We start from the raw sequence: 72,089 nt of genomic DNA, 5'->3' as shown, positions 1-72,089 counted from the left end.
CAGAGGACAACTATGTTAAAGCTGCACTCAAGCAAGGTGGAAAGACCACCAGTTATGGAGAATACTTGATGGGACCACATTTGATGCCAATGGTCTTTTAGCCCTAGTATCTCATCCTTAAAAAGCTCATGTAATTTTAGGAAGCCAAGCTTTGTAGCAAACCCTTGTACTACCATGTTTTGTCATTACAACTTAACGCTCTCTTCTAACCCATGTATATGCCTACTTCCCATGAGGGATGATTTTTTGGATAACATTTTGAATGCCTCTATACTGAGTGATTAACATGTAACTTATTGGCAACACGAAAGTTGAATTTATAGTTATTCCATTATGTCAGTTTAACATGCCTTTGGATGTTAGGAAATAAAACGTAGCTAAATAGATAATTGAGTAGATTACTTAATGGAGAGAGATAGATTTATATACACGAGATTATAGAGTAGAGAGAGAGAGAGAGAGTACACACGATATACGTGGTTCACCCAATGTGGGCTACGTCCACGAGAAAGCAGCCACTCAATGGCTTTAGTACTTCAAAACAACAAGTAGTTTACAAAGGGATTATACCCTTAATGGAGCTCCCGCCTTGCTTCACTCTCACCACCTCACACTCACCTTGTTGCATCAACTTCACACTATGAAATGTGTGTAGAAATGGCCTCCTTTTATAGGCCAAAAGGGCTGCCCTCTCTTATGAGAGACAGCCATGTGTAGCTGCCCTTTTGCGAATAAGTCCAAATCGGACCCTCCAATCCGCCCATGTGTGGCCGCCCTTGAGAAGACAAGTCTGCTTTTGAATTCGGCCACCGGCCATTGAATTCAGTCACCGGCCACCGGCCATTGACTTCCGACCACCAGCCACCGGCCATTGACTTCCGACCACCGGCCATCGGCCATTGACTACCGGCCACCGGCCAACCGACCGGTTGTTTTCCGACCACTTTCTGGCTACCGGCCGGCCATAATATTCTGGCGAAAAAGAATATTCCGAAAGAAAAAAAAGTCTCGGGGACCTCCGCCCCCGAGGCCTTTAAAGTTGCCCCTGGTTCTTGTCCGTGAAAAATTTGGTTTCCGGTGAGTGATTTTCCTTCACGCACGATGGCTTCTCCTCATAATGGGGGCCTTACAAATGTGCGCTTTTACCACAGAAAATTACAAGGGTAAATCAGGCTCCATACTTAACAATCTCCCACTTGGAGACTGATCTCCAAACCAAACCTGTGATTGCTTTCCATTCTGGCTTCTTATCCTTGAATGCCGATTGAAGATGAGCAAAAGCTCAACTTCTCCTTGTTGACCACCTTTGTAAACATGTCTGCAGGATTTTCACTTGTATGCACCTTTCCTAGCTTTAGCTGTCCCTCTTCCAAAAGAGTGCGTATGAAGTGATATCTCACCTCAATGTGCTTTGTCCTTGAATGAAATGCTAAGTTCTTCGCAAGATGGATAGCGCTTTGGCTATCACTGTACAAGACACAATTGTCTTGTTTGAATCCAAGCTCTTCTAAGAATCTGTGAAGCCACAGAATTTCTTTGCTTGCCTCCGTCATTGCTACATACTCTGCTTCCGTGGTAGAAAGTGAAACCACTTTCTACAGCTTTGAAGCCCAGCTTACTGCTGTGCCTCCAACCGTGAACACATAGCCAGTAGTGCTCCTTCGAGTATCTTTGTCACCTGCCATATCTGCATCAGCATACCCTTCTAGAAAAATATCAGTTCCTCCAAAATACAAATCATTTGTTGTTGTCCCTTTTAGATACCTAAGTATCCACTTCACAACTTGCCAATGCTCTTTACCTGGGTTGTCCATGAACCTACTCACAACTCCCACTGCATGTGAAATGTCTGGCCTTGTCCAGACCATAGCATACATTAGAGAACCTACCGCTGCAGCATATGGAGCTTTAGACATATAGGCTATCTCCTCTTGTGTCTTTGGACACATATCCTTCATTAGTTTAAAATGACCAGCCAAAGGTGTAGAAACTGGTTTTGCATTTTGCATTGCAAACCTTTCTAGTACCTTCTTGATGTAATCTTCTTGAGATAGCCTTATTGTCTTCTTCGTCCTGTCCCTTGATATTTTCATACCAAGTATCCTCTTTGCAGCACCTAAATCTTTCATTGAAAAAGATTTGGATAGCTCCCCTTTTAGGTCTTTGATGTCCTGCATGTTAGCACTTGCAATCAACATGTCATCAACATACAACATTAGGATGATGAATTTCCCATCTCCCAAATTCTTCGTGTAGATGCAGTGTCCGAGTTGCATCTTATGAATCCATGATCCAACATCCATCGATCAAACTTCAAGTACCATTGTCTTGATGCTTGCTTTAAACCATACAAGCTCTTCTTTAATCTGCAAACCATTTTCTCCTTACCTTTTACTTCATACCCCTTTGGTTGAAGCATGTAGATTTCCTCCTCTAAGTCACCATGAGGGAATGCCGTATTTACATCCATTTGCTCGAGATTTAGATCATGAGCAGCCACAAGGCTTAAGACAAGCCTAATTGAGTTCATTTTTACAACAGGAGAAAATATTTCATTGAAGTCAATACCTTTCTTTTGAGAAAAACCTTTTACCACAAGCCTAGACTTGTACCTTTTCTTCCCACCTTCTTCTTCCTTTAGCTTATACACCCATTTGTTTTGAAGTGCCCGCTTACCTTTAGGCAACTCAACCAACTCCCATGTTTGGTTGCGATGTAGTGAGTCCATCTCCACTTGCATGCTCTTCATCCATTCTTCTTTGGATTCATGTTGCATAGCTTCTTCATATGATTCGGGCTCTCCAGAATCTGAGATCAAGAGATGGTTGAAGGAAGGAACAAACCTTTCTGGAGGTCTACTTGCTCTTGTAGATCTTCGGGGAATAGGTTGAGGCTCCTCATTTGGTTGACGTTGTTGCACATTGTCACCGTTTGCAGTCCTTGAGTCTTCACCGTCCTCAAGCTCCATGTACTCATCACCTATTTCTTTTGTTTGTTTTCTTTCCAAGTAATCTTTGTACATATTTTGTTCGTTAAAAATTACATCCCTACTCCTTAAGATTTTACCATCTTCAGGATTCCATAGGCGATACCCAAAGTCTCCTTCTCCATAGCCAATGAAGAAACACTTTTTGGACTTTGCATCTAACTTTGATCTTAGGCTTCTATCTATGTGCATGAAAGCCTCACACCCAAACACTTTGAGAAATGCATAATTCACCGGTTTACCTGTCCATGCCTCTTCTGGAACTCCCCCATCCAATGTCGTTGAGGGTGACCGATTGATTAAGTACACAGACGTACTTACAGCTTCTGCCCAAAGCTCAAGCGGTAGGCCTGCATGTAGCCGCATGCTTCGTGCTCGTTCCATGATTGTCCTGTTCATCCTTTCCGAAATCCCATTTTGTTGAGGTGTCCTTGGGGTTGTCCTTTACCTCCAAATGCCATTGCTAGCACAAAAGCTTTCAAAATCTTGGCTGCAATATTCGCCTCCATTGTCGGATGTGAGGCATTTAACCTTGGTACCTGTTTCATTCTCCACAAAGGCTTTCCACCTTTGAAATATGGAAAATACATCGGATTATTCTTCATGACATAAACCCATGTTTTTCTAGTCGCATCGTCTATGAATGTTACATAGTACAATGAGCCACCAAGTGATGGTGTACTTGCAGGACCCCAAACATCAGAATGAACCAACTCAAGTTTTTTATTTTTTCTTTCATTTCCTGATTTTTGAAATTTTACCCTCTTTTGTTTTCCATAAACACAATCTTCACAGAACTCTAAGTCCACTTCTTTCAAACCTGGTAGAAGCTTCTTTGTTTGAAGGATTTGCATTCCTTTGGCACTCATATGCCCAAGTCGGTAGTGCCACACCGCACTGTCAACTTCTGTAGTTGCTGCACAAGCTGAAGATTGCGTGCTAACAGTACACAAGTAAAGTGTACCGACTTTTTCACCCTTGGCAACCACCAAAGATCCCTTTGAGATCTTCCACCGTTTGTTTCCGAATGCAATGTTGTGACCTTCATCGTCCAATTGTCCTGTAGAGATCAAATTTTTGCGAAGAGAAGTAACATGCCTAACATCTTTAAGCTTCCATTCATTTCCGTTAGCAGTTTTGACAGAAACTGTACCTTTGCCGACAATCTCACAAGCTTCATCATCTCCCAAGTATACATACCCAAAATTACCTTTGGTGTAGTCTTGGAAATGTTTCTTGTGTGGTGTCGCATGGAATGAAGCCCCGGAATCTACTATCCAGGAATTAGACACATTGTCTAATGAGAGAATTAGAGCATCTTGCTCTACTTTACCTGCCACATTGGCCTCTGATGTTGGCTTGTTGTCTTGAGACTCTGTCTCCTTCTTCTTCATGGACCAGCAATCCTTCTTGACGTGGCCTTTCTTGCCGCAGTTCCAACATTCAAGAACTGACTTTGTGCGTGACTTGCTCCGCCTTGAGTGATCACGACCCTTTTGGTTTTTGAACCTCTCCTTAGGCCTTCCTCTTGTTTCCACTGATAGTGCAACACTTGATGATTCTCCTGTGCTTCTCCTTCGCATTTCCTCGCTTAGGAGAACACCCACAACATCATCAAACTTAAGAGTATTAATGCCAACAGCCAACAGAGGCCTACAACAACATCAAAGACTCCTATCAATAGGCCTAATTGGAGAATCCAACAAATAATGGAGTCTTCACAGTCAAACAAGGACAACCCAACCAACAAAGCTTTTGAGTTGAAAAAGATAAAACAGGTATGGCAAAAGAAACCTTCAATGCCAACTTGGTCCTTCATTAATCCTCTTATTCAAGCTTACTTTTACCTGAAGCAATGTTTGTAGTAAGCACAAGAATGTAAAGATTCAAGTCGCCAAGGTGCAAAAAACACTCTTTGGCATAGTTAGAGTCGGGCTACTAAGCCATAAAATGAGCACAGCATTAGTCCCAAAGCTTCAAGTCGTATTAAACTATGTGCTAAGAGTTGCAGTTATTAGGCTTATGCCCAAGTTGGAAGAGTTGAGCATTTGAATTTTGACTAGGAGTATTAGAAGATTTAGGAGTCCAAATCTCTTGATGACCTTTGTATCTCCTTTGTTGACTTTGTTGAGCTCTAGGTCTTGTTGAGCTCTTGAGATCTCCATGCATGTTTCATGTAGTTGTAGTTGGCTTGTGGTTGACTAGTAGCCATAACTATGTAGAATCCTTGTCCAAGAGGAAGATTCTTTGAGATCCGTCTCTGTTCTGTATCCTCTTGAGAGTTGTGGTTGACTTTAGCATCTTTTGATGTTGTTCTATTGTATACCTGCTTTTTAGGTATCCTAGGATATTGTCGAGGTTGATACCTTGTGGGCCTTCTTTCTTGGGAGGGACTTGAAGTTACTTCATATGCTCTTACTTGTGGTTCTGGTACCCATATCTGTATGTTACCTCTATAGTACTCATGTTCCTTTAAGCTCCATTGTGATGCTATCCATCCCATGGCATATCTTAGTCACGTCGCTCATGCTGGATGAGATGAGCATAAGAGTCAAAGTCTATTAACTTACAATTGGTGGAGTGTCGTAGAGTTCAACTCTCACGCTTAGTGCACAGTAAGATGAGAGCGCATATCCTCGTCAACGAAAACCATTCTTAAAGGCGTGCCAGCTTGCAAGGCCATGTCATATGCTTTTATAGCTATACCATCTTTCTGAAGAACCCCTCAAAATCCTTCTTGCACAGCATATTGTTTCCCATGCATTTATGTGAATGCATAAATAGGATGTCCCACCATTGGACAACATGCATTAGACACTCTTTTTTGCTTCCACTTATGCACCTTGAGTGGACTACAATAGGCAAACCAATGTTCCATCATGCTACCCTTTCATATTCGCTGCCTTTTTAATTCCATATCTATCAGCAAATAATCCCTTGAATATTTTATTAATATTTCCCATGCTAATAAGTACTCCAACAATGCACGTATCCCAAAGGCACTTTTTTCCACTTGGTTTTTTCCCTTTGGTCATCCAGGTATTAGACCCTAATTTAGGATCTCATCATTCTACTTCCCTTGTACATACTTTTTATAAATAAACAGTAGCCTCATCATTATGCAATTACAACGAACAAATGTGACATCATCTCTCACATCAGACATATTCAGACCAATGAAGATGCTGCAGCAAATTGAACCTCGTCAACAAATTCAACGACAATTGAAGACAATCAAGCCATCAACAACCAATCAAAACCTTCCACAGCCTCCACGGACACTTTTCCACAGTGCCGGACGGGCACTAAAATCGAAAGGGAGCAATGTTAACTGAGTCAACATCAGTTAACAAAAGCTGCTAAATACTGAAGATGTACAGATGCACATCAAGGATGAATGCAAAGAAGCAGTAAAGATTGGAGTTACACATTTTTCACATTTTTCCAAAATGGTCATGTATTATAAATTCCTGACTTATTTCAAGCCATTGTAATATTTTAATGTGTTACGGGCTCAATGGGAGTTCCAAGCTGTAAAGGACATGTCAGTAGTGTGTCTAGGTTGCAAATTCAATAAGTAGTGGAGTCCTAAAGGCCTTGGGCGCCCGAACATTGCATATTTTTACCTTAGGTATATAAGGTAGTGTGTAAAAGAAATTAGGGTTCTCAAGCTCATTTGTTGAGAGAATTCTTGAGGTGTGTGGCTATGGAGTCCTTGAGCTTCTCTTTGCTCATTTGACTTGGTTAACACTCATCAATGCTTAATTCGCTTTCACTATGCCTCTCTCATGCTTCTTATGATTGCCTATGATGCTTTGATTAGCTAGATCATAACTAATTAGTGGTTAATCCATCTCTAATTTATTTGTGATTTCCCTCCTTTGCTTGTGTGTGCATGTAGGTTTGATTGGAGTGTGGTGCTCGATAGATTTGTGTGTGTGTGCTTGCAATTAGTGTGTTGCATGATAGGATTAGTGTTGTGTGCATCTTGCAATCGTTAGTGTGTGTGATTGAGTTAATTGGAGGTGAAGAGAAATGGATGTGGAGATTGCCGTTCATTGTGGCTTAGCTCCCCCATAGGCCGAGAAGCTCACCTCATAGAGTCACCATTCATGTTGCCATGATTAGCTCACTAATCGTGTGAGTGTTTCCATGCCCTAGCCGGGTAGCTCATCCCTCCGGATTGATAATGATTTTATGACATTACCTCTCTCTTGAAATCATAGTCATCCTCGACGATGAGGTAGAAGAGATAAAGCTTTAGTCATTAGTCAATCTTACTTAGCAGGTAGAGGATCCCTTTTTACCCTACGACATCTTTCCAAGATGGATAACTAATCCATTTGGTGCTTGGGAGACATAGCTACCACAAGCATGTCTTCTTTTAGTCCATTTCATTCTCCCAAAGTAGAGTGACAAATTCTACCTTGGTGTTTGAGAGACTTCATAATCACAAACATGATTCTAAGCATGCATACTATTTACTTATAAGACAAAAACATGGGTCATTTAAAAGAAATTTGTACATTTGCTTACTCTAATGTAGCATTGTAAGCATTGACAAGATCCATACTATCCTTAAGTTGTATTCCTTGCATCTATCTAGCATATTCAAAAGGATAACTTTTGAACTTAATAAGATATCGTCGGATAATCTTACTATGTCGTAGCACCTTGTCTTCGTGCCGAAGAATAGCTTTGGATTATAGCCCCTCTTCTTGGTCCTCAACTTTGGGAGGGTCTTCAATAATTGGTTCACTTGGTGGCTCTCTTGTAGGGCTTGAGTAGGCTCACATGAAAAGCATTATGTATGAGCCAATGGTTAGGCAACTTGAGTTGATAAGCCGTCTCATTGATAGGCTTCAAGATTTGGAAAGGACCATAGTATCTTTTTGCTAGCTTAGCATAATACTCTTGATGGCCTGTAAGATTTTTGCCCGTCGTTTGCCTTGATCGAGCCTTAGGAAACTTAAGGAAGACCCAATCATTTTCTTTGAACGTTAAGGCCCTTCTGTGCTTATTAGCAGCAACTTTTTGCCTTCGTTGAGAGATGAATATAGCCTCCTTAATCTTTTGAAAAGATTCTTCTAGGTCACGGCTATACTCATCGACAGTGAAGATCTTCCAATGTACTTTAAGTAGCAAGGGACTTTTAGGTCTTCCCTCAATGATCTCAAAAGGTGCTTTTCCCATAGAAGTATGTACAGTATTATTGTAGGCATACTCTACAAGAGGTAAGTACTTTTCCCATCGTGAGCGTTGATCTACTTCGGTAAAATAAGTCTTGAGTAGATCGAGTATCGTAAGATTGGCTATTTCACTTTGGCCATCCGTTTGTGGGTGATAGTCCGAAGAGAAATTCAATCCTGTTCCTAGATTTTCAAAGAGACCTTTCCAAAAATTATTGGTCATTCTAAGATCTCTATTTGACACGATGGAGGTTCATAATCCATGGTGTTTGAAAATATGAGATATGAAGAGAGTTGCCATTTGGTGTGCCTTAATTGTCTTTTTGATAGGAATAAAGTGTGCTTGCTTGCTAAACCTGTCGACTATTGTCCATATTCCTGTATTCCCATGGATATACTTGGGTAATCCAAAGATGAAATCCATAGATATACTCTCCCATGGTGAATTTGGGATAGGCAAAGGGCTAGAGTAATCCAAGTTGCTTTTCTCTATCATACTTAGTCTGTTGGCATACTACACATTTTGAAACATACTATTGTATGTCCAATTTCATGGTAGGCCAGTAGAAATATGTTTCTAATCCTCAAAGAGTAGGTTGAACACCTCTATGCCCCGCATAAGAAGGAGCATGGGATTCATCCATAACTTTCTCACGAAGGAAATGGGTAACACATAGCCTATTGCCATGGAGAAGATAACCATCCTGCAAGGTGAATGGTTCCTCTTTCTTCCTGAAAGCAAGGGCTGGCATTATGTCTCTAAAGTCAGGGTTAGTAGCATACTCATCTATCATAGAGAATAGATCATTGTGAGTAGCTATAGACACCGCATTAACTTTTGGTTGTCGTGAAAGTGCATCAGCCACTTGATTGTGCTTACCAACAAAGTGAGCAATATGAAAATTAAATTGCGAAAGAAAATTTTCCCACCTCATTTGTTTGTCGCAGAGCTTGGTTTGCGTCATGAAATACTTGAGACTTTGGTGGTTGGTTCGTAGAATAAATGAGTCCCCAACAAGTATTGCTTCCATGTATCTAGGGCATGTAGAACAGCTAAAAGCTCTTTCTCATAAATGCCCAAGACTCGTTCATTGGTATTGAGCCTTCGGCTCTCATATGCTATGGCATGCCCTTCTTGAAGCAAAACTGCTCCAAGGAAATCATCACAAGCATCACATTGGACCTCAAATGGTTTTGAGATACCCGAAATCATGAGGACTGGTTGGGAGGTAAGCTTTTCTTTGAGCTTATCAAAAGCATTTTGCTCCTTAGCAGTCCATATATACTTAACGTTCTTCTTAGTTAAGTCATGTAGTGGTCCTGCTATTTGAGAGAATTTTGCTATGAAGCATCTATAGTATGCACACATACCAATACTGCTTCTTAGCTCATGTAAATTCCTTGGATTAGGCCATGCTTTTATTACCTCTAACTTCGATATCCATCCGGATACCATCTTGAGAGATAATATGACCTAGGTATTGAATCTCTTGAAGGAAAAATTCGCTTTTCTTTTGGTTGAGAAAAAGCTTATTCTTCTTCAATGCTTGAAAAATCACTTGGAGATGTTGCTTATGTTCCTCCAAAGACTTGGAGTAGATGATGATATCATCAAAGAACACTCCAGTGAATTTGCGGTAAGGTCTAAAAAATTTCTCCATTAGACAATTGAACGTAGCTGGCACATTAGTCAAGCCAAAAGGCATGACTAGATATTCATAAAGACCAAACATTGTGAGAAACGTGGTCTTTAGGATATCTTCATCCACTATCCTTATTTGATGATAGCCACTTTTAAGGTCAATCCTATTGAAGTAGGTAGAGCCTTGTAGCTTATCAAACAGACCTTCTACCCGAGGCACGGGAAATCTGTTTTTGATAGTGATATGGTTTAGTGCTTGATAGTCCACACACATACGGTATGTACCATCTTTCTTTTGACCAATAAGAGGTGCTACAACCCGAAGCTATTCTTCAGCATAAACACAAGGTACTACAACATGGTAAGATTATCCGACGTATCTTATTAAGCTTAAAAATTATCCTTTTGAGATGCTAGATGGATGCGAGGAATACAACTTAAGGATAGTATGAACCTTGTCAATGCTTACAATGCTACAATAGAGTAAGCAAATGTACAAATTTCTTTTAAATGACCCATGTTTTTGTCTTATAAGATTAGTTCTTTTTTTAATTGTGCACAAATTTAAATAGTATGCTTGCTTAGAATCATGTTTGTGATGACGACATCTCTCAAACACCAAGTAGAATATGTCACTCTACTTTGGGAGAATGAAATGGACTAAAGAGCAGACATGCTTGCGACAGCTACGTCTCCCAAGCACCAAATGGATTAGTCATCCATCTTGGAAAGGGTTGTAGGGTACAAAGGGATCCTCTACCCGCTAAGTAAGATTGATTAATAACCAAGGCTTTATCTCTTCTGCCTCATAGTCGAGGATGACTATGATTTCAAGAGAGAGGTAATGTCATAAAATCTAATATCTAACCAACCCAAATGATTTTCTCATATTAAAGTGATCATTTAATGTGGGAGAATAAACGGGAACAAGGGTGAGGATATAGACATGTGCTTATAGATCTATCTCAACACGAGGCCAATGGTAAAGAGGCCCAAATGAGAGACGGTCTATCAAAGAGCAAGGCTAACCAATGGAGGGTTAGCTTCATTGAAGACCTCCAATAATTAGTGTAAAAGCCCTTTGACCTTAGGTAAGCTAGGGCTGAGCTTTAGGTGGGAACCCGGCCCAAGCTTAAGGTGCTTGAGGTGCTTGTCGTACTTGATGACTAAGGTGCTTGAGGTGCCTGATGACTGAGATGCTTAAGGTGATTGTCATGCTTGAGATGCTAGGGCTATACTTGAGGTGAGAACCCAACCCAAGCTGAGGGGTTTAAGGGCCAAGCTTGTGGTGAGAACTAGGCCCAAGGTTGAGTGGCTTGAGGTGTGCAAAAGTCAAGATTCAATCCCTACAAGGAGGGGGTGAGTCCTACAAGAGGGGGGATGAGAGAGAACACACACACACAAAGCATGCTTGGTACAAAGAAAGCAAAAGGGACACTTGTCAATTTCCTCCTCATGTTGCCCTCATGGTGTGATTGAAGCCTATTGGTTGGCCACCCAAGGGGTCCAATGATAATTTAGGAGATTTAGTTAATTGATTTTGCATTTATCAAGTCCTCTCTCTCAAAGGGGAAAGGGGGACACTTGTCCCAAGGCTACCCTTGTTGCTTGGTATGACTCCTGCTTATGATTGGCTAGGCATGGAGGGGTCCGATGAACACACACTCACACAAAGCATGCTTGGTACAAAGAAAGCAAAAGGGACACTTGTCAATTTCCTCCTCATGTTGCCCTCATGGTGTGATTGAAGCCTATTGGTTGGCCACCCAAGGGGTCCAATGATAATTTAGGAGATTTAGTTAATTAATTTTGCATTTATCAAGTCCTCTCTCTCAAAGGGGAAAGGGGGACACTTGTCCCAAGGCTACCCTTGTTGCTTGGTATGACTCCTGCTTATGATTGGCTAGGCATGGAGGGGTCCGATGAGCTTCAAGCTTGAGCCACAAGGGGGGGTCGACCAAAGGTAGTAGGGGGCTTGCTTAGGGGGTATACTCTACCACACACACTCACACACATTCTCATTGTGCATTGTGCAAAGTGCAAGAGCTCCCTCTCCTTCTCCAAGCAAGTAGAGGAGGTTGAGAGCCTACATGAACACTCTTGGCTATGGAGTGCAGATCCAACCAAGAGCCATGCTTCAATGCTTGAACTTGCCATCTTCATTACTATGCTATTATATATGCTATCAAGAAGAGTGATGATAAGTGAGGAAGTAATTCTTTCTCCTATGAAATGTTTCTTCTTCCTCTTCCCTACCCTCATTCCTTGCTAGCTCTCGCCACCTTCGAAGGTGTTTGAGGTCTTGGGACTGAGGCTTGGGATAGTTAATGCTTTCCTCAAGGTTTATGTTATGCTCGTGATGCATGAAGCTTTCCATCTTCATTGCATCATCTAGGTCACAAGGAACACAAAGACTGTATTGTAACAAGTCTCTCTTGATAGGAGAAATCATAATACAAATGCCTATTGGAGGGGGGACCCGCTCCACATAAATCTGGTCCTCAACTGTTGTCATGTTCTCTAAATTCTCTCTCTTGCAAAAGTATTGTTCATGCCAAGTTAATCAAATGCTATGTTTATGTTGCTACCATCAATTATGTTCACCCGCTATGCTCACAAAGTAATTTCTCAAAAGTACTCTCATTAATTTTCGCTACTCTCAAGTTAATAGGCCAATTCCATTACATTGGTATCAGAGCATTTGGTTTCTCTTTTCTTGCTTAAGAAGAGAGGTCCTTAAGAAGCCTATAAAAGGTTGATTTTGTTAATTATATTAGGGCATGTGGTGGAACTGGGATCTATTATTAGTTTTGTTGAGCCCACTACGTGGGATATGGTGCACACCTTGGAAGCTTTGGACTTGCCTACGGCTTTACCATTATTGAGCCATAAACAGTCCAAAAGGAGCTAGCCCTCGGCAACTCTGCTATGTTAGACTTACTCCACTACTCTCTATAATTAACCACTTCGAGCCGTGGGTGTAGATACTTAAGAGCCAATTTTCAAAGGCTAAGAGGAGTGGCAACTAAGGTTTTGAATTGCCAAACATACACTAAGTACATACATAAATTTTGTTAACATGGCTGACAATAACCTCAACATACCTCAACTGTTGTCATGTACTCTAAACTCTCTCTCTTGCAAAAGTATTGTTCATGCCAAGTTAACTAAATAATATTCTATGTTGCTACCAGTAATTAAGTTCACCCTCTATTCTCACAAAGTAATTCCACAAAAGTGATTCTTCTAATTTCCGCTACTCTCAAAGTTCATAGGACATTTACATTACATGTAAAACAGCTAAAAGCTCTTTCTCATAAATGCCTAAGGTGCGTTCATCCGTATTGACCCTTCAGCTCTCATATGCTATTGCATGCCTTTCTTGAAGCAAGACTCCTCCAAGGCAATAACCACAAGCATCACATTGGATCTCAAATGGCTTTGAGAGATCCGGAAGCATGAGGAGTGGTTGGGAGGTAAGCTTCTCTTTGAGCTTGTCAAAAGCATTTTGCTCCCTAGCAGTCCATACATACTTAACGTTCTTCTTTGTTAAGTCATGTAATGGTCCTGCTATTTTAGAAAATTTTTCTATGAAGCGTCTATAGTATGCACACATACCAATAAATCTTCTTAGCTCACGTAGATTCCTTGGATTAGGCCATGCTTTTATTACCTCTAACTTCGATGGATCCATCCGGATACCATCTTGAGAGATAATATGACCTAAGTATTGAATCTCTTGAAGGAAAAAATCACTTTTCTTTTGGTTGAGAGTAAGCTTGTTCTCCCTTAATGCATGAAAAATGACTTGGGAGATATTGCTTGTATTCCTCCAAGGACTTGGAGTAGATGATGATATCATCAAAGAACACTCCAGTGAATTTGCAGTAGGGTCTAAAGATTTTCTCCATTAGACAATTGAACGTGGCCGGTGCATTAGTCAAGCCAAAAGGCATGACTAGGTATTCATAAAGACCAAACATTCTGCAAAACGCGGTCTTTAAGATATCTTTATCCACTATCCTTATTTGATGATAGCCACTTTTAAGGTCAAACCTACTGAAGTAGGTAGAGCCTTGTAGCTTGTCAAATAGATCTTCTACCCAAGGCACGAAAAGTATGTTTTTGATAGTAATATGGTTTAGTGCTCGATAGTCCACACACATACGGTATGTACCATCTTTCTTTTGCATTAAAAGGATTGAAGAACAAAAGGGAGAGGATCTAGGCCTCACCATCCCGTTGTCAACCAATTCTTGCACTTGCCTCATGATCTCCTCTTGTTGAGCTTGAGAAACTCGATAATGAGGCTTGTTAGGCGGTGAGCTTCCTAGTAGGAGGTCAATTTGATGGTCATCATCCCCTCATTTTGCAGGTAAGTCCATAGGGATATCATCGATGAACACATCTTAGAATCCTTTTAGAAAATTAGACAAGCCTAACTCTTCTTGATTCCTACCATTTTACATTTTATGAAACATTAGGCCCTTTTAGGGACTCTTTAACAAAAAATCATGTACGCAAAAACTGAGCTCTCATTGATTTATCAAAAGCAAGTGAATTTACAAGTGGTATAGTACGACCAAACTCACTAGCATCTATATACATATTCTTTCCCCTGTAGGTGAAGTAGATTCTCCTTTCAGGGAACTTCATGTTGGCAGCCATGCGGTTGAATCATGGTGCCCCTAGGATAGCATCCTCATGTTGGAGAGGAGAGATGAAGAAGTATTCTTTGTCAACATAGCTTTGGACATTAAGCCTCAACTTCCCAATCAAGGGAGTAACGGAGGCTCGTTGTCCCTTAAAAGCAGTGTCGGTCGTTACAGCATCTCTCATCTCGAAAGCTTGAATGTCCAACTGGTGGCCAACTTTGTTGATATAAAGTTGTGAGTAGAGCCAGTGTCAAACAAGATGAAGACATCATGCTCCCTTAAGTTTCCCCAAGCATAGGAGAGAGGTGAACCTTGCAATGAGCATCCTCTTTTGGAGCTTCAATGGTGGAAGCTCTATGAGTCTCATTGCGAGCATTTCTCTTGGGGCAAGAACAATAGCCATGTCCTTGCTCCCCACACTTAAAACATTTTATTGGTCTTTGCAAAAAGCTTCATGCTCTTCAGGAGAGAGTTTGTTTTTACCTTTGCAAACTCCCTTCTCCTTGGACCAATTGTTGTTGTTATTGTTGGAATTGCCTTGGAAAGATTTTTGGGCATGGTTTTCCCCTTTGCATCATTTTTGTCTTTATTTTCCATGGGCTTGACATTCTGTCTAGCCCCTTGTTGGAAATTGATGCCTGAAGCAACCATGGTGTGGTGGATTACTTCGGTAATAGAACCAGGCTATTGGGAGTTGACATACTCGGTCATCTCTTTGGGTAAACCCGCACAAAAATGTTGCTTTTGCTCAGCAAAGTCTATCTTTTGGAAGACAATAGCCTTGAGATGTAAATCCCAAAACTTGTCCACATATTTGTGAATATACTCATGGGAGAGAAGCTTCAAACTGTGCCATTCGGTGAGCACTTTGTCCTTTGCATCGCTTGCAAGGAATTGCTTCATGATGGAAACTTATAGAGTTTTCCATGTCTTTGGGGCTTTGCCATTGCCACAAAGGCTAACCCACCATTGACAATACGATTTTTGGAAGTGCATAGCTATATGGCGTAGCTTGTTGGACTCCCTAAAGCCCTCGTCTCCAAAGGCCGCATCAAATTGTTGGATGAAGCCAATACTTTGTCGGTGGCACCAAAGGTGCCATCATAGGTGAGAAAAGAGATACTCTTTCCTCCTCCTTTGAACTTCTTGAGCTTTTGTGACCTTCGCCATGCAGGGTATGCTTTGCGATGTCATCCCTTCTTGTATTCTGGAGGAATTCTAGCCATAGCTTTTGTCGGAAGAAGAGGAAGGTGAAGAAGAAAAAGAAGAGGGTGACCTCTTTCTTGCCCTTTTCTCCCTTTCTTTCTTCTCTTCCTTTTTTGAGTGACAAGGAGAAGGATTGTGGGTTGATCGTTTCCTCTTAGGAAGAGTTGGCGATCGTCTAGACCGCCGTCTTCATGGAGGCACATCTTTAAAGGAACTTAAAGTTTTATTACTTTCTTGTTCTTTGGATTCCTCCTCTCGTATGGGATAGAGTCTTCTTTTGGGGGTCTCTTCAAGAGGCCTCCTAAGCTCTCTCTCCTCTTGGAGAGGAAGGGTAATCCCATAAGCACGAAGTTGTTGAGTAACTTCGGCTTGCAAAGCAAGGTTTCCCATGGCTTGCTGTAACCTAGTAACAAGATAATTGACAAACATGGGAGCATCATCATTAGCACCTCTGTTTGAATTAGGGTTGGAGAGAAATGCCACAGCTTGGAGAAGATGAAGGAATCTCAAGGCACACAACAGAGAGTATATTACTTAGTGTGCAATGGAAAGATAGATAGCCCTAGAATGAATGGGCGTATATACAATGCAAACCTCCTAGAGAGGGAAAAAATGCATCGGGGCGGTCCTAAGTGTGTTCACACACGTCACTACCACATGTACATGGTAACAAATCCTCCCTGGAATGATGCAGTGAACGAGAGCTGGCACATGAGTAAAGGGAAGTGCCATGCCCTGAACATGATCAGTCCACAAAGGGGAGTAAGCCCAAAGCTTTGCGGAAAGCTGCAAACTTCTCACAAGACAATGCCTTTGTGAAAAGATCTGCAAGGTTGTCCTGTGTTGGCACATAAGCCAAGCTGATCTCTCCTGCTAAGAGCCTCTCCCTAACATAGTGGTAATGCACCTCAATGTGCTTTGTGTGAGCATGGAAAACTGGGTTCCTCGCAATTGCCAATGGGCTTTGACTGTCAGTGTAGATAGTGTTGGCAGTGTCCGGTCCAACACCCAAATCAGCCATAAGGGGTCTGAGCCATATTGCTCAACCATGATATACATGAACTGCCAAGCATGAAACAAAAACCACTTGTGGACACCCGCGTGTCAAAACAACCAGCCCAATCTGAGTCTGAAAAAGCATGTAAGTCTGGCGGCAATGATCCCCTCTTGGGATAAAACAAGCCAAGATGTAAAGTGCCACTCAAGTAGCGGAAAATCCTCTTGACAGCCTGCCAATGCTTAGACCCTGGGCTATGCATAAATCTATTGACCTATGAGACTGCAAACTGAATATCCGGCCTCGTGTTGCATACATAAATGACGCAACCAACAGCAGCTTGGTAAAGAGTGACATCAACAAGATCACCAGCATCATGTAGACTCGCCTTCAAACCTATTTCCATGGGAGTGGCAATAGGTTTGCAATCCTCAAGTCCAAACTTGCATAACAATGTTTCTATGTAACTTTTCTGGCACAAGGAAATACCACCATCACACTGCTTACACTGTATGCCCAAGTAATGATGCAACAACCCCAAATCTTTCGTCTTAAAAGTAGCATTCAAATCAATCTTAAATTCAAAAATTTGTGCCTCATTGGGACCAGTGATCAACAAATCATCCACATAAAGAACAACAATGAGAAGTACATCGCCCTCACGCTTGACATATAATGTGCTTTCTATTGGACTGTTACAAAAGCCTCGTTTGACCAAATGAGTGTCAGCTTTCTCATACCAAGCACGAGGAGATTGCTTCAACCCATACAAAGCCTTCTTACATCTACAGACTTTGTCCTCCTGTCCTTTCTTGACAAAACCGCGAGGTTGCGTTACATAGACTTCCTCAAAAATTCCACCATTCAAGAAAGCAATAACATTGTCTGATTCATGTACATCTCGACCAAAATGAGCTGCCAATGCACATAGGAAACGAACAATAGTCATACAACAAGTGGGAGCAAAAGTTTCTTCATAATCTATGCCTTTTTGTTGCGCATAGCCTTTTGCAATAGCCGTTTGCAACAAGTCGAGCCTTATGGCGATCAACCTCACCATCCAGCTTGCGTTTCAACTTGTAAAACGACTTTGTACCAATGGCCTTTTTGCCAGGAGTCAAATCACATAAAGTCCATGTGTCATTTTCTATAAGTGCATCATATTCTGATTACATGACAGCCATCCAATTTTTTGAATTCTGTGCTTCATCAAAAGACAAAGGTTCGTCAACATCATGTAAGCTAGACACAGCCAAAGCTTAACAATCTGATGCATAAGAGGCATGGCAAGAACCTGAACGAGTACGCCTAGACAAAGGTGCATCCAATTTACTAACACGCAAAGTGTGCACCAGCCATTTTGGCAAACCTCTAGCCTGCTCATTTCCAGCCCTTTCCTCATCAAGTACATCATGTACATCTGCATTAGTAATAGGCTGATCTGTAACATTTTCAAAAACCCCATAGGTTGTATAGTTGCCTCATTGGAATTTACATTGGTACTTCCACCATTGAAAAGAGGCAACAAAGTGTCATAAATGTCCTATGAGCTCACATTATTGTCTCTAGTACATGGCATCAAAGGCTGAATAGAATCTTCCACAAACACAACATCATGTGAGACCAAAATATGCTTTGCTTGGGAATGGAATAACGTGTAACCTTTCCTTTCAATACTATAACCAACAAAAATACATTTGACGGCCTTATCATCCAATTTTCCACGTTGCACTACACTATGGTACTAAACCATAAGCCAAACAGCCAAAAACACGCACGTGTTCAATAGATGGCTTTCTATCTATGCTTCATATGGAGTCATAGACTGCAATGCTTTCGTAGGACACCTGTTGAGTACATAAGTCGCACACATGACAACCTCGAGCCAAAATGAATGTGGTAAAGCTTGACTCTTGACCATACGTCTTGCCATTTTCGTAAGAGACCTGTTTTTCCTCTCAATAACACCATTTTGTTGAGGCGTATATGGCACTGTACATTGGTGTTTTATCCCACAAATGGCCAGAAATGCATTAAATTCATGAGACATATACTTCCCCCCTCGATCAGAACGGAGGGCGCCCATAGTGCATTTCAAGACATTTTCAGCCATAGCAATAAATTGCTTGAAGCACATGAACACTTAGTACTTAGCTTTCAACGGATATACCCATGCATGCCTGGAGTGGTCATCAATGAAAGTCACGAAGTACAAGTAATTCCCCTAGGATGGAGTTTGCATAGACCCACAAACATGAGGAATCCCAAATCCCGAGCGAGTTTTTTCGAGCAATTACTAAATCGAGCAGAAATTATCGATATACGATTTTGAAAATCCCAAACTAATCAAGATACTTCTACTGATAGCCGTTTTTCGGCTCTCTGTAATTGCCATAGTGAGTTATCTCACCCTATCAAATCATTCAAACACTGTGGTTACCCTCACCCTTTCACTGTATATAGGTGCGTGTGAGTTAGGGGACTTTTCCCATATCTCCTTACTGAAATAAAAAACCCTCAATTAGCTAGTCATTGGGCTAGTTGAGCCAAAAAAATAAAAAATATAAGTATGTTATGGCCTATGCGTATGTAAATATCTCTTTGTATATAGGGCCTAAATAAAAGATTTTTTCATAATTATTTTGGTATTTATTTAAATATTTCTACCTAGGTGGGTGTTATTTATGCTCTGTACATTGCCTCACCATTACCACAATTTTTCTTACCATTTTTCATACTCTTTATTCCATATAAAAATATTTTCATGTAAGATTCTCTTATATTTGGTGTAACTCCACCCCAACAAAAATCCAAAAAAAACTAGTTTTATTTATGTGTATATTTTTTCACTATTGTGATTTTTCCCTTCCTACATCTATTTTGTTTTTTTTCTAAAAAATTAGAACACCAAAAATATTTATCTTTTTATGGTAGCCTCATAATGAGAGAGATTTCTTTTGACCCCTTTATATTTTTTCCACTTATATTATTTATATTTGACATGTACATATTTTTTAGACCCCTCAATATTTGATTTTCTTAGTTGTACTATTCACTTATATCATGATCTCAACAATATCTTCAATTATAGACCTACCAAATAAGGTCAAGGGTAGGTGGCATGCATACATGCACTATGGAGGGCTCACTCTTGGAGGTATTCAAAAGAATCATCCAAAGAAGGACCCCACGAGGACTTTGTGCAGTGGAAAAAAACAGTCGGTTTTGCTGAATTTTTAAAGTTCACTTGCTCTCCAAATTTGAAAAAGTGATACAAACAAAAGTTGTAGCTCGTGGGCTGAACTTTTGCCTCAAATTTTTTCATATTTTTTTGAGCTACGAGCTGTGAGCTATGATTTTATTAGTGGACCCCAGTTTTCCCATGCTATGCAGCCACACTCTCTCTTCCACTTTATCATTTTCCTCTTTCACACACACTTCTCCACTCATCATCCCCACCTCTCTCACCACTCCTCTCTGCACCCTACTCACCTTCTCCTCAACCTTGAAGAATAAGAGAAACCATGGTGAATTCATACCTCCCACACACAATTCCATTCCAAAATTGACCACCTAGTCTCATTTTTCCTCCTCCAAATTACCCATATCTATCAAAAAACCACAAAATTCAGCCTCTTCTCTTAAAAGACAGCATTATGGTGGTTGATTACTCAGCTTCAATTACCTTGTCTCTCAAGGAAGGTCAAGAGTGGAGAAAAAATGTACCGTCAAAGCTAGTGGACCGTCAACAAGCGTCAAAATTGGCCCTACTCAAGACACTTGGAGCATCAACCTTGTAAGAAATCCATCTTTTCTTACCTCTTAAGAGTTTTTTTTCCTTATTTGTATCCTACATGGATACTCCCATTGTAAATATCCAATTCCATTTGTAAATTAATACTAACTCTACTAACACTAACCCACTATGAAAAGTCCTATCACCTCCATTTCTCTCCTCTCTCTTTCCCCACCAACTTCTTGATAATTCCAAGCAAAAGAAATTAGGTAAATTGCTGAAAATCTAACCCAACCATGGTTAGAGGAGTAACCCTAGCCTTCAAAATTGCTATAAAAGGAGGGTGTAGCTAGCACAAAAAGGGGGAGCCATAAGCAAGAGCACTATGCTATAGCTTGAGAAGCCAAGCTCAACTTCTCTAGAAGGAGCTCTTGAGTGGAAGCTCATTGTCTTATGCATGTGCATGTGTTGTAATAGGGGATTAGCAAGGGAACTCTATGCCATTGTAAGAGAGAGTGATCATTAAATTGAGAGTAGGAAATCTATCATTTCTCCTACTAGTGTAAGCCCAACATTTGCTGAATCAAGGAGGGTGAATTTGGACTAAGCATGGATACCTTGTCTCCCTTCCAACGTGAAGTCATGGACAATAATGATGTGTAAGTGTGACAGGGTGGAGAGGACTCCCCTGGCCTTAAGACAGTGATAGGGGTGGTTTTTTTCTTGTGATGTGTTGTGGTGTAATTTACTCAGGCTATGTTGAACAAATACTAATCTCACTTTGATTGGTCATGACAGATTTGTAAGAAGGCATTAGTGCAACAAGCACCCCCTTCCCCCTTCTCTCTCTTTCTTACATATATATATTTATGTTTGCTTGATCATTAACGATACACTTCAAAGCAGCCCGAGCACCATCTCTCTCTCTCTCTCTCTCTCTCTCTCTCTCTCTCTCTCTCTCTCTCTCTCTCTCGTGTTTTAGTGTGTGAGAGTGTTCCATTGGTGTTAGGGTTAGTGTAAATTCCTTGCTTGTTTGTGGGTTGCTCTAACGATTCTCCTCTTTTGCGTCCTAGTTCGCTCTTAAACTAGGTGGTGCCCCTTGTGTAGTTGGGATTTGGCTGGGGAGGTTTGTTGTTTTGGTTTGTGTTGTGTTGTGCCCCAGCCCCATTGAGCAGCACGGGAACCTTGAAGGGTGTCTAGAGGTTGTTCTTCTTGTTGCCCGCCCCGGACCGCCTCACTACTTAATTTAATAATCATTCACACATGTGATTTTATTTAGTTCCTACACTCTAGTCAAGCCAAAATAGAGGTGCTAGCTATTGGAGTACATTAAGTTGAGACATTAAGTTGAGAATGGATGATGATAGCACATTGCAAAGGATAAATACTAGGCTCCACATTCCCTACTGCAATCTTCATGTATGCATTGTAGGGAGCCATGATGTGCATACTCTCTCTCTCTCTCTCTCTCTCTCTCTCTCTCTCTCTCTAAAACATAAACAAATGTCTTTGTCTGATTATAGGGTTGAAAATCACGAAGCTATTTGCAGAGTTGCTTGTAGCACCACATGTTTATACATGATGCTATTAGAAGATTCATACGAGCTAATTTAAGCACTTTATGAAGTTACTTGTAGCATCACGTGTCGACACTATAGCACCACATGTCAACACCTAGTGCTAAAGGAAGTTTCAAAGAGGCTAATTTAAGTGCTTTGTGGAGTTGTCTATAGCACCACGTGGTGACTCGTGGTGCTAAAGGAAGTTTCAAAGAGGCTAATTTAATATCTTTGTGGAGCTGTCTATAGCACCATGTGTCCGTACTTAGTGTTATATGAGTCTTCATAAGGGCTAATTTAAGCCCTTTATGGAGCTCCGTGGAGCACCACGTGTCCATATGTGGTGCTATAGGAAGCTTCAAAGAGGCTAACTTAAGAGCTTCGTGGAGACCCTTGTAACACCATGTGTCGACACGTGGTTCTAAATAAAGTTTTAAAGAGGCTAAAGTAAGCGCTTTGTGGAGTTGTATGTAGCACCACATGTCAACACGTGGTGCTAAAGGAAGTTTCAAAGAGGCTAGTTTAAACACTTTGTGGAGCTACTTGTAGCACCACGTGTCAACACGTGGTGCTAAAGAAAGTTTCAAAGAGATTAATTTACGTGCTTTGTGGAGTTGCATGTAGCACCATGTGTCAACACGTGGTCCTAAAGAAAGTTTCAAAGAGGCTAATTTAAGCGCTTTGTGGAGTTGCTTGTACCACCACATAGCGACACGTGGTGCTAAAGGAATTTTCAAAGAGGCTAGTTTAAGCGCTTTGTGGAGTTGCTTGTAGCACCACGTGTTGACACGTGGTGGTACATGAAGTTTCAAAGAGGCTAATTTAAACACTTTGTGGAGTTGCCTATAGCATCACGTGTCGACACGTGGTGCAAAAGAAAGTTTAAAAGAGGATAATTTAAGTGCTTTGTGGAGCTGCTTGTAGTACCACATGTCGACACGTGGTGCTATAGGAAGTTTCAAAGAGGCTAATTTAAGCGCTTTGTGGAGTTTCCTGGAGCACCATGTGTCGACACGTGGTGCTTAAGAAAGTTTCAAAGAGGTTAATTTAAGCCATTTGCAAAGTTGCTTGTAGCACCACGTGTCGACACGTGGTGCTAAAGAAAGTTTCAAAGAGGCTAATTTAAGCACTTTATGGAGCTGCTTGTAGCACCACGTGGTGACACGTGGTGCTAACGGAAGTTTCAAAGAGGCTAGTTTAAGCGCTTTGTGGAGCTGTTTGTAGCACCACGAGGTGCTAAAGGAAGTTTCAAAGAGGCTAGTTTAAGTGCTTTGTGGAGTTGTTTGTAGCACCACGAGGTGCTAAAGGAAGTTTCAAAGAGGCTAGTTTAATCACTTTGTGGAGCTGCTTGTAGCACCACGTGTCGACACGTGGTGCTACAAGAAGTTTCAAAGAGGCTAACTTAAGCGCTTTATGGAGTTGCATGTAGCACCACATGTCGACATGAGGTGCTAAAGAAAGTTTCAAAGAGGCTAATTTAAGCACTTTGTGGAGTTGCCTATAGCACCACGTGTCGACACGTGGTGCTACTGGAAGTTTCAAAGAGGCGCTTTGTGGAGTTGTCTGTAGCACCACGTGTCGAGACGTGGTGCTAAAGGAATTTACTAAGAGGCAATTTAAGCGCTTTTGTGGAGTTGCTTGTAGCACCACGTGTCAACACGTGATGCTAAAGAAAATTTCAAAAAGGCTAATTTAAGCGCTTTGTGGAGTTGCTTAGCACCACATGTCGACACGTGGTGCTAAAGGAAGTTTCAAAAAGGCTAATTTAAGTGCTTTGTGGAGTTGCATGTACGTGTCGACATATGGTGCTAAAGGAAGTTTTAAAGAGGCTAGTTTAAGTCCTTTGTGGAGCTGCATGTAGCACCACGTGTCTACACATGGTGTTGTATGAATATCCAAAGCGGATTTAAGCCATTTGCAAACTTGCTTGTGGCACCATGTGTCGGCACATGTGCCAAAGAAAGTTTCAAAGAGGCCAATTTAAGCACTTTGTGGAGTTGCTTATAGCACCACGTGGCAACACGTGGTGCTCAAGGAATTTTCAAAGAGGCTAATTTAAGTGCTTTGTGGAGTTGCTTGTTAGCACCACGTGGCGACACATGGTGCTAAAGGAATTTTCAAAGTGGCTAGTTTAAGCGCTTTGTGGAGCTACTTGTAGCACCACGTGGAGACACATGGTGCTACAAGAAGTTTCAAAGGAGCTAATTTGAGTGCTTTTGTGGAGTTGCATGTAGCACCACGTGTCGACACATGGTGTTAAAGAACGTTTCAAAGAGGCTATGTTAAGCGCTTTGTGGAGCTACTTGTAGCGCCACGTGTCGACACGTGGTGCTATAGGAAGTTTCAAAGAGGCTAATTTAAGTGCTTTGTGGAGTTGCCTGTAACACCACGTGTTTACACGTGGTGCTAAAGAAAGTTTCAAAGAGGCTAATTGAAGTGCTTTGTGGAGATGCTTGTAGCACCACGTGTCAACACGTGGTGCTAAAGGAAGTTTCAAAGAGGCTAATTTAAGTGCTTTGTGGAGCTGCATGTAGCACGACGTGTCGACACGTGGTGCTAAAGGAAGTTTCAAAGAGGCTAGTTTAAGTACTTTGTGGAGCTGCATGTAGCACAACATGTCGGTACATAGTACTATAGGAATATCCAAAGGGGATTTAGCCATTTGCAAAGTTGTAGCACCACGTGTCGACAAGTGGTGTTATTGGAAGCTTCATAAGGGCTAATTTAAACGCTTTATGAAGCTGCTTGTAGCACCACGTGTTGGAACATGCTACTCTAGTAAGCTTCAAGAGGTTAATTTTAGTGCTTTGTGGAGCTGTCTGTAGCACCACATGTCGACATGTGGTACTAAAGGAAGTCTCAAAGATGCTAATTTAAGTATTTTTGGAGCTGCCCGTACCATCACGTGTCGGTATGTGGTGCTATAGGAATATTCAAAGAGACTTTAAGCCATTTGTAGAGTTTCTTATAGCACCATGTGTTGGCACGTGCTATTGGAAGCTTCATAAGGGCTAATTTAAGCAATTTACGGAGCTATTGGTAGCGCCATCTGTCAGCACGTAGTGCTATAAGAAGCTTCAAAGAGGCTAATTTAAGTGATTTGTGGAGGTATCTGTAGCACCATGTGTCAACACATGGTGCTAAAATAAGTTTCAAAGCAATTAGTTTAATCACTTTGTGAAATTTTCTATACCACCGCGTGTTGGCATGTGGTGCTATATGAATATTCAAAGGGAGATGCTTAGAGCACCATGTGTCAGCACATGATATTTTAGGAATCTTCAAAGGGGCTTTAAGTCTTTTGCAAAGTTGCTTGTAGCACCATGTGTCAGCATGTGGTGCCATAGGAAGCTTCATAAGGTCTAATTTAAGCACTTTATGGAGCTGCATGTAGCACCATGTGTCATCATGTGGTGCTATAGGACACTTCAAAGGGACTAATTTAAGCGCTTTGTAGAGTTGCCTATAGCACAAAATGTCGGCACTTAGTGCTATAGGAAGCTTCAAAGGGGCTCATTTAAGCAATTTGTGGAGATTCTTGTAGCATCACATGTTTTCAAATGGTGCTATAGCACCACATGTCGTCACATGGTGATGTAGAAATCTTGAGAGGGACTAATTTGTGAAAGTGTGATGCTTACATGCACGGTGCATAAAGGGGAAGAGGAGAGATGACATGGAGAGTGGATGGGTGATCTCTCAAAAGTGAAGTGAGAGTACTCCTTATTGCTTGTATATGTTCAATCAATAAGGTGAAACAATGGGCATCCAGATCTAGTGTTCGGCTCGGGATAATGGCTCGTGTGGTAAGGCACCTGCCTTTACCCTACCATAATAAAGCCCCTGCAAAGCTTCATATAGCTCCATGTGCCGTCACATGGTACTACAAGCATCTCTGAAAAGGGTATAAATTTCTCTTCCAAGATATTTGGCCCTTTTGGACTAGAGAAGAATTGGGCAAAACAAACTCCTATGTAGTTCCATGTATCACCAATGACAACACCTGGTGGCAAGGGCTTAATTCTCCCTTTGCAAGGGCTTGATATTGGTTCTTAGACACTTGGGTCATTGTGGACAAGACAAAAATAAGGGGAAAGAAGAAAAAACCATTTCACCCATCACAATATAGAGTGCAACACATAGCACAAATTGGGTCCTAACCATTTAGAAAGTTGCTCGGGTTTTAGGTCGCTCGAAAAATCTTGCTTGGGCTACGGTAAGACTCCACAAACATCACTATCACAAGTTGCAATATGCATGTAGCACAAAATGACCCATCCTTTGGAAACTTAGCATGCTGCATTTTACGCAAAATACATCCTTCACAAACATGTTTGGCAGGTGCTTCAAGAGACGGCAAAGAAGCAACCATGTCAGATTTTTGCAAACGCAGCAAACTTGCAAAATTCAGATGCCCAAAACGTGCATGCCACAGTTTTGCATCTGAAACAATCCTTGAATCTGCAACTGCATTTGCAAAATTTTGTCCACACTTGTCGTACAAAGTGAGCTTATACAGCCCACGACACAAAAGGCCAGATGCAACAATTTCATCACCAAAACTGAGATCATGAATTGTACATCTATCATCCACAAATTTGACTACAAGTCCAAGCCTAGCAAGTGCAAATATAGACAAAAGATTCTTCTTGATCCCAAGTACATAAAGTGCATTAACAAGTGTGAAAGAACTGCCATTTGTAGCAGTAAGCACAATCTTTCCAACTCCTTGAACATGATAAGAGGCATTGTTGGCACAAGTCACCGTATTCCCATGAGGGATAGACTCAATAGAGGTAAACAAATCACGATGTGAGGTAATGTGCTTTGTAGCACCACTTTCAAAATACCACACATGTGAATCTGCAGCAATTGACATACATGTATCATGGACAATAGGATCAAAAGTGCACTCTACACTAATTGCCCATTTTGCATCAACATCAGCATCACAATCTCCTTTGACAGAAGACTCTACAGTCGCCGCACTTGTATTGGACTCTGTAGTGGATCCAGCCTCTTTCTTCTTAGCCTCTTTTGCCTTCAATTTCGGACACTGTTTGATCAAGTGATCATTAGCTTTACAATAATGGCAACACATCTTCTTTTTATCCTTATCACAAGAATTCCCAGACGAAGTGCTGCCAACAGAAGCATTAGGAACATAAGATTTTCCACTCGCACAACAAAACCATAAGAAGTGGTTACATTGATGTTCCCACGTTTTCTTTGAGCTGCAATAAAAGCCTATTCAATTGCACGCTGCCTAGTCCTGTTTTTTTTGAAAAGTGATTCTTGCAACAGCAATGTGCATAATGCATCAAACTTGACAACTTCAGAATTTCCTTGGGTCATAAGTCTTCAAGTACTAGTAAAAGTCTGGTAAGAATCTGGCAAAGCATCAAGAACAATCTGCACAAGTGAACTGTTAGACGTGACTTATCCTGCAGATATTAGTTGCTCATTAACATCCTTGACACCAGCAAGGAAAGTGTCCATTTCATCTTCCTCGTGCATAATCTTCGATTCCAGCTCTTTACGCAACAATGCAATTTTAGCCTCATTGCGGCTTGCATAAAGACCAGCCAGAATATCCCAAGCCTGTTTTGTAGATTTTGCTAAATGAATGTGAGGATCGAGTAATGGTGCACTTCACAGACAGTGCAATCAAACATGAGCGTGCACATCCTTTACATCCCAACGAGCTTGTTCTACCGTAGGAAAAACAACTCTAACAGCAGCAATCCTTGCAGCAAGACCTGCAACATCCTCAACATCGCTTACATCCTCAGAACCATGACGTACATCAATGCCCTACACAATATTCCAGACACCCTTTGACACAAGAACATGTTGCATCACGTAAGCCCACATAGGGTAATTGTCCCCATCCAATCTGTCCTCAACAACAAACATCTTGAACACATCTATGTTGTTGTCAGCCATGGTAAATGCTGCACGTGATGTGAAAACTGCCCGAAAAGAGGATAAATGAAGCGGGAACAACACGTGCTATATAGCACAAAATGTAGAAGATTGTAAGGGACCTGCTATGCAAAAAGTGACACTGATAGAAATTTTGCACAAAATGACGAAATAGCCTATGCAGTACTGCATGTAGTGGAAACGGAGGCCGAAATGAGCCCGAATCAGAAATATGAGCAAACTAAGCTCTATGAGGTAATCCAAAAATTTTGTCGACCTGCGAAGGCTCGCCAACGCTCACTGAAATCCAAGAAAGTGAGCAGGCGTGTGTTGGAGCTGCTGGCGACTAGTGTCTCCCTTTTCCCTTTGAGAGAGAGGACTTGATAAATGCAAAAACAATTAATTAAATCTACTTAATTATCATTGGACCCCTTGGGAGGCCGACCAATAGGCTTTGGACACTCCTTGAGGGTAACCTAGCTAGGGGCTTGACATGTATCCTACTTGCCTCTTGAGCAAGGGGTGCCCTTTGGGAGAGAGAATGGTCAAGCAACCACCTCCCCTACTAGCATGGCTCGCCCCCTCCTTGTAAGGATATGTATTGACTTTTTGTGATACCTCAAGCCCCTCAACCTTGGGCCCAATTCTCACCACAAGCTCGGCCCTTAAGCCCCTTAAGCTTGGGATGGGTTCCCACCTCAAGTACAACCCTAACATCTCAAGCATGACAAGCACCTTAAGCATCTCAATCATCAAGCACTTCAAGCATCTCAAGCATCTCAGTCATCAGGCACGGCAAACACCTCAAGCTTGGGCCGGGTTCCCACCTCAAGCACAACCCTAGCTCACCTAAGGTCAAAGGACTTTTAAGACTAACCTTTGGAGGTCTTCAATGAAGCTAACCCTAAGGTCTTTAAGTTCCATTGGTTAGCCTTGCTCTTTGACATATTATCTCTCATTTGGGCCCCTTTACCATTGGCTTCGTGTTGAGATAGATCTGTAAGTACATGTCTATATCCTAACCGTGTTCCCATTTATTCTCCCACATTAAATGATCAATTTAATATGAGAAAATCATTTGGGTTGGTTAGATATTAGATTTTATGAGAGGGGCTCGAAGGAAACCTTTGTTATTCACAGATTGGATGTGTGTCGACAAAGTCTCTTTGCCACATCAATACAATTTGGCATTGTGGCATCAATGTGGTGCCCTTTCATGGAAGAACACATATCAATCACGATTGTAGAACATACATGGTATCAAGGACATACATTGAGGATGAGCCTTCATGAAAAACGATTGCAGGGCATGGTGTTGAATGAGACCATCATACATGTGGTGCATGAACATTGGAGCAATCGATTGTCATGCTGGGGTTGCAGATTTTTTCGGCCTGTTGGCAACTTGTCGTATGCAGTTAAGTGTGGTGAACACGAGAAGAGGACCCATTTGGTGAAACCCACAAGGGTGTGGTGGGCCTCTAGGACTTTTTCAAACACATGTGCACAACATAGGGTGTGTTGACCTGCAATGATGCATGACTTCATTGCCTCTATCCTTTCAATTCATTTTAGGTGGAGGCAAATTTATCATTAACAACCAAGGCATAAAATTCATTGGTTGGTGAAATTTCACTGCCACACTTTCCATGCTTCACACTAAAAAACAAGCAACAATCCAACCAATGTCTGTGTGTGTGTGTGTGTGTATTGGGAAGAGGGGGGAGGGCTTGCCTATCCTTTTGTCGGTAGGCAAAGTTTTGTTGCGCTTTTTGACCAATGAGAGTCTACCATCGTGGATTTAGAGGGCTCCCCCACATGCCCTTGAAAGGGACCATTGGAGGGCCCTTAAACTGTTGCGTGTGAGCCCCATACGCAACCGTGATGACTCTTACATTCTACGATAACCGATTGTAACTATCTTTTCGCGAGGGGGTGTTTCAACCACCCGAAACGCCTTTTGAACAGGCTGTTGACCGTTTCTTCAGCTAACCCTTCCATCGTTTACCGGCTGCTGTCAATTTGCATGATGAAGGGCCCTACAAAGCTGCAGTCCGTTAAAGGGAGTATGGGGGAGGGCTCTTACGGCCCTGCCCATACTCCTTCTGAGCCCAGCTCACGACAAGTTAGACATAGTCACATAGCATAACTTTTTCCGAAGAAAGGAAAATGAAAGTTATCCAAAGGCTATAAAACGTAAAGGGGCGCCCACAAGAGAACTTCCGGTGTCTTCTATTATCCGCAAAAACTGATAAAAGAAGAATGCAAGACAAGCGTTTCTTGATGATGGATCGAGCAGGAGAGATCAGGAAGCGATGCGGGTGTATGTGTGCGCGATGTGGGCGCCAATGAAAAACACACACATTTTCGACACACAGAAATAGAGAGAGAGAGAGAGAGAGAGAGAGAGAGAGAGAGAGAGATGTGCTGCTCTAGCTAGACTTTGTCATCCCGATCTCTTGCCCTAATATGTTGATCGAAGAGTTGGACGACGAGGCTGTCGTATGCGGACAAACTTTGAACAAAACAGATTCGCACTTGGAAGGCGACACAGATCTTTACCCTAATAAGCTGATTGAACAGGCGGGCCTCGTCCGCCATGACCTGTTTATGAATCCGTGTTCAAGCCTTTGCCCTAGCACGGTGAATGAAAAAAGAGAGAGAAATCCTGTCAACTCTCAGCATCTTGCCGTCAAACTGTTTGTTGGTGCTGGTGCCCGCCTTCTCTTCTATCCCACTCTTTTCTACAACGTTGTACGCAACAAATTCGAGGCAGATTTCCGATGGTGGGATGAAATTGAACCTGTAAGTTTTCAAATTCTCTCTTTTGTTTTCATTGTTGAAGTTGTGGAATAAGACAGAGAGTCTTGTAGGGTTTTCAGAGTTTGCTTACTCCCACCCAACTTCTTGTTCCATGAAATTTTGCATCTTCTCTGTTCGTTAAGGTTAGGAAAAAGTTCATCTTCTGAGTTGTAGGAAGAGAATCCTTACAACGGGACTCTCTGCCGAAACTGCTGTTTGGATGCTAGCACACTGATATGGAAGAGTTAGGTCTAACAAACATTTTAAATAAGAAGTTTTCAATTTCAAACACACTATGGGCTCTACATAGGTGGGGCAGATATCTCTTTCAATTGATAGGCAGAGACTTGGAATATAAGGCAGGAATTGCATTTGTTCATGACCTTCATGGCACATTTTCAAGTAACCAGCTTGTGCCTTTGTGATAAGACATTGCACAACAAAATCTTAAACCTAACTGAACAATGCTCCAACAATTTAAATATCTACTACAGAAAAAGGAGAAGAAGAAGAGAATTTTTAATGTTGTTGGAACAATCCCAAAAGAAGGCTTGGACTCAAGACCTGTTGTGTAGGGAATGGAGAAGGTGTTGTGTAACAAGCTTGGACACTCCTAGCTAGAGATCTTTAACACCACATGTGAAAAAATTGTAATAATTTAACTTGTAAAGTGCGCGGAAAGAGCATGGGTGGTATGCGTGCAGATTGAGGGGTAAAGCGTGTGCAGGAGAGTGCACGAGTAGCAGAAGCAGAGAGGGAGAGAGGAGCTTGTAATTTTTAAGTGTGATCCTCAAAAAAGGTTTTTAGGGTTCACATAAAGTTTTATTACTTATGCTTTAAAAATGTCCAATTCATACTAGGCAAACATAAATAATACATGTGTGCATTGTAAACTATATTTGACCCAACAACCTCCTGCTTAAATGTCTGGAATGAGCCTTAGATCATCCTCCAAGATCCGTTTGATGAAATGATTCCGAACATCAATATGCCTGTACTCCGGGCCTATAAAAGTAGCAAGGGCGTCCCCATTCATCCCAGTTGTGCCAGTGCTAGGAAGAGGAGACTTTGCCGCGACGGAATCGCAAGTGCTCGCGACAAGTTTGCTTTATTGAGGTTGTTTTCCGTGCGAGGAGCAACAGGTGATGGTTGTGTATAAGATCTACGATGCTTTGCTATTGTGTTTGTGTTTTTGCAGGTAGTCCATCTTGGAGAAGGAGCAAGGAGGCTTCGGCCTAGGGGATCCTGTAAACGGAATTTAGGACGGTTTGCAGAGCTTCTATGTAACAAGACGGCACCACGTGCCAACGGAAAAGAACAAATTGATTAGACTTTAGACGCTTCAAAACAACTGAACTGAGAGAGGGACATGTCCTTCACACAAGACATGGAGTGGTGCAGTTCCACCCCTAGAGTGCACTGGCTCCAAACTGTGGCATCGAAGCTGTAGCCTTGGAAAAGCAGTATATGAAAAGCATCAAACTCGACTACCCAAAAGCTGCAAGCAGCTGAAAGCGCGGAAATCTGTACACATGTCATGTCATGAGCAGAAGCGTAAAACATGGAAGTCCGTACATGCTGTCACGTGGCACTGCCAGCGCAATTCGTGGGTGTCTGTACAGTTGCCATGTCATCATGTGTTACGCATGATTATTGTGTGTGTGCTAGTCTTGCTTTATTCGAATGTCTTGTGTCACTAGGGCCCCATCGAACGGGGTCCCATAAGTAGGCGGGAACTGGTCTTTTAAAATTAGGCCACTCGGCAAGATTTGTAAGTTGGTCAAACTTCTTGTGCGTTTGCTTCTTCTTCTCTTAAGGGTTTAAGCCCCTTGGCCGAGATTTGCAAGTCCTCTCAGGTCTTCTGCGGCTTGACACGTCAGCAGTTTGTGACATCTCCCCTTCTTGAAATCGTCCATCATTACCGTATATGTGCAAAACAACTCAAGTTAGCTCAAAAATTTTTGAGGGTCATTGTGAGGGACAATCAGTTTTCTCATTCCAAACTGGAGCTCTTGATATTCCGGTGTAGCAAATTAGCCATCACACCCAAACCACGCTGATCTGAACGGGTGATGCACTAAAATTACATACCAAGACAATCTCACCCGATTAGGAATATTCAGTGGTTGGCACATAACAATGCAACACAAATGCTCACATATGCATGTTACAAGACATAGAAACATAAGAGTCGTCGATGAACACTCTCCCCACAAATCTCGGTCCAGGCCATGAGCTCCTCAACGACTCCCTCATCACTCCCCCCGCAAATAACCTAAAAAGGTCCAGGCTATGAGATATAGAGGTCCTTTACAACAAACTCCCCAGACCGCAGCTTGCGTCGCTTGGAGGTTCTGAGAGTAACCACTAATCATACTCCATCATTACCGTATATGTGCAAAACAACTCAAGTTGGCTCAAAAATTTCCGAGGGTCATTGTGAGGGACAATCAGTTTTCTCATTCCAAATTGGAGCTCTTGATATTCCCGGTGTAGCAAATTAGCCATCACACCCAGACCATGCTGATCTGAACGTGTTTCTCGATCTTAGGGTCCTTGGGTACTTGGGTACTTGGGTACTTTGGATACTTGGGGTTCTCGGTACTGCTTGCAATCTGCATTGAAGAAGGCTTTTCTCTTACCCAAGCTCAACTCCTCCTTGCAAGTGCACCCCTTAGCGGCCTCGCGCTCACCAAAGTTGCTTTTTCCCACCTGGCCTGCCGCAATGTGCAAGGTCCGCTCTCAATTAGTGGAAAGAGGAACAAGGGGAGGCTAGGCAAGCCCTTCTTTTCTGGGCTACTTGTCACTCTTCAAAAACACAGATTAGAGAGATCGACATGCCCAAGTGGTCTTGGGTTATGTACAATCACAAACAAGCAAAGAGTTATTTTTTTGTGGTTCTTTTATGGCCTAATGGCCTTAAGACAAAGCAATGAATACGGGAGCGATTGCGATGCACGATGGACTAAGGGTGGGAGTCGCTAGTAAGCTCGGGGCAGGGACACAAAGATTCTTTGACAAAATAAATCTGAGAGGTTTTCTTTTCTTGAGTGGTGATACTGAACACTGCCAAAGAGTTTTGATACCAATGTAATGTGTAGCGGAAGTGATTTATGGTGAATGCTTAGGATGAGTGCTCATTGCATACTCAAGGTTCCTTTTATTGAATGAGAGAGTTTCTTTTACTTCATGAGAGATATGCAAAGACTAGAGAGAAAAGAGAATGATACTGTGAATGAAGGTTTTTTGATTGAGAGAGAGAGAGAGAGAGAGAGAGAGAGAGAGGACTAACACTAGATGGGGTCCCAAACCCCCCTCCAAGGGGCCCCCTCTATCGCTAGAGAGGTATTTGCTTTAGATTGCACAAATGTTGATACAATGGTCCTAGATGTTGAGATGCTGATGGGATCTTGTGGTAGATACTTGGATCTGTGAGGCTAAGGGTTGGACACTGAAAACGCTACGGCTGATCTGACTTGGAACTGTGATCTGACGATGAGGCTGGGCTGAAATTTGAAAAACGCTGGGCTGGTTTTGGTGCGAATGCTGGCAATGGGCTGATGGCTGAAAACGTTGAAGATCCCTGTGCTGCAAGTACTTGTATTGCGGGTTCTGGATGTTTGAGAGGTGGCCCCTAGGGCCTCTTATATAGGTGCAAAAGTATGGGTCGAGCAGTGTCAAATTGAGCCCCATGACTTTATAAAATGATGCTAAAATGTCACTATTAATAAGTTGATGAACCACTAATAAGAGGTGCTTTGTATGCAGTTATTACCTAGGCTTGGTACTAATGGTGCTGTATGGGAACACTCCCTAGTGCCTACACCTAGCAGACTGTAAGGTGCAACGGAAGGAATGTTGAACTTTGCTCAAGATGAGTGCTCCAAACTGTGCTCAAGGTTCCTTTTACTTATGGAAGGGAGAGCCTTCCGTTCTTTGATGTCATGTGACACATCCAACCCTATGTGTCCGTGGACAAGCTACAGCACGACAAGGGTTCAGTCAGTCCAGTCAGTCTAGATTAGAAGTGATCTGGCACTTTTGCGAATCTATTCGTAGACCGTGCATGCCCAGTCATTTAGTGTAGATGCATATCCTCTGGTTGCACTCAGCATGATCATAAGCATTTTCCATCAGAACCCATCAGAATCCTTCAGGGGAATTTTCCAGTGCATTTAGCCTATTTTCCCTATTTTTGACATTTTTCACTTATTATTTTTAAGTGACTTTTGTTGGAAAGTAGGCAGGGCAAATTGAGTAAGTTTGTATATAAGCAAACGTAGATTAGCACTATTTGGCAGAAGAGGCAGCAGGGAGCTCCACGCTCAACAGGCACCTTCTCAGCAGAAATCCCCCCCCCCCCCCCCCCCAGGAGACCTAGCGTTTTTGGAGCAGAAGCCAAGACCTAGCGTTTTCATCACCAGATCAGCCAGATTTGCTTTTGCAGATTCCGGCGACAGCAGAAACTCAGATCAGCCTAGCGTTTTGCATATTGCAGAACAACTGGCGATAGCAACAGAATTTCAGCCCTAGCGTTTTTGGTTTGCAGATCAGCCCCGGCGTTTTGCAGCTTTACTGCGACGGAACAGCCAGGAACACCAGCGTTTTCAGTTTTCAGCCTTTAGACACCGCATATCAAGTCCCGAACCTCGCAGACCTCACCTTCTTGCAACAATTTCTTGCCGCACGGTCAGTTTCCGCAAGGTTTACAGTTTCAGCCCGGAAAACGCAGATTTCAGCATCTGCGTTTTCAGCGCGTCGTCTTCGCATCGTCGCCATCGACATCGTCACCGACATAGAGTCAGAATTCAGCAGATAAAGATTTGCAGATTTCAGCCCATAGCGTTTTTAGACAACAGATAAAAGATTGCAGATTTCAGCCCTTAGATCGGTCTCGCCGTCACCGTCGTCGTCATTGATCTAGCTTAGACTTGCATCAGTCACATGCATCCCCATTGTACCAGTTTGTGCAATCATAAGTAGACCACTCTCGCCGACGAGAGTGGGGCCTTTGGAGGAGGGTTTTACGTCTCTGGTGTTGTATTCTCTTCTCTATTTCTCAGTCTCATACACTTGCACGCACAGTGTCCACTCACTTTGTTGTGATCATAGCATCCTCTCATTAAGAATGGAAGGCTCTCCCTTCCATAAGAACAAAAAGGAACCTTGAGCACAGTTCGGAGCATTCATCTTGAGCAAAGCGCAAACATTCATTCCGCTGCACCTAACATTTAATGAGAGAATGCAATGGACACAAACAAAGTTAATGGACACTGTGAATGGAAGTGCATGAGACTGAGAGATAGAGAGAGAAGAGAATACGACACCAGAATGTCGTCAAACCCTTCTCCGAAAGCCCCACTCTCTATGGCGAGAGCGGTCTACTTATGATTGCACAAATCTCTACAATGCTTGGACTTGCTGACGAGGTCGACGACGACGAGACGGGCTGAAATCTGAGAATGCTAAGGGCTGAAATCTGCAAATCTTTATCAGCTGAATTCTGACTCTGTCGATGACGACGTGCTGAAATCTGCGTTTTCCGGGCTGAATCTGCAAACTTTGCTGGATCTGACCGTGCGGCGAGGATCTGCTGCAAGAAGGTGAGATTTGCGAGGATCGGGACTTGTTCTGCGATGCCTAACTGCTGAAAACTGAAAATGCTAGTGCTTGTGTTGGTTCCATCGCGGTAGATCTGCAAAACGCTGAAATGCCTGGCAGATGCAAAAACGCTAGGGCTGAAAATCTGACTTGCGGTGCAAATCTGCTAACGCTAGGGTTGATCTGCTGTCACTGTGCAAATCTGCTAACACTAGGAGTCTTCTGCTTCTTGCTGTCGCCAAGTTGTTGCCAATGCAAAAACGCTGGCTGATCTGGTCCAAAAACGCGAGCCTTCTGCTGTGATGCAAAACGCTAGGCCTCGTGGGGGTTCTGCTGAGATGTTGCCTGCTGAGCGTGTGCTCTTGCTGCCTCTTCTGCCAGAAAGTGCTAGCGCTAGGTTTGCTTATATACAAACTTAGCAAAATTGCCGTACCTACTTTTCAACAAAAGTCACTTAAAAATAATAAGTGAAAAATGTCAAAAATAGGGAAAATAGGTCTATGCTCTTTAAAAATGCTACTGATGGGACCTGACTGGAATCTGATGGTCATGCTGTGTGCAACCAGAGGATATGCATCTAATCTAAGTGTCTGGACATGCACGGTCTGCGAACAGACTCACAAAAGTGCCAGATCACTTCCTATTCTAGATTGACTTGACTGAACTGAACCCTGGTCATGCTGCAGCTTGTCCACAGACACATAGGGTTGGATGTGTCACGTGAGATCCCCTCCTTTTCAAAGTGAGGTACTGGTACTGAACTGAATGGCGTCGAGGGAGATCGCCAATAGCATCCGGAATCTTGGAAAGCACTCTTCGCGGGCCCACTCTGATGTGTGGGTCGTGCGATACTTGAACTTCATAAAGGTCTGCAATGCCTTCTTCTTTGGGCCGCGCCAAAAGCGACACAAAGTCTTCTGAATCTCCTTCAATGCTTCATCTTCGTCTATGGACGTAGGTCCATATTCTTCAAGAATCTCCGAGGTTGAAAATTCTTGAAACCACTTCCAACACAAAAACATGAACATATCTATTCCATGTAAAGTGATTGGAAAAAATCTTGTCTTCCTCAAAGACTATGCATGCAATGTAGATGAACAAAGAGACGGAGTGCCAAACCGTTCACCACACACACGCAAAAAATTAATCGAATCTTGTCGTGCTGATCTAAATCAATCCATTGTGGCAAAACACAATGGAAATGACCATGCTTGGTGCTCATACTTTCTTGTGCTCTTTCTACGACTGTATCGCGCCAAGGAAGAGACATGGAATGTGAATTCCTTGAATGCAAACATTTCATCTTTCCATGAGTAATCCACTTACATCCGTGCTCATTCATGAGTGAATCGTGCTCAACGTACAATATGTCATGCCCAGGAAAAGGGATCACATAAAGACGCTGACTAAAATACAGGAAACGATCACGAATGAAACACTTGTACAAGGCGAGCTGACTAATCATTCGAACACATAGTACTTCCTGGAAGGGTTCTTTGGGCCTAGGCTCGAGAGCCAAGATCGGTGCTTCCTGTTTGATTGAAACTGCCTGGGGGTTTGCTGTGGACCTCGACTCGAAAGCCAAGATCGATTCTTCGTGATCGATCGAATCTGCAACGAGGTTAGCTTCGCTAGAAAAAGCATCAACTAAACCATCATCCTGGTGAACAATCACGTCTTGATCATACAAATCATCATGCTTGTGAGAAATCAAATCGTGGTCATTATGCAAATCATCATGCTTGTCCGTGTCATCCAAATCATCATGCTCATCTTTATCATTATCAACCAAATCATGTGTGTCGTGCTTTGGAGAAGAAGAGACTGAGAGAGTCTCCTTTTCTTGATTCTGTGCAAACTGCGCCTGCACAATAGAAAAAAGTCGCAAGAACTCTTTCATGTGTTGGTCGCTCTTCTCTTTTCTTGCTTTGTTCTCGCGATCAAATTCTGCTTCTCTTGCTCTGTCTTCGAAGCGTGCTTGCTCGTACTTATGCTCGATGGATGCCAATCTTTCTTCGTGTTCACGTGCTATGGCTGCCATTCATTCTTCGTATTTACGTTCTATGGCCGCCATTTCTGCGTCGCTTTCTAGCTTACTGTCCATCATCATCTTGTCGAAAGCCTCCATAGGAGTGAGTACAATCCTTGGCGTAGATGGGGAAGGGGGAGGGTCGGAAAAACCTCCTGGTGGGGAAAATTCTTCTTCGCATCTCTCATGCTCATCATCTCCATGCTCATCATCTCCAAGCGAAATATCCATTTCGCTTCGAGTGATGACCATCCACTGAAGTTTTGGGTTCTTGTGGGTTCTTGTGGTCTTGGGTTCTTAAGTTCACAAGGAACTTGGGTTCTTGGGGGTCTTGGTTCTTGGGGTTCTTGAGGGTCTTGAGGTTCTTGAGTTCTTGCGGTTCTTGAGGTTCTTCTTTCGCTTGCAATCTGTGTTAGAGAAGGATCTTCTCTTCACCCCAGTTTTGCTCTTTTCCGCGGGCGCATCCCTTAGCGGCCTTGGGCTCACACCAAAAGGTGAGATCTGCGAGGATCGGGACTTGTTCTGCGATGTCTTAAGTGCTGAAAACTGAAAACGTTGGTGCTTGTGTTGGTTCCGTCGCGGTAGATCTGCAAAACGCTGAAATGCCTGGCAGATGCAAAAATGCTAGGGCTGAAAATCTGACTTGCGGTGGAAATCTACTAATGCTAGGGCTGATCTGCTGTCGTTGTGCAAATCTGCTAACGCTAGGAGTCTTCTGCTTCTTGCTGTCGCCAAGTTGTTGCCAATGCAAAAACGTTGGCTGATCTGGTCCAAAAACGCTAGCCTTCTGCTGTGATGCAAAAACGCTAGGCCTCTTGGGGGTTCTGCTAAGATGTTACCTGTTGAGCTTGTGCTCCTGCTGCCTCTTCTGCCAGAAAGTGGTAGTGCTAGGTTTGCTTATATATTAACTTAGCAAAATTGCCGTACCTACTTTTCAACGAAAGTCACTTAAAAATAATAAGTGAAAAATGTCAAAAATAGGGAAAATAGGTCTATGCACTTAAAAAATGCTGCTGATGGAACCTGACTGGAATCTGATGGTCATGCTGTGTGCAACCAGAGGATATACATCTAATCTAAGTGTCTTGACATGCACGGTCTGTGAACAGACTCACTAAAGTGCCATATCACTTCCTATTCTAGACTGACTTGAGTGAACTAAACCCTGGTCATGCTATAGCTTGTCCACGGACACAGGATTGGATGTGTCACGTGACACAGACACTGGTTGTGCTCACGTGCAATCAGAGGGTATGCAGCTACATTAAAGTGCCTGGACATGCACGTCCTGTGTACAAGCTCACAAGGGTGCCGAGACACTTCCTAGGCTGTCCTAAACCCTAGAAATAGGAGTTTCAGATTGTCCACTAACAAAGACGGTAAGTGGCAGAAGTCCACCCCAAGAGAGCACTAGCCCCAAACCCTGGCGCTCCTTTCGGTATTTCTTTATATTGCTTGAACTCAGTACAAGGCTGGAACCCCTCTGCTCTGCACACCCACGTGAGAAAATTGTCAGAGAGTGGGCCCTAGGCACGTATTTAAGGCCCTTGGCCTTGGAAAAGAAGTACATGAAAAGCATCTGGACTTCCACAAGTTGGCAATAGCTGAAAATGCGAAATTATGTACACTTGTCACGTCATCAGTAGCAGCGTAAAACGCGGAAGTGTGTATAGTTGCACATGGCACTGTCAGCGCAATTCGCGAGTATCCGTACAGCCACCACGTCATCATGTGTCACGCATGATTATTGTGTGTGTGCTGCTCCTGTTTTACTTAAATGCCTCGTGTCACTAGGGCCCCATTGGACGGGGTCCCATAAGTTGGTGAGAAGTGGTCTTTTAAAATTAGGCCACTCGGCAAGACTTGTAAGTTGGTAAAACTTCTTCTGCTTCTTCTTCTCTTAGGGTTTAGGGCCTAGGCCCCTCGACTGGGATCTGCAAGTCGGCTGAGGTCTTCAATGGCTTGATACATCAGCAATTTGTGACAACATTTGTAATCTTTTATAAATTTCGATTCATTGGTTTCGTATGCAAAGGCTGATGACAGTCTCCTAGGTGCGCAATTTTCTGTGGAGTGGTTTAGAGGGATCTAGCGACACACGGCCACCTTGTTCATTGGGACATAGTTATGTTGCCTAGAGAGGAGGGAGGGTTTGGGATATGGTATAGGTGTCTGGTTGTGACCAAGGAATGCCGAATGAGAATCATATTTGTGCAGTTGTATGTTAGGATATGACTTTTAGTGAGAATGAAGGAGTTCAAAATGATGGCATACAGTTAATTGAAATTAGACCTAGTCAACCAAGGAACCAGATCTGGTCAACGATAAAATCAGGCTTTCAACAATATGAACCTCAACATTTCATCAGTAACTGTCACAAATTGATGACGTGGCATGACCGGTACATGCAGATGACGTGGCAAGCTGTACGGCAGGACATGTAGTTGACATGGCAAGCGGTACGACAGACAATACAGACGCTTGGAATTCGTGTTGACATGCCACGTGGACAAGTCGTACGGATTTTCGCTTTTCGCGTCGACATGCTGACATGGCATATTGTATGGAATTTCGAAACTTACGTTGGCTGTTTTTGGCAGATTTTAGAGCTAGTTGCTTTTGGGACTCATTGTTTTTGAGTTTCATTGCTTTTTGGGGCTTTGCTTTTGGCATCCCTTTGTAAGAATAAGAGAAGCCCAAGGGCCTCACTTCTCAGAGCATCTGGGCGCAGAGTCTGGTAGCTGAGGACTTGCGGGAGTTGTACTTTGCTCAAAGAAATTAATATAAAAAGAAATACCGAAAGGGGCGTCAATCTTTTGGGCCAATCTCTCTCGGCACGGAACTGCGCCGAGCCATGTCGACTCAAATTCAATTGTGATTTGCCAGTTTTAAGTGAATCTCTCTCGTGTCACAACATATTCTAGACTTGGGGTGCCCAAATTTGTTACAGTGGTATCAGAGCACGATCGATTTCTCTTCTACCGGGAAATCCGATCCTCCTTTTCGCGGCATATATGGATTCCGAAAGAATTAGAGGACCCCACCTCCCACCTTTGGATCTAGAGGCAATACGAAAAATTCGAGTGGATTAGCAGCGAACGGGTACAGGCCACCTCGGCCTACACAATATTAACTCATGGAGATGCAACATGAACAACAGGTTGATGAGTGTGCAAAGGAGATGTTCCAGTTTGCCAAGGATCCACAATATACAAATTTTTTGACCCGGCACCCGATGGATGAAGTGCATCCTCATTGCTAGAAAGCCATTGAGTCACCAATTAAACCGGCAATCAAGAAACCTCCTACTCCAAGGATCTTCACTGAAGAAGAACTCACCGTAACTCACTGAAGAAGCACAACAAGGGGACTGACTACACCCATTACTTGAGCCATCAATCCTTTTTGCAACTGCACGAAAACAAAAGAAGCATGTGCGTTTCGAAGGACTACCCAGTTCTTCTTCGTCTTCTTCTGACAGTTCTTCTAGCTCTTCCTCTTCCGACTGAAGCGAGGAGGACAGAAAAGGCAAGAAGCCCGAAGCAAGAATCAAAGTTTTGGAAAGAACAAGAAAAAGACAAAGAAGATCAGCTTCCGACCAGTTTCTAATAGTTCTACTGAGGAGTCATCCTATGACAGTTTGGACTCCGATGATCACATGTTTTATGCAAAGAAAGAAACACTTTTACAGAGCCAACCATTATGGTTTCCTCGAAGATAAGAACAAAAAGACTAAGGAATTTAAATAGGGTGGATAGTCAGTGAAATTTGAATCCTTTTCCGGATTCCGCGACGCTCCCAAGGCTTTGGCTTTCATTCTGCAGTTTGATATAGCATTCTCTGGAGGGCACTACTTAGAGCACTCCAAGATCAGGAGGGCATCATTGTTCTTGAAGGGAAATGCATGAACATGGTGGTTCGCTCTTCTTCTGAGGAGAGAAGCTCCGACCAAGTGATTGAAGTTCAAATGGCTCTTTTATTTCTTGTTGGTTGACCCAGGAGTATGAATGGGATGTGAGAACCACTTGGAACCATCTTCGGATGACCAAGGGTGACACTTTGGATGCTTAGTGTGAAAGATTCTGGGATTCTTTTCTACGGACCTCTTTGTTTAAGAAGGTCACTTTCAAAGAGCAGATTGAACGATTTTGCTGTGGACTCCCTAAAGAGATCCAAGATGACTGACTGCCTTGAGCAAAAGTCCGAGTCCATACAACAATTGATGGGGCATGCTAAGCAGGGATTCTCGATACGTCAAGGACCAGTTAGAACTCGACAAACGACAATAGAATGAAGAACTCCTCCCAGAAAAAGAAGGATGCATGACCCCGATTGACTGTGGAACAGAGAGCGGACTATCTCAAAGAGAGGAGGTGTTTTGGTTGCGGGGAACAAGGACACATCTCCGCTAAGTGCCTCAAAAAGAAACAACAAGAATAATCTGAAGAAAGGCCTGAGAGTTCTAGAGCGACAGAAGAACGTGGCAGAAAAGGCAAGATGAAAGTAGGATTGGTATCGGATTTCATGGGGATCGACCCGAGTCAGATGGACAAAAGTACGGAACTTTGTCGCACACGGGGCAAAGTAAAAAGATTAGGAAGCCCTCATTTTCTTTGATGGAGGAGCCAAGGCTAACTTCATTTCACCTGAATTGGCGGCTTGACTTAAAATTACGCCCGACAGGGGCCACTGACGGAGGTAGTTCTAGCGGCGCTCGGACGGGATGTTGCCATTACACCTGTCTGTCATTGGCAAACTTTGTTTGCATTGTCAGGGGTATGTAGGGCACGAGGACTTTTACATCATGCCTTTGGAAGGGTGTGATGTCCTCTTAGGAATCCCTTGGGACCACAAGAAGAACGCCGTGGTCGACTATCGGGCCAAGAAAGCGACTTTGACGAATGAGAAGGGCAGGAAAATTGTACTTAATGTAAAATTGAAGGGAAAGTCCTTCCCTGTCTATTGGCTTCGACCATTTCGAAATTAATGAAATCCAGTCTTTTTGTTTACTCGATCTACTTGAAAGAATTGAATGATGAACAACGAACCAACATGTCTGAATTGGATAAATAACGACAAGAATTTCTTCACACACATGTTGACTGTTTGTCAAAAGGCCTCCCAGGCGAGTTGCCCCCATCTCGTCCTGAGGACCACACCATTGATTTGATTCCTGGAACCACACCACCGAACCGGCCACCTTACTGTGTTAGGTGAGCCTAGAATGAAGAAATCATGAACTAAGTGAAAGACCTCCTTGAAAAGAAGTCTCATCTAGCCTAGCACATCACCTTACCGTTCTCCGGTTTTACTAGTACTAAAGAGACGGATCTTGGAGAATGTGCATTGATTATAGAGCTCTCAATAAAATCACCATCAAGAATAGATTCCCGATTCCAAGGATCGATGATATTCTTGACAGACTTTAGGGATCCTCTTGTTTCAGCTAGATTGATTTGAAAAGCGTATAACATCATATCAGAATCGCTTCGGGAGATGTCTACAAGACAGCCTTTCGGATAAGTTTTGGTTTATACGAATTTTTTGTGATGCCCTTTGGACTTACAAATGCTCTAGCTACTTTCAACTGAATGATGGATAGGATTTTCTGAGAGCATCGATCTTTTGTGGGCACTTTCTTTGATGGCATTATAGTTTTCTTCAAGAATGAAGCAGAGCACCGACACTATCTGCTACAGGTCTTTCAGGCATTGTGCGATTATAGATTGGTTATTTGTAACAAACTTGGACACCCCAAGTCAAGATTCTGCCGCGACACAACAGAGATTCACTTCAATTTTATTCACTTCAATTTTATTCACAGATTACAAGAGAGTCGACATGGCTCGGTGTAGTTCTGTGCCAAGAGGTATTGGTTCCAAAGACTGGCGCCCCTTTCGATATTTATTTTTATATTAATCTTTGAGCAAAGTACAACTGAGCCCACGGGTGCTCACTCTCAGACTTTGCGTCCAAATGTTCCGCAAAGTGAGCTCCTAAGGCCACTTATAAAGAGTTTACAAGGGATGCCAAAAGTAGAGCCCCAAAAGCTCCCATCTCAAAAGCAATAATCTCCAAATTTCAAAAGTCAACTGGTCCAAAAACTGGCACAAAAAGCTGTCAGCGTAATTTGCGGAAAATCCGTATGCTTTGTCAGTGCAAAAAGAGGAAATCCGTATGCTGCTGCCACGTCAGCACAGTCAACGCGTATCGCGGCAATCTGTACCGCCACTTCAACCTGTCAAGGCATTTTTTGGGCGTCCGTATTGGCTGCCACGTCAGCATGCGCGCTCACGCGTGTGTCTAGGTGGCTCTGCCACGTCACCAGTTTGTGACATACCCCCAATAATTATAATTGTCCTCGATTATACGTGCAAAACAAACAGAGGCCATAAATTGTCTTAGTAGACACTGACTGTTAGTACTGACGCACTAGACACGACACATCTAGCACTTTACAAAACGACAGTCACATCACTCGGCATCACATGACAACTCACAGAAAAAATCATTCCAAATTTTAGACCATGACTATCGGCTACGTATTTAGTAATCGCATTTAGATTTATTTTGGACCTCACTAATGCCTAATTAACTAATTCTTATTGCAATCGTCTATAGAGATTTATGAGACCGAAATGCTACAGTCATTTCGTCTTTCAGTTCTTGCACTCAAACAAGTCGATTGAGAGAGTACAAATCAATCATATTCATTTTTGGGAATTCCGTGTCATAAAGTCATACAACAGAATACTAGTCAGTCCATTAGTATCCTTGAAACCCAAAGGGTCAGTGACCTTATTCGAAAATCGGGGTAATGTGTTGACAAAGGAGCGGAGTAACTCCCCTCTTGTGCAAACTCGCTGCACTAGATTTACCCTCACTGAATTCGGGGTTCTTCAGAGTAGACTATGCTAAACCGAATGCTTCAAGGTAAAGTTCCAAAATCTAAGGAGTATCTGCTAGGTCCTCCTCCATCCACTTACATCCAATGCAGGATAGTTCTTGAATTTAACCAAGAACCGCCTAATCGCTTTACCTTTTATCTTTCTGTCCTTGGGTGCCAAAATCTGTTCTGGAACGAGTATCTCCTCGCTTTCCTCCACTTCGGGTTGCTCATCAGGCTCCCCATCAACTGGCACATCGCCTTTAAAAGGCTTCAATAGACTCATATGGAATGCATTGTGAATCTTCCAAGTATCGGGCAGCTTAAGTCTAAAGGAGACATCATTTATCTTTTCTTTTATCTGGAAAGGGCCATAATACTTCATGCTAAGCTTTGGGAAAAGCCGCTCCTTCCTTTTCGTTTTCTTAGGCGTGCCTTCTCAAAACGTAAGAGCACCCAATCGTCTTCCTTTAATTTCAAATTGCGACGATGTCAATTTACTGCCTTCTTATGTTGTTCTTGAGATTTCACTAAAGTCTCCCGGACCTTGGCAAAAGCAATGTCCAAGTCCCTTGTCTACTGGCCGGCTTCAAAAATCTTATCCTTAGTGCTAAGGAAGGGTGGAACCTTCGGAGCACCTTCAATGATCTCAAATTGCGCCTTCCCCATCGAAGAGTGAATCGTGTTATTATAGGCAAATTCCACCAAGGGCAATTTTTTTTCCCATTGATTCTTCTGATCAGAAATGTAAGACTTCATTAAATCCAGAACAATTGAATTTGCAATCTCAGATTGCCCATCTATCAGCAGGTGGAATGATGACGAGAACTGCAACTGTGTGCCAATGCTCTCCCAAATAGCCCTCCAAAACAAACTCGTGAATCATGGATCTTTGTCGGAAACTATTGTCTCAAGCATGCCATGTAGTCGGAAAATCTGTGCAATGAACAATCTCGCGGCTTGATTGTTTTCTTCATTGGAATGAAGTGAGCTTGCTTGCTAAATCTATCGATGACAGTCTAAATGCCATCATGCCCACTTTGTGTCTTCGGGAGATCAAAAATGAAATCCATTGCAATACTTTCCCAGGGGCAGGTGGGAATGGGTAAAGGTTGTAATCCCTATGCCTTATGCCTGTCAAACTTGACCTTCTGGCATACTAAACAATTGCGAACAAAGTGGTCCACATCTTTCTTGAGTCTCGGCCAAAAGAAGTAATGCTCCACACCTTTCAAGGTGGTGTCAATGCCGCGGTGACCCGTAAAAGGTGGACAATGGCACTCAATCAAAACCTTTGCTCTCAATGGCTGTGTGACGCACAGCATGTTTTCTTCATCAAGTAGCCATCCCCTATGGAATATCCCGCTACTATCTCCCCATTCTGTATTCGAGTGAATACATCGGAAAAATCCGGATCTGTGGCGTACTGAACAACCATGTTCTCGAAGCTTCTATGATGCATTGCGGAAATAGCCAAGACTAGGGGCTTCCGAGACAATGCATCTGTTACCAAGTTTTCTGTCCATGAACATGGACAATCTAGAAGTGAAACTGTGACAAGATGTTAGAGAGCTCCCCCATAGGTCCGCTAGAGGCACGTGTGGAGGGCCCTCGAAAAATGTTGAAACAGTGCCATACATTGTTGCGCTCAAAGATCACCCCTTCCGAAATTACCTGCGGCAGCTTCGACAGGGGGTACTTCACTACCTCCTACGATGAAGATCCTCCTCTTGACAGCGAATCGCTGGTTTGCTGCACGTGATGACCTGCCTCGTTTCACGCTGCTCCTCCCAACTCACCTGGATCGTCTGGGAAACATGCTTACGGGCAGCTTTATGGGGCTCTGATTCTTCCTTCGAGAGTCCTTCACCCACAAAGGGCCCTCTGGAGTGGAGGGCCTATGGGGGAGCGCTCTTAGCCCACCGCATCTGCTTTTCTGAAAGCTGTTTCTGTGACAAGAAGTAGCGTAAACTCTAATCATCAGTAAAGACTGTAAAATCAGCTCCGAGTAGGTAATGTCGCCACTGAGTAAGAGCATAGATCACTGTCAAAAGCTCTTTCTCATATATCTGTGCTGTCAATCCAGGCTTTGAAAACAATCGGCTTTCATAGGCAATCACATAGCCTTCTTGCATTAAGACCACTCCCAGACTACAACCACAAGCATCACAATATACTTCGAATGACTTTTGCAAGTCCGGCAAAGTCAACACTGGTCGAGTAGAAGTCAGTTTTCCTTTAAGTGTCTGAAAGGCAGTCACCTCTATTGGTCCCCACGAGAAAGGGACTCCTTTTTGAGTCAATATGTGCAAAGGGGAAGCTACCTTGTAAACTTCAGAATGAACCACCGATAGTAAGAACACAAGCCCAAGAAGCTTCTAACTTCATGAACATTCTTCAAATGTGGCTAGTCACGAAGAGTCTCAATCTTGGCCGGGTCCATCTGTCCTCCTGCTTCTGTGTAAGGTGCATCTGAATGATTGTTTGCGCTTTGCTCAAGATGAGTGCTCCAAACTATGCTCAAGGCTCCTTTTGTTCTTATGGAAGGTAGAGCCTTCCGTTCTTAATGAGAGAATGCTATGATCACAAACAAAGTGAATGGACACTGTGCGTGCAAGTGTATGAGACTAAGAGATAGAGAGAGAAGAGAGATACGACACCAGAGACATTGTAAAACCCTCCTCCGAAGGCCCCACTCTCGTCGGCGAGAGTGGTCTACTATGGATTGCACAAAGTGGTACAATAATGATGCATGGAAAACTGATGCAACTCGTGACTATGTCGGTGACGACGACGGGGACGACGACGATGACCTAAGGGCTGAAATCTGCAACCTTCTAATTGCTGTCCACAAAACGCTATCTGCTGAATTTTGGGGCTGATTCAGACTGCTGAAAAACGCTAGTTTGCTGCGTTTTTTATGCTGCTGAAAACGCTGAAATAGCCTGATGAAAACGCTGGCCTGCTGCTGCATTTTAATGTTGAAAAAATGCTGATTTGGTCTGCTGCGTTTGGGCTGGAAAACGCTGATGGAACTGCTGCATTTTGGGCTGATTTGGAAACGCTAGGTGCAAGGGGATGTTGCGGTCAAGCAATGGCTGAATCGCTAAGGCAAGGAAGGGCTGGCGATGCTACAAACCCTAGGGCTGAAATGTTGGCGATGAGGGTGAAACCAAAAACGCCAAGTGCTTGAGGGGTTCTTGCTGAGAGAGGGGAGTACCTGTTGCCAAAGGCCTGTTGTGCTCCTTGCTCATGTGCCAAAGAGTGCTAGCTTTGGTTTGCTTATATATTTTCTTAGCAAAATTGCCCTACCTACTTTTGTTGGAAAGTCACCTAAATTAATAAGTGAAAAATGCCAAAAATAGGTAAAGTAGGCTAAATGCACTGGAAAATTCCCCTAACTGATTCTAATGGATTCTGATGGGAATGCTTATGATCATGCTGTGTGCAACCAGAGGATATGCATCTACACCAAGTGACTGGGCATGCACGGTCTACGAATAGACTCACAAAAAGTGCGAGATCACTTCTAATCTAGATTGGACTGACTGAACCCTGATCATGCTGTAGCTTGTCCACGGACACATAGGGTTGGATGTGTCACGTGACATCCCCTCCTTTTCACAGTGAGGTGCTGGTACCGAATTGTATGGCGTCGAGGGAGATTGCCAATAGCATCCGGAATCCTGGAAGGGACTCTTCGCTGTCCCACTCGGATGTGTGGGTTGTGCAATACTTGAACTTCATAAAGGTCTGCAATGCTTGCTTCTTTGGGCCGCGCCGAAAGCAACAGAAAGTCTTCTGAGGCTCCTTCGATACTTCAACTTTGTCTTTAGTCATGCTTCCTTCTTCTTCAAGAATCTCCATGGCTGAAAATTCCTGAAACCATTTCCAACACAAAACCATGATCATACCTATTCCATGTAAAGTGACTGGAAAAAATATTGTCTTCCTCAAAGACTGTGCATGTAATGTGAATGAACCAATAGACGGAATGCCAAACCTTTCACCACATACACGCAAACAATGAGATTGAATCTTTCTCTTTTGATCTAAAGCAATCAACTGTGGCAATTCACAACGGAAGTGCCCATGCTTGGTGCTCATACCTTCATGTGCTCTTTCTACCACTGTGTAGTGCCAAGGAAGAGACAGGGAATGTGACTTCCTTGAATGCATATTGTTCAAATTTTCATGAAAAATCCGCATACATTCGGGCTCATCCATGAGAGAAACGTGCTCAACATACAATATGCCATGCCTAGGAAAAGGGATCACATAAAGATGCTGACTAAAATACAGGAAACGATCACGAATGAAACACTCGAACAATGCGTGCGTATCAATCATGCGAACACATAATACTTCTTGTGAGGGTTCTTTGGATCTAGGCTCGAGAACCAAGATCGATCCTTCGTGATTGATCGAATCTGCAACGAGGTTAGCTTCGCTAGAAAAAGCATCAACTAACACATCATCCTGGTGAACAATCACATCTTCTTCATGCAACTCATCATGCTTGTGAGAAATCACATCTTGATCATGCAAATCATCATGCTTGTCTTTATCATCCAAATCATCATGCTGAGCATTGTCAATCAAATCGTCATGCTGCTCACAATGATGCAAATCCTGTGTGTCATGCTTTGGAGAAAAAGAGACTGAGAGAGTCTCCTTCTCCTGAATCCTTTCAATCTTGTCCTGCATATTATCAATGAGAGATGAAGAATGAACAATGTTCTCTGCATGAATGACAATATGAGAATCACTTTTGGCATTGGGAGTGAAAGTGTTAGTCTCCCAATCAATGAGAGGGTTAGCATCACGAAACCATCGAATGCCCAAAATCATATCACATCCTGAGAGAGGAGAGACAACAAATCTTCTAATGAAGGTAGCTTGTTGAATTGCAAACAACACATCAAGGCACTCCTCCGTGATGAGAGCGTCCATACCGGGAAGAAAGCCAGAGACCTCGATAGGAGATCTCTGACTAACTTCTAGGCGGGCTCTCTCAACAAGAGAGGGACTGATCACATCATGCATACTACCGGGGTCAAACAATATGACAAAACACTGCCCCGACGTACGACCATAACATTTAATGAGAGAATCATCAATTGGAGGGTCATGAGAAACTTGGGGCACACTCGTGTTATCATTAATTGCATTGACAGAGGAAGTGGATTCTGTGGACTTTTTAGATTCATTCGATTCAAGTTTAGGACATGTTCTTTTTATGTGACCCTTAATGTGACAATGAAAACGACGACCTTCCTTAGAATAAGTGATTTGCTCTTCCGACGTGATGTATCCTCCTACAATTCCTTGTGCTACCTTTTCATCTGGAGTAAGCTTAGGTTTAGCAATTATGTTAGCCTTACTCTTAGATTCATTGGAAGAATTCTTTTTTGAGAGACTGTTGAAAGATTGGTTAGAAGAGTTACCATTCTTACCGTTCTGAGGGTTCTGAGAAGTCTGCGAGGTACTTGTGGAAGTCTTGTTCTCCTTAGGCTTTCCCTTGTTGTGCTTCATCTCCTGTGCGAGAGCAATCGCTACCGCTTTGTTGAGATCGATTGAGTCGAAGACCTCTACATCAAACTTGATATAGTCGTCTAATCCACAAAGGAATTCCTCTTTGCATTCATCATCCGACTTGCGTAATTGGGTACCTAGCTGCAAAACACGATTAGAAAAAGACATAACCGGCATACCATTTTGCTTGAGAGCGCGCCAATCGTTCTTCAATCGTGCGAGGTACTGAGGTGGTGTAAACTGCGCCTTGAGCTTGTCTTGGAAATCAGCCCAATTGAAGGAAAGGGGCGTGAATTTGTCGGCTTCCTCTAGGTGCGCGGCTAGCTGTGCCTCTTGCCATGCGTGGTATCAATTTATGGCATCACTGGCAAGGTACATAGCTGCCGTCAAAACTTTGCTATTTTCTGTCTTCTTAGTTGTCGCAAAATAAGCATTAAATTGATGCAACCAAGAATGAATAACCGTAGCATCCATCTTACCATCATACTTACTGAAAGTCAACTTCTCTGTGATTGGATGGGTGGAATCCGTATCGTGGCTTGCGCCACTTGAGGAACTCTCGCGATCTTTGGCTGGTTCGGACTTCGAGGCTAGCACTTGTCGAAGCAATTCTTGAGTGTGTAGCTCTCTTTGAGCCTCTCGCTCGGCCTCCCTTTCTGCTTTTTGTTCGTTTCGTTCATCGCGCTCGCGTTGGAAAGCAAGGCGATTTGCTTCTTGTTGTGCCAATGCAACTCGATTCGCTTCTTGTTGTTGTATTGCATTTCTTTCATTTCGTTCTTTGCGCTCGTGTTCTAAAGTAATGCGAGTCGCTTCTTGTTGTGCCAGCGCAATGCGATTCGCTTCTTGTTGTGCCGCCATCATGTCCAACATTGACTTGACCGTCATCTCCATGGGAGTTGGTACGACTTGTGGCGTAGATGGCGAAGGGGGAGGGTCGAAAAAATCTCCTGGTGGGGAAAATTCTTCGTCGCCTCTCTCATGCTCATCACCTGTATGCGAAGTATCCATTCCGCTTCGGGTGACGACCATGCACTATGATCTTTGGTTCTTAAGTCCACGAGGAACTTGGGTTCTTGAGGTTCTTGAGGTTTTCTTTCGCTTGCAAACCGTGTTTGAGAAGGATCTTCTCTTCACCCGAGTTCTACTCCTTTCTGCGGGCGCACCCCTTCGCGGCCTTGGGCTCACACCAAGGTTGCTTTTTCCCACCTCATGTCGATTGGCCGGCCGCTAAGTGCACGGTCTGCTCTCAATGAGTGAAAAGAGACACAAGGGGAGGCTGGACAAGCCCTTCTTTCTTGGGATTCTTGTCACTCTTCAAAAAACACGATTAGGAATCGACACGCCCAAGAGAACTTGGGTTCGTGCGACCGCAACAAGCAAAAAAAAAGATAAAAAAATTCTTGTGATTCTTGTGGTTCTTTCCTTGAGTGATACAGAACACTCCCAAAGCTCTAATACCAATGTAAGGTGCAGCGGAATGATTGTTTGCGCTTTGCTCAAGATGAGTGCTCCGAACTGTGCTCAAGGTTCCTTTTGTTCTTTTGGAAGGGAGAGCCTTCCGTTCTTAATGAGAGGATGCTATGATCACAACAAAGTGAGTGGACACCGTTCGTGCAAGTGTATGAGACTGAGAGAGAGAGAAGAGAGATACGATACCAGAGACGTTGTAAAACACTCCTCCGAAGGCCCCACTCTCGTCGGCGAGAGTGCTCTACTATGGACTGCAAAATGTGGTACAATAATGATGCATGGAAAACTGATGCAACTCGTGACTATGTCGGTGACGACGACGGGGACGGCGACGATGACCCAAGGGCTGAAATCTGCAACCTTCTAATTGCTGTCCACAAAACGCTGTCTGCTAAATTTCGGGGCTGATTCAGACTGCTGAAAAACGCTAGTTTGCTGCGTTTTTTATGCTGCTGAAAACGCTGAAATAGCCTGATGAAAACGCTGGCCTGCTGCTACGTTTTAATGTTGAAAAAACACTGATTTGGTCTGCTGCTTTGGGCTGGAAAACGCTGATGGAACTGCTGCATTTTGGGCTGATCTGGAAATGCTAGGTGCAAGGGGATGTTGCGGTCAAGCAATGGCTGAATCGCCAAGGCAAGGAAGGGCTGGCGATGCTACAAACCCTAGGGCTGAAATGTTGGCGATGAGGGTGAAACCAAAAACGCCAAGTGCTTGAGGGGTTCTTGCTGAGAGAGGGGAGTACCTGTTGCCAAAGGCCTGTTGTGCTCCTTGCTCATGTGCCAAAGAGTGCTAGCTTTGGTTTGCTTATATATTTTCTTAGCAAAATTGCCCTACCTACTTTTGTTGGAAAGTCACTTGAATTAATAAGTGAAAAATGCCAAAAATAGGTAAAATAGGCTAAATGCACTGGAAAATTTCCCTAACTGATTCTAATGGATTCTGATGGGAATGCTTATGATCATGCTGTGTGCAACCAGAGGATATGCATCTACACCAAGTGACTGGGCATGCACGGTCTACGAATAGACTCACAAAAATTGCCAGATCACTTCTAATCTAGATTGACTGGACTGACTGAACCCTGATCATGCTGTAGCTTGTCCATGGACACAGGGTTGGATGTGTCACGTGACATGCTGAGACGATGTGTCTCAAAAAGTGTATATCGAGCAAGAAAAATTCACTCTTTTTGGCATTGATAACTAATTTGTGATCACGCAATGCTTGAAAGACCTGTAGCAGATGGTGTCTGTGTTCTGCTTCATCCTTGGAGAAGACTATAATGTCATCAAAGAAAGAGCTGACAAAAGATCGATACTCTCGAAAATCCTATCCATCATTCGGTTGAAAGTAGCTGGAGCATTGGTCCGGCCAAATGACATCATCAAAAATTCATACAAACCAAAACTTGTCTGAAAGGCAGTCTTGTAGACATCTCTCGGAGTGATTCTGATCTGATGATATCCGCTTTTCAAATCAATCCTGCTAAAACAAGAGGATCTCTGTAGTCGGTCAAGAATATCATCGATCCTTGGAATTGGAAATCTATATTTGATAGTGATTTTATTGAGAGCTTTGTAATCAATGCGCTCTCCGGTGTTGTTGGTATTAAAGAAAGACGGAGCTTGGAGAATGTAGTAGGGTGAAGTACTTGGTTGGATAAGACCCTTTGCCAGGAGGTCTTTCACTTGGTTCATGATCTCTTCATTCTAGGCTCGGCTAACATGGTAAGGTGGCCGGTTCGGTGGTGTGCTTCTAGGAATCAAATCAATAGTATGATCCTCAGGTTGAGATGGAGACAACTCGCTTGGCAGGCCCTCAGAGAAACAATCAGCATGTGTGGAGAAAATCGTGGCGTTCTTTGTCAAGTTGAGACATGTTCTTTCTGTGTTCATCATTTAACTCTTTCAAATAGATCGAGTAAAGAAAGAGACTGGATTTCATTAATTTGAAATGGTCGAAGCCGATACATTAGGGACAAACTTGCCCTTCAATTTTACATCTAGTACAATTTTTCGGCCGTTTTCATTCGTCAAGGTTGCTTTCTTAGCCCGATTGTCAACCACGGCGTTGTTCTTATGGTACCAAGGGACTCCTAGGAGGACGTCAAACCCTTCGAAAAGCATGATGTAAAAGTCCTCGTGCCCTAAATACCCTTGACAATGCAAACGAAGTTTGCCAATGACAGGCGTAATGGCTATGTCCCGTTCGTGCGTCGCTAGAATTGCCTCTGCTGGAGGTCCCATCCTGTCGGGTGTAATCTCGAGCCACGCCGCTGATTCAGGTGAAATGAAGTTGGCCTTGGCTCCTCCTTCAAAGAAAATAAGAGCTTTTTGATCTTTCACTTTGCCCCAAGCTCGACGAAGTTGTGTACTTTCATCTATCTAGCTTGGGTCAATATCCATGCAATCTGGTACCAGTCCTGCTTTCATCTTGCCTTTTCTGCCACCCTCCTCTGCTGCTCTAGAACTCTCGCCTGTCTTCAGTTTGTCCTTGCTGTGCCTTTTTGGGGCACTTTGCGAAGATATGCCCTTGTTCCCCGCAACCAAAACACTTCCCCTCTTTGAGATAGTTAGCCCTTTCTCGAAGAGTCAGTCGGGATCGTGTATCCTTCTTTTCTTGGGAACTCTTTTTCTTTCTACTTTCATTGCTGGAGTTCTGTTTGGTCCTCTGAGTCAAGAACTCATCAGTGGGGTAAGTCAAATTTCCCGAATGTATTGAGAAATCTTGTTTTGCATGACCCATTAATTCTTGGATAGAATTTGACTTTTGTTCAAGGCAGTAATCGCGGATTTGTGTAGGGAGTCCGCAGTAAAACTGCTCAATTTGTTCCTTAAAGGTGACCTTCTTAAATGAAGAGGTTGGTAGAAAAGAGTCTTTAAACCTCTCGCAATAAGCGTCCAAAGAATCTCCCTTGGTTCCAAGCACATCCCGTTTGTACTCCTGGGTCAGCCAAGAAGAAATAAAGAGCCTTTTGAATTTCAACCACTTGATTAGAGCTTCTTTCCTCAGAAGAAGAGTGGACCACCATGTTCGAGCATTTCCCTTGAGAAAAGATGCAGCCCTCCTGATCTTGGAGTGCTCTGAGTAGTGCCACCTAGAGAAGGCTATGTCAAACTGTTGGATGAAGGCCAAAGCCCTCGGAGCATCTCGAGATCCAGAAAAGGATTCAAATTTTATCGATTGTCCACCTTTAAATTCTTTTGTTTTCTTGCTCTCGTCTTCGAGGAAGTCATATTGGTTGGCTGTGTAGAAGTGCTTCTTCTTTGCATAAAACATATGGCCATCCGAGTTTGAACTGTCAGAGGATGACTGCTCTATAGAGCTATTAGAAATTGGTTAGAATCTTAGTTTCTTTTCCTTTTTCTTGCTCTTTCCGAAGCTTTGCTTTTTGCTTTGCTTTTTGCCCTTTCTGTCCGCTCGAGTCAGAAGAGCTAGAAGAACTGTCAGAAGAAGAGGAAGAAGAAGAATTGGGTAGTCCTTCAAAGCGTACACGCTTCTTCTGCTTTCTTGCAGATGCAAAAGAAGATTGACGGCCCAAATAACCAGGGTAGTCAATCCCCTTCTTGCACTTTTTCAAAAAATTTTTTGATTTATTTTTCGTGTCTAAGAGCTGACTGATCTAAGTCTGAATCACCTCTTGCAATTCTTGTTCTGTAAACATCCTCAGAGAAGGAGGTTTCTTGATTGCCGATTAGATTGGTGGTTCGATGGCTTTCTGCCAATGAGTGTGCACTTCAGCGATGGATTGCTGCGACAAAAATTTTGCAAACTGAGGGTCTTTCGCAAACTAAATCATCTGCTTTGTGCACTCGTGAACCTGTTGTCGACTCTGCATTTCTTAAAGTTCATACTGAGTATGCCAAGGTGGCCCGCCCGGCCCCGTACTCTTTCTCTGTTAATTTGTTTAAATTTGCTGCGTGGTCTCCTCCTGCCTTGGCGGATGCAGAAGAAGTCGATTGATTCTTTTTGGAATCCATAACTTGGACACCCCAAGTCAAGATTATGCCGTGACACAACAAAGATTCACTTCAATTTTATTCACAGATCGCAAGAGAGTCGACACGGCTGGGCGTAGTTCCGTGCCAAGAGGTATTGGCCCCAAAGACTGGCGCCCCTTTCGGTATTTATTTTTCTAATAATCTTTGAGCAAAGTACAACCGAGCCCACGGGTGCTCGCTCTCAAACTTTGCGTCCGGATGCTCTGTAGAGTGAGCCCCTAAGGCCACTTATAAAGAGTTTACAAGGGATGCCAAAAGCAGAGCCCCAAAAGCTTCAAACTCAAAAGCAATAATCTCCAAAAGTCAATTGGTCTAAAAACTGCAACAAAAAGGCTGTCAACGTGATTTGCGAAAAATACGTACGCTCTGTAAGCGCAAAAAGCAAAAATCCGTACGTTGCTGCCACGTTAGCATGCGTGTGTGTGTCCGGGTGGCTATGCCATGTCACTAGTTTGTGACATTATTAATGCCGAAAAGAGCAAGTTTTTCTTGCCAAACATACATTTCTTGGGACACATCGTCTCAGTAGCAGAAGTACAGATGGACCTGGCAAAAATTGAGACTATCTGCGATTGGCTTGACTTGAAGAATGGTAATGAAGTTCGAAGCTTTTTGGGCTTGTGCTCTTATTATCGGCAGAGATAGCTTCACCTTTGCCCTTATTGACTCAGAAAGGAGTCCCTTTCTTGTGGGAACTGACAGAGGTGATTGCTTTTCAGACACCTAAGGAAAAAATGACTACTGGACCAATGTTGGCTTTGCCAGATTTGCAAAAGACGTTCGAAGTTTATCGTGTTGCTTGTGGTTGTAGTTTGGGAGCGGTCTTGATGCAAGAAGGCCATGTGATTGCTTATGAAAGCAGAATGTTTTCAAGGTCAAAATTAGTGGCATAGATCTATGAGAAAGAGCTTTTGGCAGTGATCCATGCTCTTATACAGTGGCGACACTATTTACTCGGAGCCGACTTCACAATTTTTACAGATCATCAGAGTCTTACGCTACTTCTTGTCACAGAAGCAACTTTCGAAAAAGCAGATGCGGTGGGCTAACATCTTGTCATAGTTTCACTTTCAGATTGTCCATGTTGAGGGGCATAAAAATTTAGTGGCAGATGCATTGTCCCGGAAGCCACTAACTATTCTTGGCTATTTCCGCGATTCATCACAGAAGCTTCGAGGATATGGTTGACTAGTTTCCCAGAGATCCTGACTTTGAGGACATTTTTACTCGGATACAAAATGGGGAGACAGCTCCATGGTATTCCATACGAGATGGCTACTTGATGAAGAAAACGATGTTATGTGTTACACAGTCTTTGAGGGAAAAGGTCTTGACAGAGTGCCATTGTCCACCTTTTACGGGTCACCGAGGCATTGACACCACCTTGAAGGGTGTGGAGCGTTACTTCTATTGGCTGAGATAAAAAAGGATGTGGACGACTTTGTTCGCAGTTGTTTTGTATGCCAAAATGTCAAGTTTGACAGGCATAAGGTAGAGGGATTACTCCAGCCTTTACCCATTTCCGCCTGCCCTTGGGAAAGTATTGCAAATGGATTTTATCTTTGATCTCCCGAAGACACAGAGTGGGCACAATGATATCTGGATTGTCATTGACAGATTTAGCAAGCAAGCTCACTTCATTCTAGTAAAGAAAACAGTCAAGCCGGACCATTTAGCGAGACTTTTTATTGGAGAGGATATTTTGGTTACATGGCATGCTTGAGACCATAGTCTCTGACAGAGATCCCCGATTCACGAGTTTGTTTTGGAAGGCTATTTGGATATAAGACACTGAAGTCTGTCTTTTCGAAGTTACGGCCCAAATATTATGGTCCTTTCAAAATTTTGAAGAAGTATTCTACTGTCAGTTACAGACTTGAACTTCCACCAGCATGGGGAAAAATTCATCCAACATTTCATATTCCTTGGCTAAAGAAATATATTCCAAGAGATTCAATTATTCCAGATGTCTCATCCTATGTACCAAAAATTGAAGAAGAGCACTTGATTTTAGTCCCAAAACTTATATTGGATGTTCGTCAGAAGGAGACAAGACGGAAGATTATTATAGAATTCCTAGTCAAGTGGATGGATCTTGAGAAATATGGCTCTACTTGGCAAACGGATGAAGCAATGCAACAATACCCTAACCTTTTACAAGAATTTTTGATAAACGCATGACTTTTATTTAATTCACGGGGTTTTATTTTAAATGGGAAGGAATGTCACGATTGTGACGTATTCTTTATCTTGGTATTACCTTCTTTACTTGATTCTTTTGCAGATAAGAAGATGCACTAGATCCGAGACCCTTGATTCCTTAAAGCATGCGTCTCTTCGCCTAAGAGCCGCACCTGTTTGGCGAATAGCCATGCCTCTACAGCGAATGGCTGCACCTTTACGCCAAAGGGTCATGACTCTACAACAGAGGGACACGAATATTGGCCTAGAGCCGTGTATTTTGACCTATGGTCATGTCTCTTGAGTTTCTATATAAGAACGCCCTTTTATGACATTTCAATCAATCAACATACATTCAATCTCTTGAGTCTTTGTCTCTAAGCGTGTCCTTCACACCCTTTCTCTGTGGACAATCTGCAGCAAAATGACCAGGTTGCTCGCATATAAAGATTTGTTCTCAGCCATTAAATCCTTATTCTCTTTGAATGACTTGTGCACAAGAGGCTCCCTTTTCTGTTTCTTTGCCGCTCCTCCAGACGTCTTGGCTGAGTCCTTAGCTTTCCCTGTCTACTCTGACCTCTGGGACGCTTTAGCAAAGGTTTCTTCGCTGAATTTTTCTTTTGCTGACCCCCTTTTACGTTGCCCTCAAACCCATTGTCCTCTCCCTCCAGCAAGGCATGGCCAGTGTTGGCAATTGCCATAAGCTGAGTAAGGGTGGCCACTTTGCTCTTTGTACAGTAGTTTCGCGAAGCCCTCTAGGCAGTCCTCAACAATACTTCTCAATCTGCTTTGTCAGTGGCACAAACCTGTAGGAGGTTACTGAGAGCAACGCTTTACAGAACCTCCTATTGTACTCCTCTAGGCTCTTGCAAGTAGCTGCAGTGGGTTGGTGCCAATTTGTCTCGACATCGGCTTCAAATTCGTTTGGCAGCCACACAAATCCAAACATTTCCTTGAAGTAAACCCATGTGGCGGGTGCCTGTCCTTGCATCAACAATGTCGTTCACCATGTACGCGCATTACCTCTCAAGAAAGTGGCAACTTTCCTGACTTTGGAGGCTTTTGTAAATTCCCCCCACATAGGCACTATCAAACTGTTGGAGAAAAGTGAGAGCCTTCGTCTTATCTTGAAATCCTCTGAAAGTATCAAACTTCACAGCTGCACCACCTTCTTTGTATGGTTTGGGCTTTTCGTGTGCTCCCAAATTTTCACAGGAAAGTGTTTGCACCATGGGCACTGTAATAGGGATCATCGGCGCCCCTTGGCCATTAACATTCTGACTCATTGTTGCCTGCTGGTTGGAAAACCAGCCATGCCAAAATTGCCCTGTGGCACCCCAAACTGATCGTGATTGCATTGAAACCCTTGTTGCATGCCAATATTACCATACATGGGGTTTGACATCATGCCTTGCATACCCCCAAAGACTGTTCCTGGCATGTATTGCTGGTTTCCAGGCGCATAACCAGCCATGCTTTGAAACACAGATCCACCCCGGAAATACCGAGGATGTATAGTGGTGGTGGAAGAACGTGTTGCATAGCTTGGAAACTGGTTCCCTGTCCATTTAATGCAACATTTAGACTCTTAAAGGTGGCTGGCTGAATTGGCAAAGCGTGTGCAATCGGCATCCTAACCACCTGTTCGTGGACAGAAGGAATTTGTCTTGGAGCCCCAATTGACTCCGCAACATGTGAGTGCTCCCTGAAACCGGCCTGTTCAATCCAAAAAGGGCGGTAGACTTTACTTCAAACCTTGATTTAGCTTTCACCCATTATTAGTCGTCTATTTTACCTGTACTTTCAAGACACAACAAAGGGGAGAGGGATACAGGCTGCTAGATTGCACCTGTATGAGTAGACGGACACCAGATTGGCCCCTAACTTAGGCGCCCCTTTCGGTATTTCTTTATTGTTCAAAAGAGGGAATAAACGCTGAGGTTCCCTACAAGCTGCCCCGCACAAACTCGGCTGAATTTCCACTGTTCCAGCCCGATTTCGGCAGCATAATTGTACTAGAACCCTTCACGGTCAGTATTCCCACGCATTAAATGACTTTCCCGACGCATACGGGCACTTTGCAAAATCTGGCGAGAATCTGCAGCACGCTGAATTCTCTGTTTTCAGCCCTGAAAATGCTCCAGATCACCTGTACAGCGGTCCCCTTGCGTCCCCGAACCTCCTGGGGGTATTAGGGTCCGTTTAGGGCCAAAACCCTAAACCTGCAAAAATACACAGCAGGCTGTAATTTACTGTTTTGGGCTCCGTTTCGCGTGCCGATCGCATCCGAGCGAGTCCTCGAGCTCCCGCACCTGTAGGGCTACTTGCCCTTTGAATCGGACGAGATTTCTGGCGTGAAACCTCTCCGAATTCACCTGTACCTGCGGGGGGATTAGCCGCTAGCTAATCGAGTACCTGTGCAAGAGGCTCTTGCCTCGGCAATCGCGCATGAACCCACACAACTGTACATTGGTCAAATGAAGAGCCCACTAGAGGGGCATAACATACTGCCAAAGGGGAGAGAGAGGGCAGTGCGTAGTGTGCAGGGCATCACTCCTGGCACCGCACTGTGCATAAGAGGGAAAGCAAGCACTCCATAGCTCTTAACCTGTGACAAAAACTGAAAATGAGGCTCTCCCCCTCCTAAATTCAGCGCCACTTCTTGTTGCATGAGGCAAGTGCACCAGAAGGTGCCACTTGGCACATTTATAAGCATTTTCCCGTTTCGGGGTTGCCGTCTAAAAATATCCCAACCGGTTGCCCAGTTGACTTCACGGCAGAGTAAGAAAATGTTCCCCTTGTCATTCCGGAGGTAATGACGTCAACACATTTTCAGGTCCCAAAATAGCAGTTCCCTAAATTTTAGGAGATGCTGCCATTGTATCTTTCTAGGTCATCCGACCCTCTTTGTACACTGCGGCCACATCCAAAACTGAAATGTAGCCTCTAAAGCAAAGGATTCCACTTTGGCTAGTCAATGACCCCACTTGGCTAACCATAGTCCTTGTCCAACCTTAGTGCTCTCTTGCCCTCAGGCCTGGACTCCCTCTGGACAGTTCCACACTAGCTATGCAATGCAGGGCAGTTAGATTTCCCGAGGGGTGTTTCCAAAAAGTGAAAGTAAATAGATAATAAGAAAGAAATCAACAAAAAGGATAGATAGTAGTCACACGCTGGTGACACTCCCTACCCTGCTGAGATGCACAAGGACCTGGGCTTGAATCTCAACGGGCTCTCTTGCATGAGAAAGTTACCTTGTCTGCTGTGATACTGGTGGCGCTTGCAAAAATTCCATAAACCTAGGATTCTGCACGAATGGAGAAAACACATTCACAGTAGCAACCAACTGTGTCCTAAAAGCATCCTCGTTTAGTTACCCAATCATAAACCCTTAACCTTGTGGAGAATTCACATCAACAAAAGGTACAAGTAGAGATGGCTGTGCGGCATGAACTCTTGCCAACCTCGAACACTGGAGGAGGAACAACCTTTTTGTCTTGTGAAGAGGACCCCTCTTACGTGTCATTCACTCTGTCGGCCATATTGTAATTCCAAGTCCCTGTGCTTTGTGTCCTCGCCAAAAACCAATCAAGGCTTACCTCTTAAGGAAAAAGTGATTCTGTCGTGGCAACGGAACCATGAAACCGACCCGTAGACTCGCTAGAGGGTGGTAAACTTTAGCTTTCACCCGATCTTTACTTTAACTTTACGACACAAAGCAACTTCACAAATAGACTTGTGATTGGAATTTAACACTTCAAAACAAGAACACGGCTTGGCAGCTAGAGTGCTTACAAGTAGAAAGAGGCCCCAAAGATTGGCGCCTCTTTCACCTAACTCTCACCAAGCTGTCGAAACCTGTCCATGGCTGTAATTGCAGACCCAATTTCGCCAGCATAACGGCGCAAAACCCTTGTAGGTCAAAAGTTCACGTGAAGGACACTTTCCCTTGCATTTTGGAAGCTTTCCGCTGAGTTGCAGGTCAATTTCAGCGTGCTGTAATTCCCTGTTTGTCACTACCGGGTGCCCAAATTGGCTTTCCTGAGGCTCCCCTAGTGATTTCTTGCAGTTTAGGTGCAAAACCTAAACCTGCAGAAAAACACAGCAGGCTGTAATTTCCTGTTTTGGATCATTTTGAATGGAGCAAACACGTGTCTCAGGTGCTCCCGCACGCAATGGGACGATACCCCTTTGAATCAGACGAGTTTTCACGTGAGAAAACTCTTTGATTTCGCAAACCTTCTCGATGGAACTGTGCGTACCTGCGGAGCGCAAAACGCGGAAATCCGTATTGCTGCCACGTTAGCATGTCAACGCAATTTACGGCAGTTTGTATAGCTGTCCACGTCACCAATCCGTTAGTACTGCCACGTCATCAGTTTGTGACACATTCAATTGCTTGAGCGAGTTCTAGAATATATGCTTTCTGCTGATGATGTTGTAGTCAATCCCCAACTGCAACAGTCTTCCACAATGAACTTACAGAGTTTAGCACTACAATTTTAAATCTTGCTGGGTAACTGACCAACGTAGAGCTACATGAAGGATATTCGAGTTGAGATCAAAGCTATGCTGATGAAGTTGTAGATTGCAAGAAATGTCTTGGCTCAGAAAGTCAGAATGTTGCTAAAAAACAATGCTACCAGCAGTAGAAGACCCAGAACCAGAATGAGCCTACGTGAGCAAGAGATGGTTTTGAAAAGTCTCTTTCATTCGGTTCAAATTTTCAGGAAGATGCTGTTGCAGGAAACTTTCTGAAAATTAGATTATCATGAATTTTCATTGAGTTTGTTCCTGATTTTCCTATTTTGCTGTATCCTTCGCCAATGAAGGATGAAGAATTGCCAAAGTTTTACCCTGCTCTCACTATGAGCGAGTTGATTAGTAGAAGTACTTAAAGATAGTAGACCAATTAAGAAAGTGGTATGAGCACAACAAAGCAGATTGGGTTCCATGGAAGAATGTTCTCAATGACACTGAATAGAGAGCAACTGTGTCTGAATTGAAGGAGGATTTGCATCGCTTCAGTGGGAGGATGAATCAGTCGATTGATTTGACTAACTAACGAAGCTTGCAAAATCTGTGAAAAGGAGCTGGCGAGGAAAGCAACATCAAAGCCACAATGCAAGGAGATGGTTGAGGTATTGTTCGAAGCAAGGATCAAGGAAATCAGCCATTACTAGAGGAATGGATTCACACAACATCAGTCTGTCATAAATTGGCCAAAGCTACTCACCAGAGGAAGGCGTACCTTGTATGATGCTGACACGAAAACGTGGAATGCTCTGACACCATATGAAATGGAGATGATGATTGATCGCAGGGAGCACCTGGAGTAGGAAGGTATCTTTCGGCTTATTTAGAAGGAGAATACTGACACCGATGCTCAAGGTACGGGTCAACCTCTGGCAATTCAGGCTCCACCTCAATGCATTCTGAAGGCCACAAGGAAGAAGGCTCTAGATAAGCGGAAACGATGACATTCTAGCGTGTCACAAATATGCAAGCCAGTGCACAAGAAGTATGGTGCACTAAGAGAAGGTTGAGATCAGTCGTAGAACAGCGAGATGGAAGGAACGTGGGTGGATTCAGACCACTCTTCGAAGGATATTAGTCATTTTCAGTAGCATACCTGAAATTTTGCAAACATTTCAAAATTCAAAAAAAGGGGGGAAGGAAATGTAGTGGGGAACAGACCCTAGTCGGGAATCAGAGCAGTAGTAGGAACTGGTAATTACCGAGTCTAGTTACCACGATAATTGTACAACGGTGAGTCAGTCAGAGGCTCAGTGCGATACTTATAAATAAGGCCCATTACATTAGTAGAAACTGGTAATTACTGAGTTCAGTTACCACGGTAATTGTACATCGGTGAGTGTGTCAGAGGCTCAGTCTGGTACCTATAAATAGGGCCCATTACTCATTTGGCGGGGGATTATTTTTGTCCCTAGTCATTCCTAATTCTACTCTACTTTGAGCATTACCTGGGTCTCATGGTTGTACTTGATACCAGTTGTACTCTCATTATATGAATATACATTCCAGTTCTAGTCTCAATCTCTTGCTTCTAGTCATTGTCTGATCATATATCTTAAGTCTACTTGTCTGATCTGATTTGACCAACTCTAACACTCCAACTTGGAATAGCTGTCAGAAGTGACCAGCTCATTCCATGAGGCTATGCTTGCTAATTGGAGTGGGAGACAGACTGTTTTACCTTCTCATTAGGGTTTGTGGGCCATTTTTTACTTTAACTCTAGAGACCCGATTGTTGTGTTGTAGCGGACTCTGGTGTTTGGCATTACACATAGTGGCCATCATGGTTATCGCATCAGATTGGTTTCTTAGAGTGAGGTGCTTGTTGATCAATGGTTAGATGCTCATTGGCAGCTTGTTCGGGTGGTGGGCTCTTTAGAGAGGTGCTGTTGTGTTGACTCTGTTTCCACTACAGAGGAGGCAGTGCTTTGGTGGTTGTGGACATGGTAAGGACAGCCTTTGGCTGAGCTGGGCTGGGATCTTGGTGAGTGGTAGTGGCCTTCTTATGAGTACACTGTCTCCCTTGGGAAGAGGATTATCTTGCGAACACGATGTCCGGCTCACCGTCTGCATCAGGCAGAGGTATGGAAGGATCAGCACATTTACTCCTTTTCTGCAACAATTTTGGTCATGCATTTGGACCCTCAGGATCAGCCGCAAGATATGTTATTTCATGTGGATGATTGCGCATGCAGGATTGCTTGTTGGCACTTGGGCTGTGATTACTGGTCATGATCCGACTTGCTAGAGATGTACTTTGCAGCCTTGAGTCTGTTTCTTGATTTGCCCATATGCTCAGCCATTGTGGAGGTCAGTTTGTTGTTTGTTGATCATTCATGATGGGCTTGTGACACGGGGAGCAATTGCATGGCTTTTGCAATTTTTGGGGTCACTCACCGGGCTCGCCGACAGATCCGGTCTTCATAATTAATTGGGATATAGACCGGGCACTCTACATATGATTCCAGATACAGGTCATCAGTTGGACCTCTACCAGCGGGATGGAGTTTTTCTACGATATGCAGCATCACTCTTTGGACCATGTGAAAGGCTAATTGTGCTCTCAGTATTTTCCTACATCCACTACTTTGACAGCTATTTGGATTGAGGTGCTACATATCTTCGCAGCCAGTGGGATACTTCAGTAGGCTCCACCAGGGCAGCGGAGAGTCGTAGTGGTCCTCTGGAAAAAGTGTATGAGCATATATTGGTATGCACTCTATACCTAGTATTGGGGATTAATGTTGTGCTACGAGGGGATGTCGTACTAGGAGGTTATTACTATGCATGGTACATTTTTGGTTGAATATGACCTTGAGCCTATCCCTGGATTTCTTTATGTATTCTTTCAATTGCATAAAACTGCTGTTGCGGTTGCGGTTGCGACTTTTGTTCCTGACGAGTTTGTCATTTTCTCTTGTACAGTTCCTCCTGCTAGGTGCAGTTCCTTTTCCTAAAGATGTTTACCGTTTGAAAAGTCTTGGAGTGGAGGCTGTCATCACCTTGAACGAATCGTATGAAACATTAGTTTCATCTTCTCTCTACAAGGTCTCTCTCTCTCTCTCTCTCTCTCTCTCTCTCTCTCTCTCACACACACACACACACACACACACACACACACACACACACACACAGCTCCAGCAGCAGCACAGATGCAATTAAAAAAGAAGACGTTCTGCCTTTCAACCAGAGTCAATCTATCATGTGCAGAGTCAAAAGATCAAGCACCTCGTGATCCCTACAAGAGACTATCTTTTTGCACCGTCTTTTGAGGATATAGAACGTGCTGTCGACTTCATTCATCGTAAGAATTATCTATCATCTAGTTTCTTGTAGGGTCCTTAAAGAAAGCTTGCGCCTTGCTAAGTACATGGTTGATGTTAGGGAATATTGAACGTGGCAAGGCTACATATGTGCATTGCAAAGCTGGGCGAGGTCGAAGTACGACCATTGTTCTTTGCTACTTGGTAGGAAGTGGATGGCTCATTCTGCAGGAGACTTTGTTTTGTTTGTGAAAAAGCTTGATTGATTTGTTTTCCTGTGGCTTACAGGTCAAGTACAGAGGAATGGCACCATTTGATGCATTCAATCATGTAAGATTAAAAAGACCACGCATCCAGCTGGCAGCATCTCAATGGAAGGTAGAATTTGTCCACCAACAGCTGGTGCCTTTTAAAAATTTTGTTTTATTTTTTATTTGGGACTCAATGATCTCTTCTAATTCTCCTTTTGTTATCATTGTCTGTGAGTATCTTTGTAAGGTAGCTGCCTGATCAGGGAGATTTCTTCTAATCTGCATTAAACATTATTCTAATATTGTTGGTGAAGATGTCGGAGTCTCTGGCTAAACCTATGCTTGATGGAGCTGATGATTTTCATGTCTTGTGTGTGTTTACCACGAGTCTAGAATTTCTACAGTTCTTCATAATTTGGGCTTTTGCTTAGATGCACCTGCCTTAATGTATCATCTGATGCACTTGGTAGTTTTGCATTCTCATTTTATATGTTTACTATCTTCTCACCTCTTATGTCAATAAACTCAAAGATTTCTGACTTAGAAGAGTGAGTTGTGGATCTATTGACAAGATCATAAGACACTAAATTACAATGATGCAGGCTGTGCTGAGGTATAGCGAGTATCAACTTAATCAAAGATGCACCAAATTGGCCCCCTTTATATTTGTACCACAGCATTGGCCAATATGCAAGAATCTACAAGATGGTGTGGGGGATCAGATCATGGCACCAAGCGAATATGATATAACCTTTTGTGGAGACTCACCTGTATTGGTCACTCTCTCGGACCTTGAAGGATACGAGGAGAGGAAAGAGTTGTGCAGTGACAATGAGTTTCAAGGTGAGCTGGGCTTAGTATATAAAGTGGGCATATTGACGGCAAAGAGTGTTATAGGAGTTGCAAAGGCATCGGCAACATTGGCAAGATTGTCTTACATATGGCTTGGCTACCAAACAGAGAACCAGACATTCAACATGACGCTTTCATGTGGCGCCCTATCGGATGTGAGAAGTCAGTCGGGTCAGCCCATGGTTTCCCTTCACATGTGCCAGCAAGGACTTGTAAAATGCTAGTGGGTTTATATGCATACAGCTCAAGGCAGTCGAGACATGTAATTGTGAAAATGAGATTTGTATATTCTGAAGGTTCTGTCCACTTTTGTTTTGCGCACCCTCTTCACAAATAAACTGAACGGGAAGTCCTTTCTGGTTTTTTCACGAACATGGAGGAAACATCGTGAATGGGATTGGTCATCCATGCTTCAATACTGCAGTTTGTAACTTTTTCTACAAAATATACATTCAGTTTGTAATGAATGCTGAATGGCTATTTTCAGTTCATTCTTTTAATGTGTGCTTAGTTAATCAGCTCAATACTTAGTTCATTTGCATTTGCACTTGTGCATTTTGGCCTACATAAGGTTGAAGTAAACTCTAGGGAGCAATTATATAAACTTTTTGGCCTACAGAAGGGCCAGCTAAAACTTGGAAGCAACTATGGACCATTGGATAAGCATGTTGACTGGTGCTACATGGCAAGTCAATGACATCCTTATTTCTAAGCATTGTCTTTTCCAAGTGTAGGCCCATGTGAGTTATAGTGACATTTGTTTTCCCTATAGCTCCTCTGCCCTACAGAGGGGTGATTTACATAAGAGAAATTTCAGAGGCAAATTGAAGGTCTTTACACTAACTTTCTCCAAAATTTTGTAGGTTCACCCTCAAATTCGAGATTTAGAGGCAAATATAAAAATTTATGGGTGTGATACCCTGGTTCCAAGCACTGAGTAGGCTCGGAAGGTGTCACTATACATCAGCTTTATGGGCAGGAATTGGTGTATTAAATGGAATACATACAATTGACTCTTAGCAAGCATTGGAGTGGAATAATGCTTGGTTACTACGCATTGGAATCAGTACATTAAGATCAGAGCACTAAGCAAGCAAAAAGATCCTTTTACAAAAAGTGTACATGGTTTACAAGATAACAATGTTTTGAGGGTTATCATTACAACCTAAGTAGACTTCACTGGTAAAACTCCATCGGCAAGTGCAAGTACATGATGCTCTCCTTGCAGATTGGAAGGGCACTTGAACCAAAAAAGAACTAAACTAGCAGGGATTATAAGAACCTAAAACCTGACTAACACATAAATTTTCACATAACTCGACAAGAGTTGGCATTCTCGTCGCTAAAGATGTGAGAGTTAACTTCCGTTGCCTCATCTCCATCCGCATCTGACGACAGCAATTTGCCCTTTGGACCATTCTTGCTCTTGTTACCAACTTTGCCAAAATTGAAGTTGCTGTTGAATGATGAGAGGTCATCTAGATGGTCACTGTCCGGGATGTAGTGACCCTTGCCCCCTTGAAGATCCACCTTCTTCCCTATCTTTTGAAGACATTTCACCAGTACTTTCGGATCGACGGAGCCCACCACAGTCACCTTCTCGTTCTTCATATCTACATCGATGGTCTCGACACCTGTGGCAAAACCGCAATTTTTGCATTGAAGCTTGCTTGACATTAGAGACAACCAAGACTCCTATATGTAAACAAGTGCCACGCACACGCACACGCACACACATGCAGGCAAGAACAACAAGACTCCTATATGTAAACAAGCACACACACACACACACACACATGCACATGCACATGTAGGCAAGAACAACAATGGCACCACCACACATAGACTTAAGTCGCTTGTTCTCTCTTTCGCGCGTTACACACACACACACACACACACACACACACACACCAGTTTCTATGCTACACTTTATGAGCACTAGCCAACTAGATGAAGAGCACATGAGTGAAGGCAACAATACCTTGTATTCCATTGAGGGCTTTCTTCACCCGCTTCCTACAAGCATCGCAGTCTATGGAGACCTTGAAAGTGAAGCTCTGCACAAAGCCACGCAAATCAGTGAGAAACGAACGTGAGAGAGAGAGAGAGAGAGAGAGAGAGAGAGAGAGAGAGAGACCTGGGTCATGGTTGGAGAACAGGCAGACAAGGAGTAACCCTGAAGGGCAAATTGAGTGTATGTGAGAGAGAGAGAGAGAGAAAGAGAGGGAGTCTAGAACGAGAGTACAGTGTAGGAAAGGCTAAGGCGCTAAACTTGTCGCACTCACAACTTACAAAGCCAGACTAGCCAGTTTCGCACAATTTGTACCTTTCTCTCTCTGCTCTGCTGCTCTGTGTGCGCGTCTGCCTTGCCTTCTGAGCCTCGTTGCACTCCCCGCCCTTTTTTTCCAACGTTAAACCCTTTCAATTCCTCTTCTCCCACACTTGTCATTTCAAAATTTATCCCATCACACTGAGAAAAGAAAGATCTCCCTTGGCTTCTTCATTTTGCACTCATTACTTACTTGATCCCCATTAATTCCCCAATATTCCCTTCTATACATGTAATATACGGATGCCCAGATTTCCTAGGATAATATAATCAGGGTAAAGGAGCCAGTAGCGAGACGGGCCCGGATGACAAGACACGCTACCCCCCATAAGCACACAAACGTGCACGAGTTGTTGGTCGATGGGAGCTGACGTGCTACTCATTGATTCGTCAAATTGAGGGTTGAATCGTGGAGCATCTCTGTCTTTTTTTTTAATGACATTGCATCTCCAATGCTTAAGCGTCCACAATTTGCCTCGAAAAATGTGTTAATCCTTCATGCGAACTGTGTGGTGGTCTACTTGAAGAGTTACCTTTTTCGTAGAAAACCTTTTCTCATCGTGCATCTTTTGCGCCTCTCAAAGCCCAAATTTGTGCATAAATGGATGCGCAGTGGCCTCCTCAATCTCATTGTCTCTATATTGGCGCATCTACCCTAGGTTCTTTCCACACAAGGATAGATGACATCCACGATACTACGTAGCACTGTGTAAAGGAAAGGGACTACGATCGTGGAGAGGGTGGATGGGCGGGATCTTGATACGACGTAAACACGGGCGGCGCAAGAACAGGGGTAAAGAGTCATATGCAAGCCATCGCCTACTCCTCCTTGCTCAAGATTTGAACCTACCACGTCGCCTAGAGGTCTAACCACTTCACTAGCATGCCCATTGTCTACCCCTTACCTTTCTTTGTCTTCTTAGTGAAAGCAAACAATATGGATTACACTCCTCTTCAATGTTTATTTAGGGACTTATTTACTTTTTAAGAAAATCAAGGGTGGGGGTCACCCTGTGGATTTATAGCATGCCGTGGATCCACGCAGCAGTTTCACGTTGTGGATCCTTCTGCCTCTCCCCTCCTTTAATGTTGTTGTCACATACTCATGGAGAGACCCAAAAAGGCACATCAAGTACACACACTTACACAAGCAATCACACACAATCTATGTTTTAACAGAGTGCAACAAGGCTCTAGGCCCCCAAGGGGCGGACTGGGGGCCCCATTACCTCAAATTCCTATTAAGAGTCACACAATTTTAGGAAGAGTGTAGAGGTGCTCAAGGACACTTTCATATTCTAAAAGAAGTGGCTTTCTTCTTCACCCCAAATCACTCGAGTGACTTTATGGACCTCTAGTACCACACCCAAAGGTGAAGCTCATGCAGTTGCAACATTCGTTCGCCAAAATTTACAAGGATCCAATGGAGCGTTTTTGTGTCAAAATAGACAATAGACCCAGTGACTTCAAGGACTTAGTTCCAGGGGACTACAACCAGTTTGATGACGATGGAATGGAATATAGAGTTGTTCTTTGATCCCTACATTGTTGATAAGTGGGCGATGGCAGGACCTAAGGCAAAAGTCGACCATGAGCTAGAGGAGAAACCTCCTCTAATCAACAAGCTGCATGCTAAGTTTACCGAGACCAATAAGGCTGTGAAATTTTTGATGGCCATGTCTATATGGGTCTTTATAGATTTGCAAATGGGGAGTAGAACAATTTTTATAGATGCCTAGAGCTCAATCCCCATGAATTTTGGACTATAAAAATATGTGCGTCTTTACCTATTCGGATATCTAGGAAATACAGATCTTCTTAACAGACAAATACGGATGAGAGTACAAAATGGTAGACCAAAAAGAGCTTGAAATATACACCTTTATGAATGCTCCAATCTCTTCCTTCTATATTCCGCGAGGTACAAACCCACACGTTAGAAATCTGCAAGGGCAAGAGGCCCAAACTAAGAGAATTGGGACTAATGATCCAAGGGATAATATTTATGTTTTAGGGACTCAACCCACATGATCAATGGGATCACAAACTTCTAGGACGACTGGGAGTCAAAACACAAATCACCTAAACTAGCAAAAGCATATACCAATGGGGCCATAATTTGGAAGTAGATGTGAATATTGTGTAATGGGAAGACTTTACCAGAATTTCCTCCTAGAACATAAAAACATGGAGAGATGGTTTAATAAGAGATCGAGGAATGTTCAGATTGATGGACGAACCTCAAAAAATGAGACCATTGCAAGTTTCCAAATGCATAAGCAAAAAGTACGGTGGATTAGGGGATCCCCATGCTCATGTATGGTTGGGGATTTGTCATAGAATAGGCCTAATCTGCAACTCAAGACCAACAAGATCATCAATTCGTGGCGCAATAACCCAACTAGGGCTTGGATGCACTGAATGAGAGGATTCATGGGATCCCTCTACTCTCATA

General features: G+C 43.2%; 2 protein-coding genes across 3 annotated transcripts; one reads left to right on the top strand and one right to left on the bottom strand.

Moving 5' to 3' along the window:
* Window positions 1-30,167: 30,167 nt before the first annotated feature.
* LOC147461842 (phosphatidylglycerophosphate phosphatase PTPMT1-like) lies at window positions 30,168-67,772 on the top strand. Its single transcript, XM_086509314.1, has 6 exons — window positions 30,168-30,700; window positions 65,865-65,987; window positions 66,150-66,243; window positions 66,324-66,406; window positions 66,491-66,580; window positions 67,056-67,772. The coding sequence occupies exons 1-6, from the start codon at window positions 30,365-30,367 to the stop codon at window positions 67,527-67,529; spliced, it is 1,200 nt and encodes a 399-aa protein (XP_086365440.1). The 5' UTR covers window positions 30,168-30,364; the 3' UTR covers window positions 67,530-67,772.
* Window positions 67,773-68,391: 619 nt separating this feature from the next.
* On the bottom strand, window positions 68,392-69,756 carry LOC147461841 (heavy metal-associated isoprenylated plant protein 20-like). Of its 2 annotated transcripts, XM_086501929.1 has the most exons (4): window positions 69,632-69,754; window positions 69,443-69,481; window positions 69,287-69,362; window positions 68,392-68,939 (listed from the first exon to the last, which is right to left on the bottom strand). In XM_086501929.1, the coding sequence occupies exons 1-4, from the start codon at window positions 69,752-69,754 to the stop codon at window positions 68,614-68,616; spliced, it is 564 nt and encodes a 187-aa protein (XP_086358055.1). In that variant the 3' UTR covers window positions 68,392-68,613. The 2 variants fall into 2 exon arrangements, with proteins under 2 accessions (XP_086358055.1, XP_086358062.1); XM_086501936.1 differs by lacking the exon at window positions 69,443-69,481 and having other exon boundaries at window positions 69,632-69,756.
* Between the last annotated feature and the right edge of the window lie 2,333 nt (window positions 69,757-72,089).

The sequence above is a fragment of the Adiantum capillus-veneris genome, chromosome 3 (genome assembly GCF_014529385.1).
Source record: "Adiantum capillus-veneris isolate H3 chromosome 3, ASM1452938v2, whole genome shotgun sequence".
In the NCBI taxonomy this organism is placed as follows: Eukaryota; Viridiplantae; Streptophyta; class Polypodiopsida; order Polypodiales; family Pteridaceae; genus Adiantum; species Adiantum capillus-veneris.
Note: the sequence above shows the minus strand (reverse complement) of the source record. Positions and strands in the feature narration are given on the sequence as shown.

Excerpts from the sequence above, each read along its gene's own strand:
- LOC147461842 (XM_086509314.1), top strand. The coding sequence starts at position 30,365 with ATGTTGATCGAAGAGTTGGACGACGAGGCTGTCGTATGCGGACAAACT. Across the intron at positions 30,701-65,864 it reads GGTGGGATGAAATTGAACCT|TTCCTCCTGCTAGGTGCAGT; the intron begins GTAAGTTTTCAA and ends TCTCTTGTACAG. Across the intron at positions 66,581-67,055 it reads TGGCAGCATCTCAATGGAAG|GCTGTGCTGAGGTATAGCGA; the intron begins GTAGAATTTGTC and ends ACAATGATGCAG.
- LOC147461841 (XM_086501929.1), bottom strand. The coding sequence starts at position 69,754 with ATGACAAGTGTGGGAGAAGAGGAATTGAAAGGGTTTAACGTTGGAAAA. Across the intron at positions 69,482-69,631 it reads AGCAGAGCAGAGAGAGAAAG|GGTTACTCCTTGTCTGCCTG; the intron begins GTACAAATTGTG and ends TTTGCCCTTCAG. Across the intron at positions 68,940-69,286 it reads AGCCCTCAATGGAATACAAG|GTGTCGAGACCATCGATGTA; the intron begins GTATTGTTGCCT and ends GTTTTGCCACAG.